General features: G+C 40.3%; 3 protein-coding genes across 4 annotated transcripts; all 3 read left to right on the forward strand.

Moving 5' to 3' along the window:
• Window positions 1-3333: 3333 nt before the first annotated feature.
• On the forward strand, window positions 3334-31373 carry SNX6 (sorting nexin 6). 2 transcript variants are annotated; one of them, XM_021542673.3, is made up of 14 exons: window positions 3334-3397; window positions 3558-3605; window positions 9121-9225; window positions 10967-11077; window positions 12519-12640; window positions 14609-14732; window positions 15958-16053; window positions 17307-17412; window positions 19811-19886; window positions 21159-21198; window positions 22346-22432; window positions 23325-23484; window positions 24505-24590; window positions 31025-31373. In XM_021542673.3, exons 1-14 carry the CDS (start codon window positions 3392-3394, stop codon window positions 31076-31078), a joined length of 1221 nt encoding a protein of 406 aa, XP_021398348.1. In that variant the 5' UTR covers window positions 3334-3391; the 3' UTR covers window positions 31079-31373. The 2 variants fall into 2 exon arrangements, with proteins under 2 accessions (XP_021398348.1, XP_021398347.1); XM_021542672.3 differs by having other exon boundaries at window positions 3359-3397; window positions 3555-3605.
• A 1663-nt stretch (window positions 31374-33036) lies between these two features.
• On the forward strand, window positions 33037-38019 carry EAPP (E2F associated phosphoprotein). The gene is made up of 6 exons (XM_021542671.2): window positions 33037-33164; window positions 33596-33777; window positions 34408-34506; window positions 34829-34952; window positions 35783-35902; window positions 37404-38019. Exons 1-6 carry the CDS (start codon window positions 33091-33093, stop codon window positions 37663-37665), a joined length of 861 nt encoding a protein of 286 aa, XP_021398346.1. The 5' UTR covers window positions 33037-33090; the 3' UTR covers window positions 37666-38019.
• A 4772-nt stretch (window positions 38020-42791) lies between these two features.
• Window positions 42792-48454, forward strand: SPTSSA (serine palmitoyltransferase small subunit A). The gene is made up of 2 exons (XM_021542670.2): window positions 42792-42947; window positions 47191-48454. Exons 1-2 carry the CDS (start codon window positions 42845-42847, stop codon window positions 47292-47294), a joined length of 207 nt encoding a protein of 68 aa, XP_021398345.1. The 5' UTR covers window positions 42792-42844; the 3' UTR covers window positions 47295-48454.
• Window positions 48455-71316: the final 22862 nt, after the last annotated feature.

The raw sequence follows: 71316 nt of genomic DNA on the forward strand, positions 1-71316 counted from the left end.
TAATTGAGCTTCACATGAAGTACATGAGGTAGTTTGGAGGAAACTTTGCGTAATTAGACTTAGAAAGAGAAGTCGAGAAACTTCTCAAAAAGAAAAAAGTGCATGAAGAATAGCTCCTCACACTTAAAAAAACCCCCCAACATATCAGCTAATGAAATACCAGAACTACAGTTCCTGCCTATATCAGATGCTTGCATCTATTGAATCACTCCATGGTGAGTCATCCAGGGCAGACAGTACTATATGACATGATGCTATGGAGTGGGAAGACTGAAGATCTCCCCAGCGATTCTTTGATAAAAGCCAAATACTTCTTAAATTGTATGGCTTCTGATTTTCCAGGGATAACACGCTCAAACACAAAGGAAATGCAATTGGCTGGATAAACCTCGGCCGAAAAGAATTCCGAAAAAATATGGATATAGCACCATCTACTGACATTACGGGTCTTCGCAGGGGGATGTTTTAGAAACGGGGAGACCTTACAATAACGCGGCAGCATTCCCCTAACTTGCACAGGTTCGGTTCCTCCTTGTATTTACAGCTCTGCAAACTCAAGATAATGCCGATCCTTGCCTCAAGGGTTTAGCAACTGAAAATGAAACTAAGAAAACATGGTATCTCAATAGAAAAAATGAGAAAAATGGGAGGAAAAACGAGACCAAAAATGAGTAGCTGAGTGAGTCAAGGTGTGTCCTGGAGCTAAAGGAGGATGTTGCTAGCAAAGGGAGTGAGTTCTCAAGATGTCATTTGAAAGCCCCAACACTTTTCTTCTTTTTGGTTTTGAACTGCATTCATATGGGCCATCCATACAGTTTATTAGAGTCAGTGGAACTCACTGTTGAAAGAGTTTCCCCCTCCTGTATCCCATGTAATTTCCGGCTGGTGAGATAAGTTGACAGGACTAAAGGCCTGCTTGAAGACCAGAGTTGGTGTAGACAGCCAGGTGTGTGGAGGAGGGTAGGAATGCGGTCAAACCAAAAGACTGTCAGATTGTCTCGACTGCACCTTGTAATTTCATTATTCCTAGGTTATATTTAGTTCATTAACTTGATTTAGATATAGAAAATAGTGTGCAAACAGCCAAGATGGAAACATGTTAGGTAGGGTGAACTCAGCTCAGTCAAAGAAAACTGCTGCTGGAGCTGCAGAGCAGGTTTATTGTGTCTTAACAGAAGAGCATGGAGAACCTCTTCTCCCACCTCCTAGCCAGGGTGTCCCCATGACATATGCCATCTGTCCCTGCTGCTGAAGCAGAAACAGCAGGCAGCGCGCCTTGCTCCGCCACTGGAGAGCAGCATGGGGAGCAAAGCAAGGCGAGACATGGACCTGGGATAAGCTGATCAGGACAGGATGAAAGGTTAATACTTTTGGTGTCAACGTTTAGAGCCATAGCACTGCTGCTGTTTTGGAATACCATAGAATCAGAGAATCCTAGAATGGGCTGGGCTAGAAGGGACCTTAAAGATCACCTCAAAGATCAACTGTGGGCAGGATACTTTTCACTAGACCAGCTCCCTTATGAACCTCTGTACCAACCAAAACATGACCAGACCACACTCCCAGAGCCACACTGGAAAGCTATATAACCTTTTATTTTTTGTAGCTGCAACTGAGATGGTCATCCTGCTAGATTAATACTAGTCAGCTGATCTGCTTAGCTCTCCCCTGTAAGAAAAAATTGTGTCATTATTCCTTGTGAAGCACTTCCTCAACTTTTTGACCTGGATTATTTGGTTCTAATAAAATGTATCTGCAGTAAATAATAAATATTAAGAAAGCAAACAATCTGTGACCGAATTTTTTTTTCCATAAAAATAGATGTTTGCTGAGTGGAATGGTATACAATACTGAACCCAGAATGTGCACAGAACAGGATACTAATGCAGCTGAACACCCCAGAAATCAGTTTCCTGTGTGACTTTGTCTTTACGCCTTCAGAACGACAAAGTTGGTGTTTAACCAGAGATCTTTCATACTTCCTCCGTACTTCACAAAGTATTTTTATTTCTCAAATAAGTCAGTATTTTGGATGATGTTGCACATGCCTGCATCAAGACAGGAACAGGTTGTATACTTGAAAATTGTTTGAAGAACAGCTTTTAAAATTATTTATAAAATGCATATTCAAATGCATAAAAATGCGTATGTTTCTCCATACTAATAACAATTTTCAGGAGATTATTTCCTTTTCTGAATCCTAAAGCAGCCTTCTAAGCAGTGTGGAGTTCAGAAAGCATTATCTGCACTTATATTGAGGCCAACAGGAACACCATTATTCAAGGTGCCGTTTCCTGATGGGCTTAATTCCACCTAAATACATGGTGCTGCTATGGCAAGTGGTGCTCCTATCCCACTCGTGCTTTTAACTATGACTTGGCTAGGGCACCAGCTAGGATGGAAACTACGAATTTGTTGCGGTCTTAATTTGCAGGTGAGCAGGTGCCCTCCTCTGTGGGGGTGCAGCCCACGGGAGCGCTGATGTCCACACCGGCCCGCAGCCCGCAGCCACACCGAGATCGGACTGTGCAGGTCATGCAACCCTACTCTGAGGCTGCTTCTTAGCCGTTCTAGCCCTGATTCACACAAAAATGCAGTCTCAGGCATAGACTCCCTCCATGCTCGCATCTGCTTTAGTGTGCGAATGCTGACCTTTTCCGCTACATTAGACAAAGCAGCATCTATAGGCTCCACTCCTTAGTGTGAGACAGGCAGCTGCCAATCTTAAATCACCTAACTGCCCAAAAATCGAAGCCATATTATAATCCTCGTAACTTCACGCACTGTCATTTCACACCAGGCTTGCACAAAGCCCGTCTCCCGCACGAACGCCGGGCAGGAGCGCAGGGCAGGGCGGAGCGGAGGCCGCGGCCTGCGGACGGCGCGGCGGGCTCGGCGCGGCGGGCTCGGCGCGGCGGGCTCGGCGCGGCGGGCTCGGCGCGGCGGGCTCGGCGCGGCGGGCTCGGCGCGGCGGGCTCGGCGCGGCGGGCTCGGCGCTGCCGGCTGCTCCGCCGCGTTCCACCCAACAAAGCCGCTCCCCGCGCTCGGGCACGCCCAGCGCCCGCAACACCCGCTCCCGGTACTGGCCAGCCCAGCAGCGCACGGCAGCACCGCGCGGCTGCGGCACAAGCCACCACCGCCCTGGCCACGGCCGGCCCCGCTCCCCTCCCTCGCCCGCAGCCGCCATCGAAGCGCCGCCCGGCGCCCTCCCCTCTTCCCCTCTCTTCCTCTCCCTTCCCCTCTCCTCTCTTCCCTTCCCTCCCCTCCCCGCCCCTCAGCGGCCGCTCCCTCGCGAGAGGCGCCGCTCGCCGCCGCCCCGCCCCGCCCCGCCCCGCGCGCCGCAGCCCCGCCCGGCCGCGGCTCCGGCGGGCGCAGAGCGCCGCGAGCAGCCATGATGGTGGGTCCGGGGCGGCCGCGGCGCCGGGCCGGGGCGGGGCAGGGCGGGCGGCGCGGCCGGGCACTCGCTAACCTGTGCGCTTTGTCTCCCCTCGCCCTCCCTGCCGCCGGCCGTGCCTTTCCGTGCCCCCTGCCTGCGCCGCCGCCTCGCCCCCAAGCAGGAAGGCTCGGACGACGGCCCAGATTTCCTCTCGGAGGAGGACCGAGGTGTAAGTGCCGCGGGGAGGTGTCGGGACCCGGCGCCTGGGGCTGGGCGCGGGGCAGACGGGGTCGGCCCCTCTTCGGGGGCCTCCGGGCGCTGCTGGCCCGAGCCCGCCGCGTGGGTGTCGGACGGAGGCGGGATGCTGGGCAGCGACCGTCCGGGCTGTCCGTCCGTCCGTCCGCCGCGATCTGCTCCTGGCACAGCCTCCCGCTGATATCGGCGTCTGTGTGCGTGTGCCCCTCATTGTTCTGCCAGCCAAGTTTTGGAAGGACAGTCGTGTCACGCTGTCGTTGGAGTAGCTGGGGAGGGGGTTGTGGCAGAGGTGGCTGTCCGCTCCCCGCGGCCCCGCTCTCCCGCTGCACACGCCCGGCGGGCCGGTCCTGCCAGGCTGACCGGCCCTGGAGAGCGCCAGGTTCCATGGCCAGCCGCGATCCAGGGCTTGGGGGATGCAGTCCTGGCCTCCCTTCTCCCTTCAGGCCCAGGGGCTCTCCCTTAGATAACAGTGGGACATTTACATTGCACACACATGCTGCATAATAAATTCTTTATTGAAGTTCTGTTGTTGAGACAGGACGCCACAATTACGTTTCTTACTGCGAAAACCTTTTCCTCTGCCTTTCTGTTTCTGGCCTTAGTTTCTCTTCTGACTTCTGTATCCATCTTTATTTAAGTTGCCTGCCTCACTTAAGCAACAAATCAGCTAACCTAGTATAATTTAGTCAGACTGATTATCCATGTCACTTAGTATCTTGAGAAAGACCAACTGTGAGCAAGGTAGGAGAGCAGCTTCAGGGTTGCTTAGGTTCCCTTGCCTGTTCGTGGTTATTGAAGTGACTGTATACAGCATATTATTAAAAATACAAAAATCTGAGAAACACTATGTTGGTATAATGTTTTATCATGCACACCATAGTCAGATGTTAAACTCGTTGCATTTTATGTTCCAGTTTATGGCCAGAAATTTAAAAAGGCATTCTGATATTGTATCAGGCCAATTCTGGCTACTGTAAAGCTTTTGTCTTTACCTATATAGCTACTTTACTAATGATATCAGATAAAAGAGAGAGGGGAGGTTGTAGTTGTTGTTCTTTGAGTATCTCAGAATAAGGACTGAAGAGCTTACTAACTGTGGAATTTTATTTACATAGGTATTTTACATGGGTTGTCCCTGGTACTTAGGAACAGCCTTTGATGTACACAGTTAAGTTGCCTTTATCTGAAGGTGCAGGTAGAATATAACCTGTGGATCTGACCTCCTGTGAAACTTGTTTGTTTGGCTGGTTATTAGTTTTCCCTCTAAGGCTACAGGTCGTTAAGAGTTCACAAGGTAATTTGAAAACCGTAAGAAATAATCTCTTAGCAGTCTTGTTTGTACTGCTGTATGACTTACCATCTCAGTTGGCTAAATGCAGTCTTTTTTTTTTTCTCTCCTGCATCTTCACCCAGTACTGAGGAATTAAACTAGAACAGTGGCCTTCTCATTTCCCTGAGTTTTTTTTTAGGGTTTCTTATTTTCAAATGCCAATCACTATGGGGGATTAATTTTTCTGTTCTGTCTGAATGCCTGGGGTTAAAACACAGGTTGTTATCTTCATGATTTTGTTTGTGAAGTTAATCAAAAGCAATATGGCAGTCTGTTCATGGATGGATTTGCTGTGCTTTAATCTTCAAAACTGTAATACTTTTTGTCTGAGTAGGAGTAGTAAAAATAAGCATCTCTTCATAAAGTGATTCCATAGTTCTTATTTGTTGCCTTTCTCTGCAATTAAATAATGAGTAGGTCAAGCCTTTATTTGAAAGCTTGGATGGCAACTTCTCGTTGGAGTAATTGAGCTTTTAGTTTTGAAAATCAATACTCTTGCCTCTGTTGAATTCAGATATCGCTGTGACAACTGTACTTCTACTGCTGCAAGAGCATGTTTGTTGGCTACAGCTGTGTTAAGTTTAATCTTGGGGTGGTGGGATGAAAGAGGGCTGGAATTTATGCTGCTGCCACACAGAAGAGTAATTCTCAAACAATGGTGTTACACCATATGAAGCCTTTTCTGGAGAACTGTAAAACAGAGCACTGAGAATCATCTTTGAGGAAGTAGCAGTGGGTGGTCTGTAGAAGGAACTTATTATAAATGGTCTACATAAAATGAACTTGTGGGAATTGCTTTTCTGAATTTCACTTAGGAAATGGAATAGGATTGAGTTTGCTTGGTGTAACTTCGGTGCTGTTAGTATTTTGTGCTCTCTCTAACATAAACAATGCATGCTTTGTAAAGTGTAGTATTGCTCCATTAGTACTGCCCTGTGTATTTTATATCTATAGAATCGTTAGGTAACATTCAGTGGAAATGAGCTATCCTTTAGAACAGGTCTGCTGGAAACTTAATGCTGTGAAAACACTTCGAAAGCTTTTGTTGTGAAAGTATTCTTTGTCCCCTTGTTTTGTGTATTTGACTGCCTGTAAAGAATCAGCTGAAGAAAGGGTCCTTTTACTCTAAAATTTTTGAAAGAGCTTAGAGCAGGGAAGTTGCTGTTAATGGATGACATTAACTAGGAATGTAACACTTGGTTGTTTCCCTTGTCTGTACCAGATTCCTGCCATTATCATTTGAAATATAATTGATCCTTAAGCACGAACTTAGATGTTAAATCCTCTCCTTGCATTATGTTCTCAGTTAGTACTGTAACACCTCTTGGCCTGGGTTTTGGCTTCTGGTGTTTTCTAGATCCTTTGAATAGAACAGGGACTTTCTTGGTATAGCATAGGAAACTGTAAAGTAATTAAATCAGGTTTTGCTTTGCAAGTTGTTCAGCATGGATGTAGATAACATATGTAAGTGTAAAATTATTATGCAGTATTGTATGTATTAGACTTGGAGGGGGGTAAGATTAAAAGACTACCTTATTTCTATTTTTCCACACTTTAAGGTACTTTCAGTTTTTATCTGTATCAGACTTATTTTATTTTTTCATTTTCTACTTCCTTTGTCACTAGAAAACCATCCATTGGTGACAGTTTTATTTTGGAAGTAGTGATGCAGAGTTTAAGTTTGTGGTGTGGTGATGTTGTTTGTGAATTTAATTTCCAGTAATGCAATGTGATTCGTTGTGTCACATGAATACATTTAAAGCCCTTCAACTTTCTGATTGTCTTTGACACCTTTCATAAATGCTTCATTACCATTGCAGATGAAAACATTTCTTGTTGGCAGTCAGGCTGCATGGCATAACTTAACATGTGATTTAACACTTCAAAACTGTTACAAACTTAACTCAGTGTAAATCAAACAAATAGACCTTTACAACTGTATGTCATGGGTGAAGTTGTCATATCTAGTTCTTAATTTTCTCAGCACAGATAGGACTTTGGTATCTGAAGTTGTGAATAGTGCATATGATAAGGCATTGCATTGCATTGGATATGCTCTAATGGCAAACTTGATCAGCTGTTATACTGAATTCTAGAATTTTGTATAGTACCACTTTGGAAGAAAAAAAAGGACATGTGAAAGTATTTTGGTATAAATATTTGTGACTGTGAAAGATTACAAAAATGCCATTTAGATAATCCAGATTATTTTCTGAGATTACTCAGTCTGTTAATTTATTCTGGGGGGACCAGACGAAAACAAACAGTACCCCAGACAGGGTAACCACAAAAACCTTTTTACACGCTGAAAAATGTGGTGTCATGACATAAGGGAGACATTGGTATGTCATTATATTTTTCTTTCCTAAATTAGATGGTAAGCACTTTGGAAACTCAGTAGGAGCTGGGAGATTCTGCCTCTAAGAAGCGATCTGCAAGAAACCATTGCATGATAATACATATGCCTTTGTGTGAGGCAGTGACCCTCTAAACCTTGGGAAAACAAAAGGCGATGCCTGAATCACGTGTGTGAATATGTTACTGTGCAGTCATTTTAATGATTTCCAACTTCACTGTAAGGAAAAGCTATGTGTAAGAACTTTTGAACAGTTACATTTTGCTAGCCTTAGCAGAATATGCTAGACTGCATGGTGCTGGTTTACTTTAACACACTAATTTGAAGATCCATGAGTCTGGTTGCTGCTACATAGACAAGAGCTGTGCATGCATCGAGGTTAACAGCAAGACTAGAGTGGGATCTGACCACTGTGATTCAATAGAAAGGTAACTTTATATAAAAAACAAGATGTGGCAGTTGATGCTTCTGTCCTAGAGCTTTTCCAGTGCCTCACAGTGTTACCTTCAAAATCTGCTCATGTGTAACCTCTGTACTATGTGTTGAGAATACTTACAGCATTTTTGTACTTAAATATTGACTTAAAAATACAATCCTGAAAAAAATGTGTGGAAAAAAAGTCAAAATCTATGTATGGTAAAACACTTTTTATACTGTAGAATGGGATATTTGTAGAAAAAAATGCAGCATCAGAGAAAATGCCATGTCTCAGTAAAGCGTATGCCTTGTGAGCATGATGTTGAAATATTTTTTGACAGTGTGATTGGAAAAGATTTCAGGGTTAGCATTAGTGCTTGTAAAAACATTCCAAATGTCTGTTGGTCATGATGATGAAATTGTCATGGGGCAGATTCCTCTAGAACAGCAAAGGGTGCAAGGGTGAGGGGACTTGAATTTCCAGTTGGGCTCTAGATGAGGTTGCACCAAGTACTGAAGCTTTTGGTCCAGTTACTGCCAAATACTGTGGTGCTCAGATAATATTTCAGTTTTGCTATATTAGATCATTGCCTTTTTTTTTTTTTTTTTTTTTTTTCAATGTGACTGGAATTATTTTGTGAAAGAGTTCAGGTTTCATGTCTTGTAGAAAAAACCACGTGTATTCCTTGCAATTTTGCCATTTCTCATGCTCGTTTTGAAGACCTCAAAGTCAGGTTTGAATGTTTTGCCTTGGGGCTTTTCAGAAAAAAAATATTTCCAAGAAGACTTAGCTCTGTGAAGTTCAGGATATTCTTTTAAGCTTTTTCATTATATGATGAGAGATGTTGAACAGAATAGTCTAAGACAGTGTGAGTAAATCAGGTCTATAACTGCTCTTGCTTCTTTGACATACAGAACCACTTTTCCCCTTAAAAGTACCTTTCCAATTTTTAACATCTTTATAATTATCTTTACAAGTATATTTACTTTACAAGTATATTTAGAGCAGCTTATCAGTTCAGAGGAATGGAGACGATAAAGAGAAAAACCTACCAAACTTGTTGCTATCTGTAAATGTACTTTGTCTTGAGCATCTCAATTACTAGCAAATTAAGAATCTACAGAAATGAAAATAGTGCACTAACAAGGCATACTGTTAAAGGAGATTACTATTTATTTGGTGGTTCATAAGGAGTACTACTGGAATGTCTTTTTCTGCTGTTTTTTTATTTTAAGTATTTATATTTAAAATAATCTTTTAATATTGAGGGGTTTTGTGATCTGTCTTCAGTATTGCAGCATTAGATTTGATTTCAAAGGAATAATAATGGAAATAGTTTACCTTTTTATTTTTTTTAATTTTAAGCTAAATATATTTTTCTTCAGCTTAGAGCAATAAATGTAGATCTCCAGACTGATGCTGCTCTGCAAGTGGATATCTCAGATGCACTCAGTGAGAGGGATAAAGTGAAATTCACAGTCCATACAAAGGTAAAACCTGGGTTTGTACATGCAACAGTTCTTAATTATGTGCAAAAGAGAGTTTGCTTAAACTGTTTGTTGAAACAAAGTGTAACACAATCCAGAGGAAATGAGAAAGTAGAATTATCTCATGTTTATGAGACTGTGTAGCTGCAGTGCATAAGAGAAAGATAATTAAGATTTAAAAAGCTGTTTAGAACAAAGTTATGTTCTTTTTTTTTCTGTATTGATGTGTTATTATGCCATTCCCATGCTTATTAATTAGCCTATTTGCAGGTAGAATCTTTAATGTACATGAATATACTTCAGTATGGTTTTTTAAATTCGATTAGATCTTGTTATAGTTTCAGATTCTAAAAGCATATTTTGCAATTGTATTACATTCAGGGATCATTTTAAATTACTGTTTATGGCTTTTTTGAGATTCAAATGTGTATTGATTGCAGAGTGACAGAATAATTGAAGTTGAATAAAATATCTGGACATCATTAATCCTATCTCCTCCCTCATTCTCACCATTAAATTAGAATGCACAAGAGGACATTGCTCAGGATTTGTCCATTTGGGTTTCGATTATAGAATCATTGAATCACTTAGGTTGGAAAAGACCTGTAAGATTGAGTCCAACCATTACTCCAGCACTGCTGAGTCCACCATTAAACCATGTCCCTAAGTGCCACATCTGCATGTGTTTTAAATACCTCTAGGATGGTTGCTCAATCATTTCCCTGGGCAGCCCCTTCTAAAACTTGACAGCCCTTTTGGTGAAGAAATGTTTTAATATACAATCTAAACCTCTCGTAGTGCAACTTGAGGTCATTTCCTCTTGTCCTCTCACCTCTTACATGGGAGAAAAGACCAGCTCCCACCTGGCTACAGCCTCATATCAGATCCTTATTGAGAGTGATAAGGTCAACCCTTGATTTTTCTCCAGCCAAAACACCTCCAGCTCCCTCAGCCACTCTTCATCAGATTTGTGCTCCAGAGCTGCCACCAGCTCTGTTCCCTTCTCTGGACATGCTCCAGCACCTCAGTGTCTTTTCTGTCATGAGGGGCCCAGAACTGAACACAGCACTCGAGGTGTGGCCTCACCAGTGCCCAGCACAGGGGGACAATCACTGCCCTGGTCCTGCTGGCCACCTTATTTCTGATACAAGTCAGGATGCTGCTGGCCTTCTTGGCCACCTGGGCACAGACTGGATCATGTCCAGCTGCTGTTGACCAGGTTCTTCTCCACTGGGCAGCTTTCCAGCTGCTCAGTCCCCAGCCTATAGCACTGTCTGGGGTTGTGACCCAAATGCAATCCTGGCTCCTCACCTTGTTGAACCTCCTGCAGTTGGCCTCAACCCATGGATCCAGCTGGTCCAGATCCCTCTGCAGATCCTTCCTGCCTTCTGGCAGATCAACACCTCTGCCCAACTTGGTGTCACCTACAAACTGACTAAGGGGCACTTGGTTCCCTCATCCAGATCATTGATAAAGATACTAAACAGAACTCCAGGATTAAATTGATAAAGATATTAAACATGTCAATGAGAGCAGACACTCTACAACCTCTTATGGGAACCCATGCCAATTGATTACTGCACTAAGATGAGGGTAATAATTGTGATGTGAACTTCTGGAGACTTTTTTGTTGTTCCCTCAAGGCTTTTTCTCATGTAGTAATGAAAAATCTTGTTTTTTGTTGAGTTTTTCTTCCTCCCTACCTCCTTCATTGCCATAATTCTACCTCCTTTTACCCTTCTAGAGTTCCTTACCAAATTTCAAACAAAACGAATTTTCTGTTGTCCGGCAACATGAAGAGTTTATTTGGCTTCATGATTCTTTTGTTGAGAATGAGGACTATGCTGGCTATATTGTAAGTACTGGTATTCTTTTGGTTTATATGTACCATTTTCTGTGGGCTGGACCAAAACTACTCGAGACTGCGTTTAAATGCACTGGAAACAGCAGGTGTTCAGTCCTTATAAAATCAGATAAGCTTCTCTAATACTTCAGTTTACGCAATTATACAAAATTAATGGTTGAAGCAAGCTTGAAAGAAAGCTACAGTAGCTGTCATATTTTCTTGCCCTTTACTTCTAAGAATTGAGTAGTTAAATTTGTCTCCAAGTGTATTTTTATGCCACTGTGTTAAAAGTGTGGGAGCGGGTTGAACTGTATAACTTGGTGGTATTGTTTCTGCAAGTTAATGTTTAACTTAGTTACAAGTTTCATGTTGCCTTTGTTTTAAGAGTTCTCATTATAAAGATCAGAATCATTTTTCCATAAGTAAGAGGAAGGAAAAAACAATTTAAATACCATGTAGAACTACAGGGAACCTCAGTATATAATAACTTATAATTTGAAGTTAATTTCAGGCATTCCAGGAGCAGAGGTCTCAAGACAGGCACTGTATGATACTGCATATTAAAAATGGTACTGCTTTTCATATGTTAATTGCAAATAGGAATATTTTTCACCTTGGTATGAAAGTTAGGTGTTTGTTTTGTGTTTGGGGGATGTTTACTGATTCAGAGGGTAAACAGATATTTCTAATTGATTACTGGTAAATTATAATGAGTATAATCAGTGATGGTCATACCATTCTTGAGCTAGTCTTTTCCTAGTCGGAAAAGCTATTTGAAGTGACTAGACCTTCAATGTTGTCATAACTAATTTCAGCTACAATTTAAACATATTTAGTTCTTTGTTCCTTTCCTGGCACTGGTTCAGGTTTAGTTTGACTCTGATGTTTTCTCTTCAGTGTTAATATACTGTGATACAAAATTAACATAGACCCCTGTTGACTGGGGCCTTTGTTACTTCAACACATATGTTTTTAATGTCAGCAGAGTTGTACGAAAGAGCTAGTGCCTGCAAACAATAAGGAATGGTTTTCTTGGTTTAAAGTTTTGGGGAGTTAGAAATGGATGGTGTGAAATTCTTTTTTTTTTTTCTTTCTTTAAATAAGAAATAATCCTTACCAAATAAGCTACACCAAAACTAATTAAGAATAATTTTTTCAAGTTTTAAGTCATTGTCGTAGGAAATGAAGTATTATTTGGATTCTGCTGTAATTAAACTGAAGCTATTAGTTAATACTTTAGTAATCTTCAATGACACTTGACCGAAATTGGTGTAGTAATGCAGCACGAATAGCTCCTGAATGAGAGACTTTATCCAGAAATGCTGTAATGAATGATGAAAGAGAGAAACATGTATTAAAAAGCTGCAGGCAGTCTACAGTTCCTGTACTGTGAATGGGTGTTGTTTGACTGCGAAAATGAGAACTTAAAAAAAATTGGATTCAATTCCAGATTCCACCAGCACCACCCAGGCCTGACTTTGATGCCTCCAGGGAGAAACTGCAGAAACTTGGAGAAGGGGAAGGATCAATGACTAAAGAAGAATTCACCAAGATGAAACAAGAACTGGAAGCGTATGTAAACTTGATTACTACTTTATGAATTTATTTATATTCCAAAACTTTTAATGCTGATTGCTGTCCCATGTTTCTGATCTTACTGTAATGGTTCTCTGTGAAACACAGACTTGAAAATCCAATTGTTATATAACCAAGGTTAATCTTAGTGATCATGATCAGTGCCATTAGGAAAATTGTAGAAATAATTTCATGGAAGGTCTTCTAAAACAGGAAATAAATCAGCTTGGTTTTGAGCATTCCTTCATAAGAAAGAAAGTACTTAGATCCTGTTCTTCACAGAACATCTGCAAAGGGAGGAGATAACCTCTATCTTTTTTAGTTCTGGTGTTCCACGTTTGATAAGTATAATTAGACTTTAGGGTAATACACGCAGTGATTGGGAATAGGGAGCTGTGCATGTGGTTGGTACTGTAAACATAGATGCCAACCTTTTGTTCTCCAAGTAATATGAAGATTACTAGAAAATTCCTTTTTTGACACTTTTAAAAAAAAATTTTTGTGCAAGGAGAATATACTTCCTGAAAATACTATTTTCTCTTACTATGAATTTAATTTATATTGAAATAACTGCTCTGAAGCTTCTTGTTCCATATTGAATTACACAGTGAAGTTTCTCCTTGCTTCGTCCATTTTCTTTATCATGCATTCACTTCTTTGATCTTTTTCCTGTCATTGGTTTCAGTTTTCAAGTGTATATTTACGCTGCTTCTAGACTGCTTCTATCAAGAGCTCTGAATTGGCAAGAAAAGTACATAGAACTCTTACAACTGCTGCTTTCTCTCCGAACTTCAGCTGCTGTGAGCAAATGTCTTAAAAAGCTCTGTATTAGTGAGATGTACAACATAATTTATAGCAGAGTAGATATACACTTCATATGCAGAAAACTGGAAATTAGCAGAACACTATAGATTTTAAAGAATCTGGTTTTCCAGCGGCCCTGATCATGATTCTCTTGTGGTCTGGTTAGGGGTTGGATAACACAGAAAACTTTGGGTTTCTTCTACTGCCACCTCCATCCTCTGCATCCTCCTTTTTTGTCTTCACTGAATGACTACTACTCTCACTGAGATCAAACATCTCCCAACACTGGCCCTGCTGGTTTGCTGGTATGTAAATCTTAACCTCCTTGCACATAGTGGAAGGAAAAGCACTGATTACAATTTCACTGTTTGACCTCAGAATGGGAAAAAGAGCCCTTTCCTCATTTTTAGATGAGTTGCGTCTTACTCTTTGAATTTGCAATGCACAGTGAATTCTAGCAAACCTTTATTGATAAGAGTGCCTTCCTCTTAATTAAATTGCAAGTGAGTAATTGCTTTGAAGTTGAGTTGGCTGAATGGGGCAACTATGTGATTGTCATGGTTAAATGTGTTTTTTTGTTGTACCTACCAAATGTAGCTCTTAATTTCACTTTTAGAATCACTATGAAGCGAGACAACAATGTAAGCTTTGGCTCAAAAAGGCTAGGTGTTTTAACATGAAATAAAAGACTGTCTAAACAGCTAAAAAAACGACATAAACATGTAAATATGTAAGGAGGGTGCAAATGGGCAAGGGGATGGAGATGGGGAGGAAGGAATTTGCACATCAATACACAGTGCTAAGGGACTGTAGTCTGTACCTTAGTTTCTTGATTTTTGGGTTGCTGGGGAAAGGACAACCAAATGAGGTTACACTTTCAGCAAACCAGTGTCTGTTAGCTAATCATAATAAAATTAGAGTGTATTTGTTGACTCTTTGTTGAAAGTCTCTCTGTAATGTGTTGGGCTTCAAATTTCTCCCTAGTATTAACATTGCAGTATTTATTTATGTCTATATCAAGCATTGGAGTGATAAACTTCAATATATTGGCTTGTAATTTTGTACCTTTACCGAGGATCTCTTAAAGCTGCTCACTAGGTTTATCTTAAACTTACTTGCTTCATATGAAATTCTTATGTCTGTCTTATTTCTTGTTTTTAGTGAATATTTGGCAATATTCAAGAAGACAGTTGCAATGCATGAAGTGTTTTTGTGTCGCGTGGCAGCACATCCTATTTTGAGAAAGGACTTAAATTTCCATGTATTCTTGGAATATAATCAGGATGTGAGTATTGAAATCTGAATTACTGGCAAGAGAAATCGTGATGTGCTTTTATGGTAGGATGGAAAACTGATTAAGAGGGAATTACCTCCTGGAGCAAAAGACATCAATTCCTTCATGCCAGACATATTTGTATTGTAAAAGTTAGAAATTCATTTAGTCTGTAGGAGTTCATTTTCTGCCAGCTGGGGAACCAAATGCACTATATGCTTTAACTTCAGCATCAAAAATATTACTGGAAATCCAGTATATTTTGGATTAAAAAGATGAGCTTTTGGTGGTGATTTTATTTGACAATATACTTTTCCACTCTTGGAATTATTTTTATTTGCTGCAGGGAAAAAATTATGCAACAAAATGGAACACTAATTTTTTAGAATTTGGAACTGTGGTATAAATTCTATTGCTAACAAAACTAGAGAGAATTTCTGATGACATATTCTGATAATGTTAATGATGTGAGTGAAAATGTGGTTAAAGTTTTCCTGAGTATTGGACTAGTGGGGCTTTCCACATGTGACATACTGAATTGAGGTAATAGAGTACTTTTGGACTCGTAGCTCTTTGGTGTTGGAGACAGTGGTTGCTCCTATTCTGCAAAGAGTTTCAGTTACTTTTTAAAATTGCAGGAATCAACATTGAGTGGAAGAAATTATTACAAAGACTGGCTCAGCTTTATACAAACTTAATTGAAAATATGTTAGAGGTTCCTCTATTGCTTGATGTAGAAATCCTTACCGGTTCAGGCCCTCAATTTACATAAACTGGGAGAAGTTAGATGGATAGGAAGGGTGAGGAGGCTTAAACCAGTATGATCTTCTGGAAGTCAAAGATCTCCTATTCACCAAAGAGTCAAACATGGTTGTATCAATTCAACTATCATTACATCAACTCAGCTATACTGTGCATGATAAATACTGTTACTGGTAACTGAAACGTACATGCTGTACATTTGGTACTATCTGTAGGTGCTAGAATGGTTCTGATCTCTTTCCCTTTTTTTTCTCTAGAATGGTATATTAGGTGATAAACTATCTAGTAAATGAGGTAGTCTTCATTCTGTATGCAAGGTGCCCTGTCTCCATTAGTGCAGAGTATAAGAATAAACAGAGAGCAGGAAAACTGTTTTAGGTATAGCAAGTAGGTGTATGTAGTTCTGTTTAAATTTTTTTAAGCTTTTATGGCCTCCAGAAAATGAATTAACTTGATAAATTAATTTGTTTTTCAGTTGAGTGTTCGTGGTAAAAACAAGAAAGAGAAACTTGAAGATTTCTTCAAAAATATGGTTAAATCAGCAGATGGTGTCATTGTTTCAGGAGTAAAGGTGATTACTGCTTCAGATAGCAAGACTTAAAACGTATTAACATTTGTCCTTTTTTTATGAAGCAGAATTTTACATAGGTACAAAAATGGGATGTTTATAGCGATATCTAACTTAAGAATTAGTGGCCAACCATGGGTGAGAACTTGTGGCCTGGATGCAAAATAACTGAGAGCTTTCTCGTGGCCTTTCAGTATTCTATGAAATTAAGCACCCTTTTTTTAATACATAGATAATTGATAATATGGTTGGGGGTTTTTTTGTTCAGGCCTGCCATTTTATAAAGTGGAAAGGAGAACTAGGTCTGACAACGGCTTCTGTTCAGAAGTTCCTAATGGAGTGAATTTTCCCAGTCCTGTAGAATCTGTCTCCTGTTTCAAGGAGCAGCAGTAGAGGTTATATGATTTTTCCTAGTAGATGTAAGAATGTAACCAAGGAAAAAAGTAATGAAAATCCCAATTTAATTCTTACTTTTCCAAAAGCTACAAGATCAATTTTATAGCAATCAAAAATTCTGCAGAGGATGATTTTTAATCTCTTTTCTTTCTTGTGGTAACTTTCTGTTTGGTAGCAATTTTTAAAAGAGTTAAAAGTTTCTAGGGTTAAAGTTTTTTTTGAAACTGCTGCAAAGTGAATATAACCATTAATTATGATTTGGAGAAAAAATATAAAGTCTAAATAACTTTGAGTTTCATAAGAACGTTGTTCAAAGCCCATGTTGTAGGCTATTCCATGGTATTGAGCATCTATGTTATTTTAGAGGGTTTTTAAAAATAAGTATAAACCAGTTATCTCAAATGACAATACAGACAATATTAACATTTACCATAGTTTACCAAATTGAAAGAAGTCTGTCATTAAGATCAGTGTTCTGAGCTAGGAGTTCAAATCATCTTGTCTGAGACTGCAGCCTCTGTGCTACTGGGTGACTTTCATCCCTTCTCCCCTTTTTCTAAGTAGATTACATGTATTCTATTTTTCTGTCTCCCTTTGTGACCCTTGTTATTCCTTCATGTTTAGTTATATAGACCTTTAGGATATGTGTTGCAAATTCTTAATTCTTACGTAATTCTTAATAAAGCTTAAGATCATTATATAAGTGGAGAAGAAATCAGTTCATATAAATGGTGTTTTAGGCAATAAAAACAGATGCATTTCCTGTCATAGCAACAGTGAAACATATAACTTTACTCTGAAATTTCTCTGTAGAGAGTGGGTGAAATCCTCTTTTTTTAATTGTTCCCTTTTTTTTGTAGGATGTAGATGACTTCTTTGAACATGAGAGAACATTCCTTGTAGAATATCACAACCGAGTCAAAGATGCCTCTGCCAAATCTGATAAAATGACAAGATCACATAAAAGTGAGTTTTTTTCCAGGGTGAAAATAGTACTGGTTAAAGTGTACAGAAGTTGTTAGTGAGGAGAAGTAATTTTTTTTGCATGTGAAAAGTGAATTCATTTCTCCAAGTGTAGCCTTCAGAGTTTAAAGTTCAATCTGGCTTTCTAAGTTTAGGCTTGCTGCAGTAGACTGGATGGAGTAAGAATGGCCTGGTGCAAGACTGAGGATATGTTTATTCTTCATGCTGTCTGCTTGAAAAGAAATACACTTTAAGTATTAATGTTTTTTGAAGCCTGACTCAGTCATTTAGGTGTAGAGGTTGGTAATATGGCAGTACACGTGACTTTATTCCTAGTGCAGTTGTTCTTGATAGGATGTGGTTGATTTGACTGAGTGCAATCTCTTGGCAAACCGGGCCGTTGCATTACCTTGCTAACAAAGTTACCTGGAGCAAACTCCTGTCTGGGCCATTGGTTCTAGACTAGGTTTCCATTTTTTAGCCATTTAGAGTGGAGACAGGAAGGCATACATTGAGTAGCTTGTTTTGCAGGATCCCTTTTCTTAATGAGACAAGATTTACCACTTGCCTATTGATTTGTCTTCATGAGCTGAGTGCTAGCCAACTTGATTTCTGAAAGCTCTAGATGGGCTTTTCAAGTGCAGCTCATTTATTTGAGAAAATGGAAAATATTCAGGTTAGGACTATTGTGTTTGATTTAGGATTATTGTGTTTTGAGAAACTCAGAAGAAATTGACCTCTGTTGCTCTTGCTTTTTAAGTTTTTCTGCCTAGATAAATCATAATTGATCTTCCATATTCTGTCTGTTCCTTGGAGTTTGGGTCTGATTTATACTGTTTTTGCTGTCTACAGTAATATAGTTCATACAAAACAAGGTCACAAACCTTTTATGAATCTCCATTGATAAGATCTCTAAAATGGATATTGGATAAGATGTTGAACTAAGAATTTTGAGTTCTTCAGATGCTTTTCTTGCAGTTGCATGAACACTGAGTCTTTTGTAGTTTTAGTATCTATGCTAGAGGATGGAAAGAGTCAGTTATGGCTAAATGAGCTAAGAGCCCTGTATCTGCATTCAGTTCCCACCTGAAGTGGTTCCTGGTGGTTTTGATTGCTTTCTTAAAATGAGAACTGAAATTCATTCATGATAATGAGGTGCCAAGATTTATTTACAGAGTGAGAAAGGCGTTTACATTGGTTGTAGAAGTGGGGAAATCCTTTGAAATGAGGTTGTAGAGGATCTGATGAGAAAGGATTGATCAAACTCATGACAAAGCTTTCCAGGCTCAAATCATGTATGATGTTTACTGACAACTTCTGACAAACTGTGAATTGGGACAAATGGCACCTTTTGAAATTCTGTCTAGAGGAGTAGAGCAGTGACCTGGGAAACCTGTTTTGGAAATGGGCAATCTGTAGTTTATGGATAACATGATCAACAGAGAGATGCAGGTCTTGCAAACACACTTGCTATTTCCAGAAGAAAATAAATTTTTATGTTGAAATTGGAGGAATAGAAGGGGATATTAATTGCTTCCTAATACCACTCTTCACTGTAACCAGCTGCATTGATGATGTATGGAGTAATGAATTATGTGGAAGCTAACCCACTCAATCTGTTAAGGTTGTGTTATTAAGAAAAAATAAGTCTGCTTAAATGCATATAAACTTCAGAAATAACAAACAAATGTATTTTCCTGTTCATTGCTTGGATCTATTAGTTTCCATCATTCATTTAGTTAATACTTTAAGCTTTTTTAAAAAGCTCTGTGTGAAAAGATTTAATTTTTATGTTTTTTATGTTATATAGCAATACCTAACTGGTCAAATTATGCATCCTTCTTAAAAATACTGCTTTTAATTTCATTGTTTAAAGTGATTTAACACTAATGCTACTTTAACCAGTGACTGCTTGTTGCAGATGTAAGGGTTTCCTAGAAATGGGGATGTGCTAGAAAATGTGTTGTGTATATAGTGCTGTATTTTTTGTAGCTTGGGATTTATAGTCAATTAACTGCTCTTAAGCACACAGACTTTTTGTTACTGTTAAACTGTGATTTTTTTTTCCAAAGAGTTTTAAAATAAAATTTAATTCAGACTTTAACCATTAAGTTTGTACATCTTCCATCAAAATAAAACCTAAAAAATTTGCACAGTAAATTCACCTAGCAGGTTCTAATTGCATAAAATACTCCTAGGTAAATTACAGATTGTGCAATTTGGTGACAGCACTGTTTTTACTGTGTGAAGTTCTCCTTCCTATTAAGTGATGTTATCACAATTTTATTTCTACTTGTGTGTTAAAGCATGTCCTTTTACCTATTTTTGAAGAAAGTAATTTCAAAATTTTCAGAAAGAAGAGGAATGAGGTAGTAAAACAAGTGTTTGTTTGTTTTTGTAGATGTGGCGGATGACTATAATAGAATTGGTTCTTCCTTATATGCATTAGGAACGCAGGACTCCACAGATATATGCAAGTAAGATATTGTTAATAACCTACGGGGTAATTTGTTGTGTCTTAATGGTGGCCTACTGAGATTGGTTAACTATTGTTAGGAGAAAAAAACAGAATTTTACAGCTCTATCACATTGAAACATTTTCTTCTCTAGTATTTTATTTCCTTAGCAGGCTGCATTTAACAGTTTTGTTTTAATATTTGCCTGTAAAAAAATGCTAATTTCTACAGTCTGTAGAAAATTGCACAGTTGAGATGGAAAAGTCCTCATCAAATAAGGAAAAAAAAACAAACCCGCAATTCCTTCACCATTTTAAAAAATGTTCCAAATGCTTTGATATATGCAGGAAGCACATGTCTCAGTCTGAGTACATGGATTTTTTTTGAGTGTACCAACATCCTGAAAAATAGTTCTGCTGTTCTGGCAAGTTTACTGCCCTTAGGAAAACAAAGGAATCTACAGAGATCCCCAGAACTCAGAAAGATGTCTCTATGTACAGATGTTGGTCCTTTAGCCTTTCAGTGATTTACCTGAAGATGAAGTCTGGTGTATCTGACAATAAAACTTAGTTAACTAGCTTAAAGGTGTCAGTGCTTGTCAACATACATACATAGTTTGATGTTGGTGTCAGTGTGACAACAGGTAGGACATGAAAGTTAACTTTCTAATTTACCTGAATTACAGTGATATACTTCCAGGTGTGGTGATAGCTTATATACCAGATAGTTTGATGATAGTATTGATATTTGTTGTAGTCTGTTAGAGTGTGTCAGAAATCACATCTGTCTTCTGTCAAAACAGTATCATTTGACTGTAATTCAGTCTTCTGTGAGACTGAAGATGTGTATTGTCTCCTGCAGTGGAGATGTTTCCATGATGTTGCTCACCATCCCTGAATTCCAAGTAAGACATATGTCATGTTTACTGTGTGAAGAAAAGTACATTCAAATTTGTGTAAAGGACACTTGATAATAGTGTAAGGCTATTGCCCATGGTGCTGGTGTTAGGGATTTAATTCAGAGAAGCATAAAGAATCCTTGAGGCGCTGAGAAATTACTCTTTACTTGAGAATATCCATCTGTTACGCTTTGTTTGTCCCTTGCCTTTCTTATATTGCACAGTTGCCACATGTTTGAAATTCGAAACTAGTATGTTCTCTGAGTTCTGTGAATTGTAACTGTAATCAATGCCTTTGCAATCTTTATTGCCAGACACAGACTATAGTGTGAGTTCTAGAAAGTAATTAGACTGTTCAAAACAATGTTGTAATATGAGTTGTTTCCTTTGCACAGGTTTTTTCTGAAGGTGTCAGAGTTATTTGACAAAACAAGGGTATGTACTGTGAAACAGACATCATGTGTCAACAAGGCATTAATATGTAGATTAATATGGAGTTTTAAATGGAGTGTTTAAGCAATGTGTAGTATGGGATGAGGAAGCCTAACATTTCAGTCCTGTGTTTTGTAAAATGAACCCTAGGACTCCTCAGTCTACCGAACATTTCTAGGCAGTCTGCGGTAATACTCTTCTGTTCCTCTAAAATGCATAGAGATCTTCCATACTTGTTACTGGGAATGACAGAACTTGTTATGGATAAAAGAAATGAAGAAATGGAATCCTTAATTTTAAAAAATGGTGGTCATGCTGCTTTTTTTCTGGAGCTGAGATCTGTTTTTGTACTTATTTTACTCAAAAGTAATGTTGCTTATGCTTGTAACCAGTTTTTCAGATATCTTCTCTTTTGCTTTACTTGTTTGGCTTGGTAGAGAGAAGATGTTTGTCTTGTATCAGGAACACTTTCAAATGAAAAATGTGTGCATCTCCTAAACTGACAATTGTATCTGCATAAACACATACTTTAAAGAAAATTAACAGAATTACTTGCTTTGACTCAAAATGTTGCATTTCAGAAATTATCTTTTTTTTTTTAATTAAGGTTTAAAAAATGCAGTTGCAGACTGTATTTCTAATCTGTTTCAAATGCAAGCAAGTTAATTTGTTTTTTTAAGCCGTTTAGCATGTGCAGTTACACAATTAGTCTGCAAAGATCCCTTAACAATTTGTTTTCCTTTGATTACAACAACAACATAAAACTGCATGTGCAACTCTTAATGTAAGTTTGTTTCTCTACATTTTTTCTAGCATATGATAAATATAATTGCTATTGGGGAAAAAAAGCAGTATTTAATATAGAAAGCCAGTTGTCAACTACTGCTCACAGAGTAGCTTATTCCTTACATTTTAATACAATAATTTATTTTTTTTAAACAAAAATCCTAATACTACTTCTCATTTTGCATTTTTAAGTATCCTGTCATTAATGCCTGATTTTAGTTTTTGAAAAAGACCATCTGTTAGGTACTGCATATTTTACATTTAATTTGTATCATACAAATGAATACCCCAAGTCTGGATGCTTTTAAGTTGATCCTTTTGCTTGCTGTTTCTTTTGTTTGATGGTGGTGTTTTGTTTTTCCAGAAAATAGAGGCTCGGGTATCTGCTGATGAAGATCTTAAGCTTTCTGATCTTCTGAAATACTACCTTAGGGAATCTCAAGCTGCTAAGGTGAATCTATGGGTTTTTGTTCAGTGAAACTGTGTTTTTTTTAACATTAAAAAAAAAGTGATATGGGATCATCAGCTCACAATATAGATAGATTAAAGTGCTGCCTTCTCTAGCCTGCAGTTTTTCCCTTAGCTGTAAAACCTGTTTCTGTTGAATATAAGAAGTAATAAAGTAGTTGCTGATGTGGGACTGACTGTGTGGAACTGAGTAAGCCACTTGTCAAGGCCAAATCATGCAGTAACAAGAAACAGTGGAAGGGCTGTTCTCATGTTTGCAGTGTGTTTGGTGTTTGTAATTGCAAGCAATTCTGCATTATTTTAAATATTGAAATTGGGCATTCCGTAAAATCTACTAATGCTGATACAAGAACACATGGGCTGAATTTGATATTCTGTGCTTACAGAAAATTTAATTCTTACTATTGTTTGATGTGAGATGATTAAACAACATCACAGAATGATCAGGCATTTGACAGTAAATGTGTGTAGTTAGAAGATCATGAACTGTTGCACAAAAAAATGTTAACTACTGCTTCTTGGGGTCTGTGTGTATTTCAGATGCATAATCTAAATGTAGTTTGTTTCTAATCTAAGAAGCTGTGAAATTTCCAATGGTTTGCCTTCTTTGGCTTCATGAAGTTTGATCTAAGCCATCTGTTGCTAGCTTCTGTCAGACAAGATGGAGACCAAACAGTATTAATGTTGTGGATCTGATCTAGTATGGACATTCCTGTGACCTGGGGGATGAAGTAAAGTGAATGCAAATAATTTACTAAGTACTGAAATACAGCAACAAGGACTAAAATTAATTTGTTTTTTTTAATTACTTGGACTATTATAAACTCCTTGGGTAGAATCTTATAAGCTCCATACAACCTTTGTTTTCTTAATAGGATCTCCTATATAGAAGATCTAGGTCACTAGTGGATTATGAAAATGCTAATAAGGCATTGGATAAAGCAAGAGCAAAGAATAAGGATGTGCTGCAAGCTGAAACTACTCAACAAATATGCTGTCAGAAATTTGAGAAAATTTCTGAATCAGCAAAACAAGGTATTTGGGTGGTCCTTGGTCCTATGTTACTACTTGAAAATTAACATTTTAGTATGTTATTAATGAGAATTAATCTAATAAGAATAGATTTTTGTACTGTTTCCTAAGCAGAAATATTATATTTTATTTATTTTAGAAAGTTCAAATTATATTTTTCTTTGGCTTGTCATAGCTCTGATAGGTAGAGCAAAGTCTAGGTGCAAATTACTTGTTAAGCTTTTTTTCCACATACTTAAGCTAGGATACGAAATTATAACTGTTAGCAGTAATAGCAAACAAATATTTTAGTGTTGTTAAAATTCCCCTTTTGGTTTTATGCTTTCTTTGAAGGCACCAATCTGTCACAGATAAGATACTACATTAGAGGAGGGAGAAATAATGAAATGAGATTTCACTGAATTACAGAATTAATAGAGAAAATGAACCTTATTTACATGTTACTTTTCTTCTGGAAACTTACTGTCATTTTTAGGTTAATACTTCAGTGAATTAGTAGTGTCTGAGTCATCATTTGTGGCAGATCTGTTCAAGGTTTAAACACCATGCTCTCCTGTTTTTATCATTGAAGAGTTGTTTGAGCCTGTAAATCTGGTTAATGATTCCTATGAGGCAGTGGAGAATGAGTGATCCTGTTAGCCACAATGGTATATGCAGAAGGCATACTGTTGTTCTTCCCAGTTTTAGCTTAGTATTCCCTGAAGACTTTCAAGTATCAGCCTTGAAAAAACAATGCAGATGGAATAAGAGAAATAAATGAATGTTAAAAGCATCCACTTGGCAGTCTTTTTTCTAAAGAGCTTAGTGTCCACAAAAGGTCACGTAGAGGTGTGGAACTGCAATGATGGTTTGCTTTCTTCCAACTGAGTTGCAGTTTTGAGCCCAGAATGTGCTGAGATTTTACCGGAGGTTTTTCTTTTTTTCTTCTCTCACCCTTTACCTCTTCATCCTGAAGGAATGTCTTTTAATAGCTGAAGTCAGTAGCCGGGATACTGTTAATGAGTTCATTTTTATTTTCTATAGAACTGATAGACTTTAAGACAAGAAGAGTTGCAGCATTCAGAAAAAATCTGGTGGAATTAGCAGAACTGGAATTAAAGCATGCTAAGGTAACTGTGATCCTTTTGGGCCTACATTTCAAGCGATTTTGAACATTATATGCTTGATTAACCAAAATGGCTACAGTTGAAGTATAAGTGAAGTGTCTCTGAGAAATTGGTATGCTTGAGGTGCCTTTGAAAAATTCATATCCTGGAAGACAATTTTGCCTTCAGTTTTATGTTTATTTGGCTGTTTGGTATTTACATCTGCAGAACTTGAAAACTTCAAATTTTTAAAACTTCATCTCTCCATTTCACTATGAGATAGGAAGTGGTTTCTCCTGTTAGCCAGATTTTGGGACTTGATATATAGATTATTAAGCATGAAATCACACTGGCCTGTCCATTATGATGACTATGCTTTTTGAACCTTTTTGCCTTTCAGCTTTAAACCACTAATGAAAGAGACATGTTGCAGATAGTCTTTCAGGAAAATAATTTTTTGTGGGAAAAGAACTTTAGGAGGCCTGTACTGTCCTTAAATTTCACAATGTATTTGATTTCCTGGATGACTACAGCAGTCTCTTATTTGAACAGTCTTATATCTGGAGGCAGCTTCATTTTAAAAATAATTTCTTTAGCATTTCTCTTCAAATGTGATACTGCATTGGTTAGGAAGCTATGAATTAGCTCAGAATATATCAGTTGAAAGGACTTGTTAAGAGGTGTATTGCTGCTTTAGTTTCTTTTTCATTCTGCTAAACCTATTGCTTGTAAAACCCATGTGCAGTAAAAAGGGTTGTTTGGGGGACTTTTTTATTTTGAAGATCTTTGTAGGTGTAAGTTCAACTTAATGAGATATTTATGTCTTGCTGGTAAAGCAATCAGTAATGTATGGAACACATGACTTTTTTTTTTTAGGTGAACAGTCCTTACTTTAAATAGTCCTAACAATCTTATTTGAACAGTTTTTATTGATTTGTCATATTGCACTTTAGTAAGGGAATACTTATGTCCTGCTTCAATCCTTGACTCTTCATCATTTATTGTAACTGACTCTTGCTGAAGTCTCCACATGCCTTGAAGCGGAATGCTTTGACAATGTCTCTGTCTTCTGTTAAAGAATCACTTCTTTTAACTATGCAAGTCACAACGTTAGAATAATACTCTCTTTGACAGCTAATAACTGTGGAATGCAAAGGGAAGATGCTTAAGTTCTGTAGCTTTCAACTTGATATATGTTTCCTGTGTCCTCAGTACCTGGAAGTGCTTGAAAATTTTTAGCTTTAGGTTGTTGCTACAGCTTGTGTTTAACACTAATTTCTTTGAATAGTCTGTCTGTGCCTTACCTTGTCTTAGTAAATTTAGTAATAAGGAGTCCATGAAGCTGTAATAGAAGCTTTGAATTGTAGTTCTGCTTTTGAAGATGAATTTTTTTTGCTGACCCTTTTCACCTACTTCATCATGGAGGACAACATTCACCAGACAGTTTTGAAGCTTTAAAGCTTTACAATAATAAAAGGTCATTTGACTAAAAATGATAAATACTGAAACATTAACAAATACTGTAACCTGTTGAATGAAAGGATGTTTCATTTCTCACTAGGTTTGAAAATTCTCTTTCAATGCCACTGTTTCATACTTAAAAACAAGCTAAGCTGCTACAGATGGATCAGTTTGGTTGCTGTGTTTTTATTTCTGTGAATTCTGGGTTTGATTATTACAAAATTTATAAGTACAGTCTGTTGTATTTTTCAACATTATATAATGGGGAATGTTCTTACCAATGCAGTAACCAAGGTATTTGAAGAGAGTCTTATGGGTAGGTTTTTATTCGTCTGTATGGACTATTGAAGGATTAAATGGTTTGGTGGACACTTCCTGGTTTAATTCCATAAAAGGAAAAAATAAGATATTAAAAGACTTGTTTGTTGGGTTTTTTGGTTTTTTTTTTTGGATGTAGTATTGCGCCCTGATGTGGGAAGAGCAGTGCTAAAGGAATATGGCTGAAAAGCAAGGACTGGGTAGCCCTGGTTTTGACTGGGCTTAGCTTTCTAGACACCTAATTCCTCTTGAAGTACAGCCAGAAGAGGACTAGTAGAAACATAAAAGAAAGCCATGTTTCTCACATAGGCAGTCAATTAATTACAGCAGATCAAAAGCCCCCTGCTTCTAGGTTCTTGGCAAAATACTTTGCCTGATGCTGGCGGTCTCTCTGCGTTTGCACTTGCTGGAGATAGGCATGTGAAGTTTAGTAGCAAGAAAATGGCAATTGCTTGGTCAGTCAAGTGTGGCGCACAGCGCTGACAAACTTTGCAACATGACCTGTTACCAAATCTAAGTATTTGCTTCCAGCGAAAATGCTAAGTAGGGAAGAGGTGTGGGGACAATGGGTACCCACTGCCACAGCCTTTTGCTAGAAGTCTTCTATTAGGGGTTTTCTTTTCCAGTAGTGAGTGCCTCCAGACTAGATGCCATGCAGATGCATCTGTTTCTGAATCAGTCTGGCTATGTGTCGTCTGGACTTGGAGCTGCCTCACACAAAAAACATAGAGGTGAAATATGATGTACCAGTGGGTGTTGAACTCACCTGAGAGAGGCTCTTTTGGAGGAATTCAGACAACAGTGAAGGCTGCTGCTTGACTTGCAGTTTAAAGTTACTTGCTCTGTGTGGAAAGAAAAACACAAATCCTAAAATACAGAGGCTGGTGCACAGAAGAAGTCAGAGTGACCAAAGAACTGAGAGAAGGTTCTGAGGCACAGCATGCATTTTGCGAGCTATACCTGCCTATAGCTCTAGAAGACTTGAGGGCCATAGGGAAATAATCTCAGTGAATCAGGGACACTGTACATGCACATTCTAAGTAAACCCTCTCTGCCCAGTTATGTTTGTACTACTTCCCTATAACATACTTCTTGGAAGTATTGTTAATATCGTCTTATCCTTTTGAAATACAACTCAAGACTTTTGAAAAAGCTAAAAATCAGGCTGTGGGTTGAGTTTGTTTTCAGTTGATGAAAGGGCAGACTGCTACCAGGAAGGATGATGATGCATGACTCTTCCTTTTCCCTTATGTTGGCACAATTATGTGTGCAGCTGCATAGTAAGAAGGCACTGAAAGTTGCTGTGGGTTTTCCTAAGCTTTACTTTGTCTTGTTTTCACAATATCCCTTGTATCAAAACACAATTTTGTCTGGGAAGGTCAGGAAATAAAAGAGAGCTGCCTTCTTTCTTAGCAGCAGTGTGTACCCTAGATTTATTTAGAATAGCTGCCAGATTGAAGCTTTAGATAATCATTGGTCAGTGGCCTACTCTGAACATACTGATGTTTCTTTTTCTGTGGCCATTCTGGGTGATTATTCCCCTAGGTAGTGCTTAGCTTCTGTTTTGTTAGTTCTGTGTTTCTTCGTAATTAAAGCAGCTGTAGTTAATGTAAGACCTGTGTGTTTGGCTGTTTTGATGCAAAAGCTGCATTTGGTGTACTGTTCAGTATTTTAAATGGTTGGATTTTGAGGTATTTCTGTGTTGGACTTCATGTTCAGGAAGGGAGGTTTGATAGCTGGTGAAACTGCTACAGTTATAATCATATACTTAGAGCATTCAAAGCCTTGGCTGTACATTTGGAGTCTTTTGACATGTGAATTGAAACTCAGTAAGACAGCCACTTCCTTCACATAAAGAAATAGAAACATACATTTTCCACAAATATTAATATATACACTCTTGCCTCTCTGGGTTTTTTGGTAAAAGAATTTCTTGTGTAGTAGCAACAGATGTCTGTTTGGAACTGACAGAAGAAAGAAGTAAGCAAAATGCAGTGCTAAGGGATTTGCTGAAATGTTTTGTCAGTAATTCTTTCTTTCCTGAAAAGGATGTTTCTGTGACTGTGGTTCTGCCAATAATTTTAGTATCCACAGCTTAGGAGTGTGAGCTGGCAAAGAAAGAATTTTCTGAATCTGAATGTATTGGACTTTCTCAAGCTATGGTGATGTAAGTCAAGTATGTCAAGTATGCAGCCACAAGGAGTAATTGCTCACAGTTTCTATTGTCCTTGATTTATTGTAACTTAAATAAGGTGGTTCTTGTGTACTTTGTAAATTTGATCTAATGAAAATGAATTATGTGCCTATTTGGAAAATTTTAGTACACTGGCTGGCTTAGTCTGGAGACAAGTGAAGTAAAAGGATGTTGGTTTAACAGGATGTTGGTGTAAAGGATGGTTTAACCTCAGTTGGAAACTAAAACTGAAAAGTGAGAAAACTGGTGGGTTGAGTTTAAGACAGTTTAATAGGGAAAGCAAAAGCTGTGTGCTCAAGCAAAGCTAAGCAAGGACTTTATTCACTGCTTCCCATGGGCAGGCAGATGTTCATCCATCTCCAGGAGAGCAGGGCCCCATTATGTGTGACAGTGACTTGAGAAGTCTGAATGCCTCCCTCTTCCTTCTTATTTCCCCCCCTGATATACTGAGCATGATGTCATATGGTCTGGAATATCCCTTTGGTGACTTGGGGTCAGCTGTCCTGGCTGTGTCCCCTCCCAACTCCCTTGCACCCCCAGCTACTTCTCCAGCGTGCCAGTACAAGCAGAAAAGGCAGAGTAAGAGCTGCTTGGCAATAATGATGTCATCTCTGTGTTATCAACATGATTTTCAGCACAAATCCAAAACACATCCCCATATTAGCCACTGAGAAGAAAATCAATTCTACCCCAGCTAAAATGAGCACAAATGTCCTGGTAACTTTTTTTTATTTTTTTTTTTAGAGTGCTACATAATGGTCTGTAAATTACAAATATACTTCATGCTTCTCTAATAAATGGTCAAAAGATTATTGTCACACTTTAGTTACAGGCAAGGTGTGCAGTCCATAAGTGTACTTCACTTTGAATTCCATTTGAAGACTTCAGACTGAAGTATTCCTTTCAATTCGTTAGATCATTACAATCAAGAATCAGCTTTTCAGTAGCAGAGACCTTAAATTTATGAATCCTGTACACCACAAAGATGGGCCACCAAGTCTTCATGTATCTTGCTTATATAAAACTTATTCATGTCACCAAATCACAAGCCTTCTAAAAAATAGCTTGTGACTGTCCTCTGCAAGTATAGACATAAAGAAACAAAAAAGCTGTTGAAGCTGTAACTGAAATTGCTGCCTTCTAGACAAGACTAAAAAGTATTTAGTAGGCATAACTGGGCATCTGCTTTCAAGCCTTTAAATCAGTTAATTGCTTAATCTGGATAATAAGAACCTGAAGGGGGCATAGATAAGCAGGACATCCCTCAGCCCCAAAAGGTAAAATCATAATTCTATCACAAGTCACTTGGAGTGCTTTTAAGTGAAAAAGTATTTACAAATTCTTAAGGACTTCTTATGAAAGGACTGTTTATGAAAGGCACGCAAATCACAGATACTTACATGCTTTTGTGTGTCTCAAATTTTCTTTATATGTTTCTTTTTTAATCAAAATTTTTTCAAGTCAGCAGTTTCTTCCATGTTCATAATTGGGCATTCAGACTGCTTTGTTCTTGCACTTTATCTGAACCTGATAGGAATTACTCTTAACACTTTCAACAGCATGACATTTTTTTCTTAGAGATTCCAGATTTGGGAACAAATATAGTACAGGTATTTAATGGTGAATAGCTAGTAGTTTAAATTGAAGTAAGCATAAATGAATGAACATATGAATACTGAGTTGTTTTGGTGAGTTTTTTTTTCTGCAAAGTAAATTCTGGCTTATCAATCACATTTGCTTAATTCACAGCAATATCAATTCCCTAAATTCATTCAGATACCTGAAATCAGCCTGTATATTTTTATAGTAGAGTCAGAATGCTTTAAATAAGATTAACTCAACTTTAAGCCAAGCTCTGGCCACCTTTCCACAGTTTTTAATGTTCTGATAATCACTTCAGTAGCTCCACCTTTAATGGCTAAACTCAATTTGATGGCTAAATCACCTGGCTAAGCATGTAAATCAGTCTGCTGTCGTTCTAACAGGGCCTCCTCCTTGAGCAAAGCTGTCAGCTTGAATGGCTGCTATAAGCAAGGAGCTCCTGAGTGCTATGAATTGTTTAATATTTGCTGATGAATACAGTATTCAGTGTAACACATTAATACTTACACTTAGGGGGTTTCATTCTAGAGACAGAGCAATGGTCCTGCTATATAAAATATTTTAAACTTTACAACTGTGAATTTCATTGCTGAGAGAGTGCTCTACAGTGAATAGTTTTTGTAGCCAGACTAGACCTCTAGGGAGAGACGTGGAAGGGTATTAAGTGCTTATTTTTGAATCACAAATTGGTTCTCTTTATTTCCATGACACTATATACTTACATTCTAAAAAACTTTTAATACAAAAGTTACACATGTTTTTCCATAAGTTTAAAACCTGTCTATTCTTCTTTAGTGATGTCATTGCTATTTAAAAACATTGTTCTGTCACAAGCTTAAAAGAAAAAAGACAAATGTGGTGATATTTTTCTTTATTTTTACAGGGTAACTTACAGCTTCTGCAGAGCTGCCTGGCAGTGTTAAATGGTGACACATAAGCTACGTTCCGTCCTCCCACTAACAAGGGCTGCCCTCCTCTGGATTTTGTTTTCATGACTTTAAATAGGCATTTACAATTCCCTGGAGAAAACATTTGACAAAGTGCACATAAGCAAGCTTCTTCTTTCAAAAGAATTAAACATGTGAAAGTAGCTCCAGACTATATGAACAGCATACTTGTTATACATACATATTCATGTTTATTTAATCATTATACGCTTTCATTGTTCAGAAACCAAATGCTTGGGTTTTGTGAAAATAGCCAATATAATAATGTTCATGTTATGAATACTATGATACGGCTGAAATCTTATTTACCTTTGTAAGTAATTTCTGAAAATCACCATTTGAAGCACATTGTTCAAATGGCTAAATATTACCATTAGATATTTGAATATTGTTACTATAATGGCATTGTATACACTGTCTTAGTTTTTTTTCCCCATGTACTTCTATCAAAAAACTTTTTTTTAATTGTGAACATTTCTTAGAAATTTTGGAGAACTTTGTGTAACCTTTATAACTATGATTTAAAAAGAAAAGCAGATGCATTAGTATGTTTGCCTTAACTTGTAGACTAATCCAATTATTGTAAAATAAACCATGAAATCAGTGATTTTTCTAAAATGATGCAGACACTGTATAATCTATAAGCTTAGTATTTTCTAGTAAATGAGATTAATTTTTTTTTCCTCTATTCATAGTTTAAAAACCATTAACTAAGTATTGGATTGGTCTAACACTACTCGCCCAGTACTTTTCACTTGCATTCTCAGGTTTTATCTGTCTGTGACTTTCCTGTCCAGTGTACTTAAATTGTTTTGAGTCTGGTGGCTGACTCTGCAATTTCTTTGGCAGAAATACATTTGAGAGAACTTCCTGAGTTTCTTCCGAGAAAGGGGAAATAAAGTAGCAGAAGGGAGTTCAGAAGATATCAGTGAAAAGTAATACTGCCCCACTGTCATACAGATAAAATATTTTACTTCAGGAAAAAAGTGAAGATATCCCCTGTAAAGGAGTGTGTTAAGAAGATCTCATTTTGCTATCTGGACTTAAGACTTAGAGCTATGAATCCAATAATGTTAGTTGTATTGATTGGTCTCCCTTCCTTGAACTATGACCCTTTTCCAAGAGGTGCTGCTATGTTGTGTAATTTCATGATGTCATAAAATGAGGCTTTACTTAATGAACTGCTCTTCACAGTGGGATTGCTGCTTTATAAGCAATATATGCTGTTTGCAGGCCTTCAGTGGAGCAGTGAAGTTTGGGTGAATGGTACGGTTGGAAATGCAGATCAGTGCAAGTCAATGTCTCTGTGATTACAGATGCCCTGTACTGCCGCACAGAGGTGTGTGGTTTGTTTTGCTTTTCTCAGACAGGGTGAATTGCACAGTGTCGTACACTTACCCTGCTGCCCTGCACATCAAAACATTGCAAAGGCAGAGAAGTTTGCATTGTGCTTTGATTCATGTACCCATCACCTCAGGCTACGATGCCCAGTGCCCAGTGGGTCTTGGCAACTTACCTAGTACAGAGAGTATTCCCAGCAATGCCTACTACACTAATACTGTGCTGTTCATCTTCAAGGTATAACAGGTATAATTCCTAAGGAACTCATCTATAAATAGACTACAAGGGATAACGCTGACAATGTATATATAGTTAACAATATTGTAAATATTTTAAGTAGGATGTGGGAACAGTTTTTAGATTAGTCCTCGCTGTTGAGTGTCACTAGCTCATTAAATTTTTTCCAAGCCTCTTGGTATTGGGTGTGTCTCTTAAAGCTCCAACTCTGGCTCGGTAACTCTGGAAAAAAGTGCTTAAAACGGACGCGAGGCCCTGCAGCTCCCGGAGAAAGGGGAGAGGAGCCGTCTGCCCGCTGCGGGCCGGCCGGCAGCCGCTGGGCCGCGCCCCGCCCGGGCGGGCGGGGCTCGGCCGCCGGAAGCGCGGGGCGGCGGAAGGGGCCGGGCCGGGCCTGGCTGCGGCGGCGGGCGAGCGCGGCGGCGCCATGAGCCGCCTGCGGGAGGAGGATGATCCCTACGTGGTGGAGGAGGCCAGCGACGAGGAGCGAGCGCTCAGCAGGTGCCTGGAGCTGCCGGCCGGGGGGAGGGCTCGGGCCGGCGGCCCCGCTCCCCGCCTGGCGTGCGCTGGCGGTGCCGAGCCGTGAGCGCCGGGGCTCATCGGCCCCGGGCTGCCCGCGGAGGGCAGGAGGGTCGGGCACGTCAGCCGCGGCGGTCTCCTTGAACCCGCGTATTTATATTTCTGCCCGCACACTCCCTGCGCGGAGCGAGAGCAGCCGGGGCAGTGTGGCAGGCTGCACGCAGTCGGCTGAAGCTCCTGTGCGTTTAAACCAGAGTTTTAATACTCCTAAGCTAATAAAGTGTTTTAATATGTACATTGCCCATAAACGTAGGAGTGCACCCACACAATTCACATATTCATTCTGCATGTGACTATGTCCACGTTTTAGCCTGTTTGTAACAATCAGGTGTGTACCACTTCGATGTTTGTAGCTCAGAGGATGAGGTGGACGTGCTCCTGCATGGTACTCCTGACCAGAAGCGGAAGCTGATACGGGAGTGCCTGACTGGTGAGAGCGAGTCTTCCAGCGATGATGAGTTCCAAAAGGAGATGGAAGCAGAACTAAACACCACCATGAAGACCATGGAAGGCAAATGGAAATCACCTGAAATGGGTAAATCAAGCTTAACATTTGCTTGCATATGAAATAATGAATTATGTATTGGTGGCCAAATCATCTTTAGGTTTTGGTTGTATAGTTAAGAATATGTAGCAGTATTTGCATCACCACATCCACACAGCGCAGAGTAGGAATTAAGATGCAGAGTGGCTGTGACTGCTTGGCAGTTCATCTAGGCATTTTTGAACTTCAGTGCCCCTGAAATTTTGGGGGACTATTTTAGTGAATTTTATTATAATCAAAATTTGTGAAACAATGTGCCGCACCTGTTTTTTTTTCACATGAATAAAGATGTTCTGTGTGTATTCTGTAGGGCACAGACAGGCATATTTGATGTGGTGTCCTCTGTGTCTGAAGAGAGTGTTGGGAGAAACTTTCCTTCAAACCATACCTGAGGTTCATCTTTGAGGGAGAAGGGAGCAGCTTTGCTTTGAGAATGCCTGTAAATGAAGTCACACAAGTGATGTGAATTATAAGGGTGTGGGAATAAACTGGGAGAGATGCTATTTAGCACACCCAGGTAGAACACTCTGAACAGAGTAACTTGAAAGTAAGTTTGTTTTGGGCTATATACTTGCTGTCCTTTTAGTGGGGTGTTCTTACCACTTTAAATTTCACTTGTAGGTACTTCCTCAAGTACTGGGCTGACTGGATCTGCTAGCACTTCAAAATACTATGATGACATTTACTTTGATTCTGATTCAGAGGATGAAGATAAAATAGGTAAATGACAGAGGAAATACCAGGGCATCTTTATAGTACCACTCATTCTCTCAGATCCTGTAAAATCCTCTTGCGGGGAGGTGAAGAGGCTGTTTTTGAAGGCAGCATTTTTAAAGGGAATTACTAGCCTGTATAATCTCAGTGTAGCTCCTGCAATTTCATTATGTATTCCAAAGTAGTGCTTTGGGGTCATGCACTTGGAGGAGAGATGAGTCAGACATTTAAGATTTATTGCAAGAATGGAAAATCAAAATTGGAAATTGCATATTGTATATTTTGATAATCTGACGGATGTAACATATTCTTGCATAAATTTTTCCAGATACACAGGATGCCCGGAAAAACAGAAAACATCAGCAACGTCGGATTCTCTCCAATGATGAGCTGCTGTATGACCCAGAAGAAGACAGTAGAGACCAAGAGTGGGTAGACTCACAGAGGAGAGGGTAAGCAACCATGAATATTTGAATTGTAAGATGCTTAACATCAGCTGAAAATTTTAAATTAAAATGGTAAATGTAGAGAAAAAGCCAGTGCTGTCAAATCCATGATCTGAAACTAGTTTATATATATAAACTTAAAGCATAAGAAATGTAAAAGCCTGTAAAATGTTTTGGCTGTATATAATAGAAGTTGAGTCTTCAAAATGACACAAAACTTCAAAATATTTGAAATCAAGATTTCCAAATTCTCTAAGACAGTTTTATCTGTAGATCTCATCTAAACAACCATGCTATGAATTAAAATATTTCAAGATAATTTGATTGCAAATTAATATTTGTTCCTGATAAATACTGAATTTCTGGTTTTGGAGAACTTTGAACTTAGCAAGCCAAAAAATGTGCAGAGAAAACAGAAACAATACAAAGCTACTTTAAGGAGGGTTTTTTGAGGTTTGAAGTAGAAAAATGGTTCTTACAGCAGAAGTAAAATTTCCATGTAAATCTATTGAATAAGATAATAAATGTTGCCTGCAGAGATCGTACTTGAGATATGCTTTGTCAGAGGAGAGGGTTGTTAGGCACAAATTGTCATGCTAGATCTATTTGTCTCACCAAGTGAAAATACTCTGTAAATCAAAAGATACCGGTACGTGTTTTCCCCTCACCTTCTCATTTATGTTCTTTGAGTTAATGCAGAAGGTGTCCAGAATGATCCAAGTATTAATTGGTGTATTTTAATGCAAAGAAAGGTTTGATATTGAATTGATACGACCACCAGCAAGGGCATGTAATTTCAATTTTTGGCTCTGCTTCTTCCTCTCTCGAATTGGTAGGTACCGTAACCAGAGAAGAGCACCCCAGCAGCGGCAGACAAAACCTGCAGCTGCTCCAAATAGTGATGCTGTTCTGAACTGCCCTGCTTGCATGACAACATTATGCCTGGACTGTCAGAGGTAACAACAATGAACAATAATTGGTCTTTTTGTAATTTTTTTTTTTTTTGGTCAGTAGTATTGTTAGTATACTCAGTTTCGTCTATGGATTTTTATCAACTGTCTTGCAAGGTGGCCCTAAATAACGAGAAGGCAGGTAGATGTGAGTCAGATTTAGGGTTAGATGCTGGTTTGTAAGAGTGATGATCAGTTTAACCTGCATTGTGGAGATGGGGAAGAATAGGGTAGAATGTTAGCAAAGTGGAGTAGGTAATTTTTTTTTAAAAAATAATAATCATGGAGACTCAACAGGTATTTCAGGCAGATTGGGGATTTTAGAGATATCTGGCTATAGATATTTTGGCTTGATATTTAGAGGCATAAAATGATTCCAAGCTATCTTTGTCTAAAAATGTCTTGTTATAGGAGGATTAAGCAAAATAAAATATAGTGTATTCTTACTTGGTTTGAGTCTCAGCAGTTAGAGTTTTGAGTGTAGTTACATTTAAAAGTGCCAGGAAGGTATTTAGGTGAAAGTCCACAGTGTGTTCTGCTACTCTTCAGTATCTGACTGCATTGCAGGCCTAGTTAGTGCTGCTAACCCATGCTAAAGAAAGGACTTGAGTTAAGTAGAAAGAAATCTTCTGAAATGAGCAATAAAATACTTGTAATTTATTGAGTATTTTTGGTGATTGAGGATGAAATTCCACAGCAGCCTGAAATCATCTAAGTACTGGGTGCTGTTTTTCTCTGTTTTTGCTTTTCTGGCTCTGGTACTCCTTGACCTTTTTCTGTAGTTACGTATTTCAGTTGCTAAGCTAACAGAAAACTGTGTTAGTATTGTCAGACTGGTCTTTCCTGGGTTTAATCCACTGCACAGTAATAGCTCAGCACAGTCATACAAGCAATAAGCCAGCAGAATTCTAGATTGGACTTCTGCAGCCACTGTTGTGTTCATTTAGGCTGCTGTAAAATTGCAGCCTGAGGGACATTGTGTTAAATTGAACTACAGAACTGAATTTTGCTACATACTCCAGATACACAGTTGTTAAGACTGATGACAGCTGAAATTTTATGTCTTATTATAGACACACTGCTTCTAGTGTGATATGTCAATGATATTACTTATAAATAAGGAATTTCAGACTTGTGTGACGTTGTAGGATGCCAGTGCCAGTAGATGAGTATTTACACTTAGAGTTTTTTGATCTTTTACTATTATGAGGTATATGTAGCAATGCATAATTCTGCACTACCAATACCATTGTACTCCAGGGTGTTTCTTTCAGCAACAGACAGTATTTTTTAAAAATGCCTTAAAAAACAACAGATGGCTGCAGTTCTATGTTTTTATTATTTTTCTAGCTGTAACTTCTGTTTATAAAATTCCTACTTATTTGGCTTTCAGCCCTTTGGCATGTTACTTCCTGTCTTTAATCCCACTTTCAGTGATGGTAAACAGATTTCTTGGAAGCAGAATTGTATGAATGATATGACTTGCATTTTCTCCCCTTCTCCATAGACATGAATCTTACAAAACACAGTACAGAGCAATGTTTGTGATGAACTGTGTTGTTAACAAAGAGGAAATACTGAAATACAGAAAGAAGGTAAAGAGAAGTAAGAAAATGAAGCACAGCAAGGAAATTGGCTCTATACAATCAAATCAAGAAGAAGAGGAAATATATCATCCAGTATTATGTACTGAATGCTCAACTGAAGTAGCAGTAATGGATAAAGATGAAGTTTTTCACTTCTTCAATGTTCTGGCCAGCCACTCCTAATGTGTAAATGCAGGGGGGAAAATCCTGTGTTGTTTTTAAGAGTGTGGGAAGTGTTAGAAATGCAGGCACGCTTGCCTTTTTGAAAATGTGGTGTTATAAATGTGCATTTTCATCTGAGAACTTTATAATGGTTGGACTTTTTGCAAAGTTTATAAAAGGCATACAGTTAACTACGTGTATATGAGAGTAATGTTCTTTCCCACCATCAGGCAGTTGTATCATTGGGGATTAAATATTTTGTAAATACCATGTAATATCTGTATATTACGATCATTCCCTGTATATATACTATCCCTTCATTATCTCAGTGTGTATTAGAACAGCTTCTTGGAATAAATACTTTATAGTAACTGATTTTCCATAGCTGCATTGGTAATTTTATAGCATGGGATAAACAACATTCAGTCAGAATGTTTGATGTCATTAGGCTGTTGTTCTTGGTAGATTTGCAGATGTGGTTTGTGTTAACGGTATTAACCCAGCTGGCAACTAGGCCACACAACTGCTTGCTCACTCCCCCCCACCCTCTCCCCCAGTGGGGAGGAGAATTTGGACCTGCAAACCCACGGCAAGAGGAGCCCACACTCCTTGGCAGGCCCATGTTGGAGCAGACAGCCTGGAGGACTGCACTGGAAAAATGACCCACAAAGGAACAGTTTGGGAAGAAGTGTTGCATCTGGGATGGACTCACATTAGGGAAGTTAGTGCACTTCTGGTGGGGGAGGGAGTAGAGCCCAAGAAGCAGGGAGAGTTAAGGGAAAGTCAGATTTACTGTACTTCTCATTATCCTGCTCTGATTTTGTTAATAATGAATTCAGTCATTATCCCCAAGTTCAATGTGATTTACCCATGATGGTATTCAGTGAGTGAGCTCTCACAATACTTAACTCATGGACCTTTGTGTGTGTTTCCCCTGTCCATTTGCAGAGGGGAGAGATAGAACTGCTTTGGTAGGTGCCTGGTGTGCAGCCAGGGTCAACCCACCACTACAACACAACTGCTCACCACCTGCTGACCGAGAGCCAGCTTGTCTGTGAACAGTAACCATCTGCTTTCCAGGTAACTCCCCCAGTTTATATACCAGGCATGATATTTTAGGGTATGGAATATCCCTTTGGCCAATTTGGTCACTTGTCCTGGCCAGGCTCCCTCCCCTTTTTTAGTGGTGCTCCTCACTAGCAGAGCATGAGACACTGAAAAGTCCTTGACTTACCCTACTAAATACCTCTTAGAGTGTTTTGCCAGTGAGCAGGGTCAGAGAGACAGACACAGACACCAACTTAAGGAACAATGTAATTTACTATAATGCAAAGCTGCAAAGAATCACAAAAGGATAGGCTATGCAATGCACATAATCCTTAGCAAAGAATTACAAAAGGGTAAGGTAAGCAATGCACCTCATCATTACTACAGGAGAATGCCTACAGTGATTAAGACAGATACATCACTAGTTACCCTCATACTTCACCATCATCCAGGTCCTCAAAACATCAACTGTGAGGGGGAGGCTGTCACAGCAAAGGACTGGAGAATCATGCCTGTCCACCTTGCAGGCCTCCAGGCTTCCCTGATTTTGCTGTGAAAGTAACCCAGATTTTATACTGTTAAACAAACAAACGGACATAATTTCTAATTTCACTCTTCTATTGCTTTTTCCCTAAAGCCTGACCAAGGCTCCACGAGGAACCAAGTGTTGTCTTTGATCTTATGTCCCCCTAGTAAGGCCTTCCCATGTTTCTATATATGGAAAGGTTTGCAAATAAATGAATACATGTAACAATACTTTATTAATGACTGAATATATACATAACATTTGGCTGGAATGTTCATCTAGAGGTTAACTTTTGCCCAGGGCCTTAGTAGTTAATGTAGCAACAACCAAAAGATCATGGTATTAGTGAGAACATTATTCTCAGACTAAATCCAAGTTACTGACAAGAATATGAACTCCATCCCAGCCAAAACCAGGACACTGATAAAGAAGGAATTGTCATGATACTTGGATTTTTGGAAACTTCTTGAATTTTGAAACTTTACTTTATACAGAGTGGAAGATGAGCTTACATTGATTTGCTGGCATGGACTGTTCTACCACTGATCATGTAAATCAACATGCCTAGTAATACAGCTAAATGTTGTACATGTAAATATGTATATTTACATATACATAGTAGAAGAAAGTACTGGACTTTATTGTCATTTTTCCTTATGATGATACATTTTAAGAAGAAATTTATAGTCAGATCTATTACCATAGAACCACTTTGCTTTTTCTGTTTCTTTAGTACATTTTTATTCTTTATGGGAGCACAAAGAGCTTCTGTACTTGGTATTTATGTCTGTGAAGCCACTGTATTGTTAATTCTGGATCCTTCCCTGTGTTCATTCAGGTGTGTGTTCTAGAGGCAAACTCTTGCTTTTTATTTGTAACATCTTTTATAGCCTGATATTTTTTAACTGTACCTTGAACAAGGGTCTGTCTGGAAAAAAAAATCTTTATGTTTTTTCTCATAATAGTACTAGGAATAACTAGCTATATGTGCTTTAAGGAATTGTCAGAAATATTTGAACTTTGGAGGTAGAAACCTGAATAACATCTTTTGTGCCTTAGATTATAATAAAATCTCGTAACTCTTTGGTTACCGTTTGTAGTCCCTGGTGTGGTATTTGACTGATCTACATACACATTCTATGCTGTTACATGAGATTAGGAAGAAATAAACATGCTGGTTCTTCTGTCAGGATTACATAAGAAAAGCATGGAATTACTATTTTCAAATCAGCAGAAACTGAACCTCTGCTTGATGAAGTAGAGAACTGTTGATGCAGCTGCTGAACATGTGGTTGGTCAGTATGATGTGCGTCCTCTGCATATGCAACCTACAAACAAAATGGAGCTCTGCTGGTTCTGAGGCTTGGGGTATGTATGCATGAGACAAGATCTCAATCTCATCTTTGCTACTACCTACATTCAGACTTAATATTGAAGTATCTAACTTGCAGTATCAGATAGATGTGGGATCATGTGAAGTGGGATAAATTCTTATGAGGTGTTCACAATAAATTTTGAATGTATGAAGAACTGTTTCTTGGTAGAAGTGTGGAGAAATACATGTAATAGAGAATATGGTCTGTGCTCTAGAGCATGCTGGCCTTGATTTACTTCTATTTACATTCCAGATGAAACAGAAAGGCTCTCTGTAGTGTCAGATTAAGGATGTTTGCACTGACCTACTGGAAACATGAGCACGTGAGAATGTAGTTCAAGGCCTCAAATGTCGATGCAGGTGGTATCAGGAAAAACAATTACGTGTGACAGTCCCTAAGCAGGGGCAGAATGGAGCTGGTGAAGGAAGGGAAACTGTACAGAGGAATAATGTCCATTTCCATAAGGGGCTAACTAGCAAAAAAACTCTCATGAGTATGCACCATACCAAAAAATGTAAGGGGATAATTATCTGATGACTTAGGGCAGATGTATGAGATTGTGAAGCTGTCATGCCTCTAAGCATTACCTTTCCTCTCATCCCAGGTCCTTTATTGCTGTTGCATTTTGCCTGCCTTACCACTTGAATTGCAGAGCATTTTGTTAGGAATTACAGGAACAGAGAGCACTGGATGGATGCCTTTGCTCCATGTTGATACCATTCTTGCAGCTTTGAATGGGAAATGCTTTCATTGTGCTGAATACCCTACTTGTCCTTGAACTTTGGACATGTTTATACAGAAATGCACCTTTCATGATTACCACTGTTTACTCAAGCAACATCAACACAAGACTCCTCCAGCAGTGACTGCAACAAGCAACAGCAAACTTGGATAGTGGCAACAGCTCCCACAGGCAGTTATGTCAGGATATTAACCATGTGAATGCTCTCATTTCTCCTTGTGTTCAAATAAATCTGCATAGATAAGGTGTGTCTAAATGTCTTCAGGATGAATCAAATCCCATTTCAAATTCCGGCCACACAAAATAATACAGTCTTATGTTTTTGTTGCCAGCTGCTTTTCTTTTTCACAATTACCTCCTGGTCCTGTAGTTGCATTTTGCAGCTGTATAAGTAACTCAAACATTAATGCTCCTGTGGTTGTACTTCCTTAAGTTTTCATTGTATAAATAGCACAGGATAAGGTAGAGGTGGAACAGCGACAAGGACAAAATCATATTGCTAAGTGACATAACTGCAAATTGATTGACTAAGCAGAGTAAGTATAGTGGGTCAATTCCAGTTTCTAATCTATGCTGTGCACACTTGGAATGTGTGGTCTGGACTAGTGGCCTGGACACAGGGCCTGGAAGTTGCAACACACACTCTGCTCATTTAAGGTGCCTGACGATTGTGCACATCCCCTTCCAGCGGGTTTTGCCAGCATAAACTGCCCAGGGCCTTCCTAATCACGAAGTCCCAAACCGGCCTCTGGGAATCTCTGGTTTGTGGCTCTGAGTGCCTTAGGGTTGTGCAACGTTAGGACAGTCACAGTAAACAGCTGATTCATCACTTTGTTTTTCCTATACATATGGATTAATCTGGCCAAAGCTGGCCTATCTTAAGGTCGCATTTATCTGAGCTACGTTTTTGGGTAGGCTTTGCCCTCCGACAACTGAACCAAGTTGAAGACTCGTGCAGATAATTTTTAACATGTCTCCCTTAGGCCCTGCCAAACACAGGCTTTGGCTCTTCCGTGATTCCAGCAAGGTCAATTCAGATCAAAGAGGCCGAGAGAAAGCAGATGCAGCACCATCTCCTCGGTGTGACTCGGGCCGGGAGGTTACCAGCTTCAGAGTCAGCCGCGTATTTTAATCAGACTGGGCCCGATGTCGGCGTTCAGCGGGAGAACCGGGGAAGCGGTGCGCATCGCCGCCGCTCTGCCCCGCTCCGGGAGCGGCGGCAGCGCCCCGAGCCAGCTCCACGGCCCGCGGCGCCCCCTCGCCGGCGGCCGCGGAGCCTCCCCGGTGCCTCCTCGCCGGCGGCCGCGGAGCCTCCCCGGTGCCTCCTCGCCGGCGGCCGCGGAGCCTCCCCGGTGCCTCCTCGCCGGCGGCCGCGGAGCCTCCCCGGTACCTCCTCGCCGGCGGCCGCCCGGGCGCAGGGCGGGGCCGGGGGAGGGCGGGCCCGGCTGCACCGCCCCCGTCTCCGCTCGGCCTGGCCCGGCGCGGGGCCGCTGGCGGGCGGGGAGCGCCATGGCGCTGGGCTCGGCGTGGAAGCAGATGTCGTGGCTGTACTACCAGTACCTGCTGGTCACCGCGCTCTACATGCTGGAGCCCTGGGAGCGCACCGTCTTCAGTATCCTTCTGCCGCGGGGCCTGGCGGGCGGGGGTGTGAGCGCGGCCCGGGCTGTGAGCGCGGCCGGGGGGTGAGCGCGGCCGGGGGGTGAGCGCGGCCCGGGCTGTGAGCGCGGCCGGGGGGTGAGCGCGGCCGGGGGGTGAGCGCGGCCCGGGCTGTGAGCGCGGCCGGGGGGTGAGCGCGGCCGGGGGGTGAGCGCGGCCCGGGCTGTGAGCGCGGCCCGGGGCTGTGAGCGCGGCCCGGGGCTGTGAGCGCGGCCGGGGGGTGAGCGCGGCCCGGGGGTGTGAGCGCGGCCGGGGGGTGAGCGCGGCCGGGGGGTGAGCGCGGCCGGGGGGTGAGCGCGGCCCGGGCTGTGAGCGCGGCCCGGGCTGTGAGCGCGGCCCGGGCTGTGAGCGCGGCCGGGGTGTGAGCGCGGCCGGGCTGTGAGCGCGGCCGGGCTGTGAGCGCGGCCCGGGCTGTGAGCGCGGCCGGGGCTGTGAGCGCGGCCCGGGCTGTGAGCGCGGCCGGGGGGTGAGCGCGGCCGGGGGGTGAGCGCGGCCCGGGGCTGTGAGCGCGGCCCGGGGCTGTGAGCGCGGCCGGGGGGTGAGCGCGGCCCGGGGGTGTGAGCGCGGCCCGGGGCTGTGAGCGCGGCCGGGGTGTGAGCGCGGCCGGGCGGTGAGCGCGGCCCGGGGCTGTGAGCGCGGCCGGGGCTGTGAGCGCGGCCCGGGGGTGTGAGCGCGGCCGGGGTGTGAGCGCGGCCGGGCTGTGAGCGCGGCCCGGGGCTGTGAGCGCGGCCGGGGGTGTGAGCGCGGCCGGGCTGTGAGCGCGGCCGGGGGGTGAGCGCGGCCGGGGGGTGAGCGCGGCCCGGGCTGTGAGCGCGGCCCGGGCTGTGAGCGCGGCCGGGCTGTGAGCGCGGCCGGGGGGTGAGCGCGGCCCGGGGGTGCGAGCGCGGCCGGGGGTGCGAGCGCGGCCCGGGGGTGCGAGCGCGGCCCGGGGCTGCGAGCGCGGCCGGGGGGTGAGCGTGGCCCGGGCTGTGAGCGCGGCCCGGGGCTGTGAGCGCGGCCCGGGCTGTGAGCGCGGCCGGGGTGTGAGCGCGGCCCGGGCTGTGAGCGCGGCCGGGCTGTGAGCGCGGCCCGGGCTGCCCGCTCCCTGTCGCGCTGTGTCCGGCGGCGGCTCCGGCGCTGCCCGAGGCCGCCGGGCGGGTGTGGCGGCTCGGCCGGCCCTGCGCCGTGCTCGGGGAGCTCTCGGCCGTGGTCGTGCTGAGAACGCCGCCGCCGGCGGGGCTCGCTGGGCACAGGAGAGTCGGGCGGGGCGGGGGCAGCCGGCCTCAGGCGCTGAGCGCGGCCGGGGCAGCGGCAGTCTCCGCCTGGGAGCCAGGCTTGACCCCTCCTTGCTGGCGGGGACTCGGCTCCTCACCCTTCCAAACTAACATCCTGCCCGGGCTGGGAATAAACCCCGCTGTGCTGTTTCGCATGCTGTGTCGGGCGTCTGGCAGCCTAGTCCGTTTTCTTCTCCGGCATAAGTTTGTAGCTTTGAAGTTATGATGGTTCTGTCTTTTGCATTGAAATCCCGTCTTTTATGATTTTTTTTTTTTTTTTGTATTTTGCCTAGAGGAAAGTAAATATGCACGCTGCAAAACCTTGCAAACCTAGACTTTCATGCAGCTTTGTCATATGGCTTTTGTTACATGGGTATTTAATCCTCGAGCTGGTGAGTTTTCTTGGCTGTTCTAGAGTGGAAGAACTTGACAGATGCTCATGTAAAGGCGTCTCTATAAAGACTGTTTATAGGTTTGCTTCTTTATCTTGCCCTTTTGTACAGGCAGTGCATTTTTTTTTAAGTATTGCTGTTACATCACAAGTATTTTTTTCTGACTTTTTGATCTTGACTTAAAATGATCTCTCAATATGAGTGCCCCTGAGCCATGTCCAGTTAATGCTTAGTGGTAGAGAGAGAAATTAATTAAAACATTGAGAAGGGTACGAGCAGTAGCAAGAAGCTGCTTTTACTGAGATTCTTCTTAGTTTTGTAAAGAAACTCACATTTGTTATGTAAAAGTGGTTGTCCAAGTTACAGTGTTGTGATCAGTCATTTTTTTTTCCTGTGTCTACTCAGTAGAAATGAAGATTAATGGAAAAAAGAAGTAGTAAGTTTTATAGACTTACTTTGCACAGTTTTTTGTGTAGGGGTTCTTACGTTGTATTCCATGTTAACATAACTTCTTCCTTTTATGCTATGCCTGTATCACTGAGGAAGCCTAATTTTTGTTTTCCTTGCAATTACATATCACGTGTATTTTTTTTCCTTTTTACCTTGTGCAAAATATTTAAGTAAATGAAAGCGTGTGCACATTTACTTGCATAAAATGTTCATATTGTAATTGCCACATAACATACAAATGTAAAGAGCAAGCATCGCTTCTGATCTCAGATCAGCAAAAACGTTTTTTGTCCTCAAACTGGATGCTTTGGCTGTTGGTGGGTCATGCCTGCCAGGTGCTGTATGGATGCACTGCGGACACAGTGGCCTTGGGAACTAATGGTGCGTGGCTGTGCTCCAGTACCAGAAGTGAGCATTGATGTGGAAACGTGGATTTATGAGTTGACCTTCATTTTAGTATCTCTTACTGTATAATCCTCTGGGACTGTAAATACACCGAGCAGCTCTAACAGGCACACCTCATAGCTCTGCTGTGCCGTGGGCGAGTCGGCCATGGAGCGCTTGTTACGCCTGTGCTGTGCAGCCTTGATCTCAGGAGAGCAGAGCGCGCAGCTCCTCTGGTTTCACCTGTGGAAGCAGAGTGCTGCTGCCTGGCCTTATCATGCTTGTTAATCTCCAGTGTGTTTTACAGTGTTTCAGGCTAAGTTTACCGAATCTCTGCAGGTAATTGGATGAAGTCAATGGCTTTCTTTATTCATTTTGCGTACTTCTGAATTTCTGAAACCATAATCTTTATTAATCTTGATGCCTTGTGAAGGCTGACCTAGAACAGAGGCTAGGCTGAGTTAAAGTAGGTATTAATTAAAAGGCCTCAATGGATACACCTTGGGCAGTACGAGAGCCCAGCCAGGTCTACACCCAAGATGAACCCAAAATGGTCACCCAAGATGAACCCAAAATAGTCATGAGGTATCTTACTTTTTATAAATTCTGGTCCATTAGTGTATTGGAGTTAATTGTCTAGTTATAGCTTTAGTTTACAAAGTCCCACCCTTCTTGTTTTTCTCTCTTCAGTCCATGTTGTTTATGGACTTGGGCTTGAAATTTGGATCAGTCTTTGGTACCAAGCTAGAAAAGGAATTGTTTTGTCTAGCTGTTCTGTGAAGAGAGCTTACCATTCCTTAAAATGAAGCTGAGACACTAAAGCAGTGCAGAATCTGAAAAATATAAAAGTTAAAACCTAAGGCATAATTTCCCCTTTCTCTTTTTTGGGGGGGAGGGGGATGTTTCTTGTCCCCTGCGATGCCAGAATTTATTTAGATAAAGCTTCAAAAGCCGTAGCAGTTGACAAAAGTCCAGCTATACTTGTACTTTATAAGCTATTGTCTCAGTTATCTATATAAGTTTTACAAATGCTGTCTGTTAGGAGTTCAGCTAATAAAGTGGTCATCTACAGATTTTTTAGCAGATAGCTTCACATGAAGTTTATTTTGTAGTGCTGTTTCCTATAGTAAAGTACTAATGAGTGTGTTTAAGTACACACCTAGACTCAAAACTATGCTCATGCTCTGAGGCATTGTGAGTGAAGTAGTTAAAAAACATCTAATCCTGTCTGCTTAAAAAGGTGGTCTACAAATAAGAATGGTGTTACTCTTATTCAGTAAAGCTGCTCATATTACTGTAGTTTTGTTCTGTTTTGTATTTTTGTGGTGGTTGACTTTTTTCTGCTTGGCTGAATGGAGCTGGCTTCTGCAAGACTTGCTCGATATCTGAGAAGATGATTGTGAAAACATGTTGTTTCTCAGTGCCAGTTTTCTGTTCTCCATCACACTTCCCATGCTTTTGCCTGTCCCCTTGTGTCACTGACAAGACCATGGATAGCTTGCAAGGCATCCTTGCAGTTTAGCTGATTGCTTCTACTGGCATTCTGTTTCTCGGTGTTCAGGAGGTTCTTCTGTGGCTTATAATTGCTGGATACAGTTAATCATGTCTGTTTCAGAAACATAATGTTATAAGATAGTAACCACTAAAATTTTAATGCTATAGTTTGTGATGTCTTCTGCTGTTTCTATTTCAAATGCTTTTTTCCTTAACTGTAGTTCAGATTCCATGCTAGTTTCCATTGTTGGAATGGCACTGTACACAGGCTATGTTTTCATGCCCCAGCACATCATGGCAATATTGCACTACTTTGAAATTGTGCAGTGATGAAGAACATGTTTTCAAGAAGTAACCGGGCTTTGAAATCTGGTCTACAAAGAAGAATGAACCTCTTAGTTTTACCAAGATTTCTACTGATGTCCGAAAGACACAATTATGACTCTGAAGATTAGGAAATGAGATATGTAGAGCAGGGACGTGAGATGTCCCCTATGTTGTGTTCATTCCCTTTAATTTTACAAGATATGCCCTTGTATAGTAGTTTTGTCTACTTTAACATTGTGATTGTACTTTGATATCAGTATTTTCTTAACTTTGTGACAGTTTCAATATTGCACTGTGATAGCTTTTCTTAATTGTAATTTTGAGTAAATCTTAATTGCCTTCTATTTTTAATCAGAAAGTCATCTTATTAAATGGGGCTTAAAGCTTTTGCTATTGTATGGTATGTATTTGCCTGGATATTTCTATTAATGCGTTTTGTAAGAAAATACATCTAGATTCATATTAGAGACATGGATATATTCGTCTAATGCTATTTACAAAAGTTAGTTTGTATGACTGAACTCAGGTGTACTGTTCACTGTCCAAACTTTGTTCAACAGTATATTTGTGCATATCACTTAAATTTGGAATCAGCAATTATTTCAAGTTTCTGTATTCTGCCTGTTGGAGGAGGGAGGGGGAGATGAGCCATTGAAGTAGAGTGAAGACTGCATTCATTATGTTTGAAGGAGTGCTGTGGTTCTGGACTCTATCTGGGTGGGGGGGAAAATGGACTTTTCTTTACTGGCATTGGCCCACATACGGCTTTGGGATAGCACTTTAAATCAACCCTGTTTTTCTAGCTACCAATTCACTTTTACAGGATGCTTTATTATGTTCCAATGGCTATGGTTTCTGCTGATTTTCACTCAACAGTGTAACTTTGTCTAGGTTTTCAAGGGGTTTTCTATTGCTGCTAGTGTTCCAAACATGTTTTCGCTACAAACTACCAAAACTTAGGGATTTCAAGGGACTTGAGTTACAACTACAGCAATAAGTAGCTGAATACTTGGCTGAAGTCCTGTCTTTTTTTTTAATAGGGATTTTTTTCAGTTTTGTATTCTGAAATGTAAGAGGGCGATAACTTTCCTAAGTGGACAATTTTTTTTGTTGTTGTTGTTATTTAAAAAATAAAAGTTAAAAAGCAGAGCTTTGATGCAAAACTTTCTTGGAGAAGTTGATGTGTTTCTGAGTGCTGCTTGCTTTTTTCAGAACTTCCCAAAAGTGATACTTGACCAAAGGACTGTGATTTTAATGGCCCAATAATTGGTACTGTTATGTCTTTTATGCAGCATCTGTTGACATCAGAAATTGTAGATGTACAGTATCTATAGAGACATTGTCTTTCAGATTATTTCATTTTCTCTAATGTGTACTCATGTGAAGAGAGTGCTTTTTTCCATGTATTTAAAAATGTCATATGTATTTGATTAAAAACCCTGCTCTTGTTTTGGGAACTAAAATCAATGAGCCTTAAACTTCTTAGATGAACCTGAGCTTTACTGAAGTTGGTAGGAGTCTCCCTCTAATTCAGTGGTTTCACTTCTTAATAACTGGCCAACAAAACAGGTTTCTGGAATCATGTTTTTTGGGGTTATTTTTTGTGGTGTTTTATTGTTGTTTTATTTAAATGTATCCAGAGTTGTATGTTAGCATTTTAAGTGTATACATGGACATAATGATAACTTAATGTACTCATTTTGAAGTAACATAGCATAAATCCAGTCTGTCTGTGGATTAAATCAATACTTGATTGTGATGTTTCTTTGCATACTACTACTACTATTGATAACCTCTTTTGCAGCAGTAGATAATGTTATTTCTATGAGGGTGAGTAAAAACCCTTCTGTGTGGTGGCATTAGGAATGTTAAGCATAATTTTTAATTGTAAAATGTTTTATAAAAGGCCCCTGATAGACTGACTTTTATTAGCTGTCTGCTTTTTTTGATAAAAAGAAGAGTAATCATTAGTTTCCAATTATTTGCCTTATGTTGGCTTGATTGGCACCATACTTGAATTCAATTTGCTAATTTGAGTACAGACTTTTTCAGTATTTCTTTTAGTGTAAATCAAGACTTTATTAGTCTTGGACAGTTATTTTTAGATTCTGAATACTTTGTTAAAGGTGGAGTAATTTCATTAATAAAATATGATGTGTTTACTGGAGTTTAAATTTCTAGAAGAAAGTTTTTGCAGTGTGTCCTTTTGTTTAGGTTGAGCTAGTGAAGAAATGGTTCAAAGCAGAGATTTCTTTTTTAAAGTAGGAGTAGTGGTAGGGATTTAATTTAATCATTACATTTGAATAATAATAAATTAATCAGAAGGCTACCAAGTTGTTTTTTACTGTAGTCTGCCTTATTGTCTTATCAGCTATCATATCCTCTATGATAGAATCATAAGCTTATTTTTTTTTATGCAAGCTGGAGGTCAAAGACAGTTTGAATATCATTTGGAGACAGCTGGTCAATCATGCTTTTGTTCAAACATGTTGATAAAAATTGAGGCATCAGTAATTTAGGTAAAATTGGAAAAAAAACAATTGTGAGGAATGGGGAAAAAAAATTACCTGAGATACATGCAAGTGGCCATATGTTAATCTTTTATTAGTAATAGCTCTTGGGGTTTCGATTGCATCATTAGAAATAAGCATTTAAAAATGCCTTAGGTGTGTCATACAGCAGAACTGATAACTCCAGTTTGTGAGACAGCAGACTGAGCCGGGGCACCTCGCTGTGCTGGGAGCCCTGGGGCTCCCAGAGCTCTGCAGAGGCTCCTCAGCTGCCTCCAGGGCTGGGTCCTGTATAATTATTTACTAAAAACCTTTGCAGAAGGAGCTGCTCTAACCAAAATGGGCATTGTATTGCAGGATGTCAGGCTGGAGCCAGAAACAGATCCTGGACCTATGTAGTGTATGGCTTGAATCAGTTATATCTTTTTATATATACACATATGCACAAACTCTGATTTTTCAGTATGTGTCTGTGTACATATATATATATATATATGTACATACTGTTTATTTCTTGTCAAAAATTAATATGTACCAATTAGTTTGGAGACAGAGGCAGTGAGGTTTCTTCCCTAGGAAGGAAAACACCAGAGAATCCTAAAGTAGGAGTTTCTTTACAAAGTTTTCTAAGAAGTGTATTTTGTATATCCATCAATATTAAAAATAAGTAGGTGTGAAAGTAGCCTAGCACTGCAAAGGGGAATCTTGTGTGATAGATGGGCATTGTGTTACTGCAGACTGGTGTGATGTGAGGCATTGCCTTGTTCCATTCAGGTAAAGAAATGAAGTGTGCATTAGAAATGCTGAAGAAGGGGTCATTGCTATTGATTAACAACAAATAAAGGTTATATTGAAGTGGAGAGACACATCTTGAAGAGAATTGGGTACCTTGGGCTGTGCACAAAGGTGTGGATAGAGCAGCCATCCTGTAAAATACCAGAGCTGTGGACTCTGGAATTGGCATCCCAATAAAGGTTTTCAGTGCCCGAAATTCCTTGCACCTGCTGATTTGCTCAGGTGTTCTACAACTGCTATTGTTGGAAGACAGTTTTTCCCCACTTGCTGACATATTACCCTGTTACCAGTGTGGTGCTTTTGTCGGGTTTTTGTTTTGTTTTGTTTTGGTTTTCTGTTTTGGTTTTTTTTTCCAGACAAAAGGAAACCAAAACCTTTATGCCTTGTTTCTATGTTTGATTTGCTAGGTTAGCCTTAAACAGTAGTCATCACTGAACACAATAGCTGCTGTCTTTTCTGCATTTTGTTTGTCTAGTGATGACTAAATAAGAAAATCTGGCCTAGATTTGCCCTCTTCTTGTAGTGGAGGGATGAATATCTAGGTCTGATCTAGATTTTAGTGTAGGATTTGGGCAGAAATCCCTCTGCTTTTCATAACTTTCAGTGCATCACCGCAAGATCCTCAATCCATCTTAACTGGCACTGCATGATGGATTACAAAGAAGTTATGAAGGTGTGAAGAACTTTTTCTGAGAGTTTGGCTGGATAAGAGTTGAACAGGCTTTGATGTAAGTCTTAGTCAAACAGTGATCCAATTTCTAAAGTAAAAGATCTGTCACATTGTTGGAACTAATAGGTGATCAACACTTCACTAATAATGTGTGATACGTCTGTTTTTTATTTATGTCTATAACTGCAGGTGAAATTGTCTCAGCATGTCTTGCATTTTGTGTTCTCCGCAATTTGAGATGGATAGCATATCTCAGACCCAGATTTTACCATGAAAAGAAGATACACTATATAACCCCCAAAAGAACTTCTCTCGGGGAAAAAAATGTCATGGCAATGATATTATTTGTCCTTTCTGTGAAATTTCTTTGTGTCTACTGAGGCAGAAAAATCATGTAGCTATGATCACATTGGAATTTAAACAAAAATCTTCTGGCCAAGGTTTTATGTTCCTTTCTTGCCTTTGGAATGATTGGCTGTTGTTGTCTCTTCCAAGAAAATCTTAAATATGTTCTTGCTGCACATACTTCAAAAAGGAAGAAACAAATCCCTCAGAACACGTTGCTCTGTTTTTCTATTCAATACACACTGGTAAGGTTATGAAATTCTGGAAGATGTCTTGGAATAATAAGATTGTCCTATTAGCTCATCTGAGGAGTGATCCACAGGCATGCATGCACTCTGAAATTGAATATCTAGTTAAAACTACTGACTAGTGCTAGACTTCTGACAGCTTATTATTTTACTTATATTATGTTACCAGATCAAAGTAAGCATTTTTGAGAGAAAGCCTCCTGTGCCACACTTCAGGATCCAAGGAGTTTCTATACCTAGGTAATACTTCCTGAATTTAATCGGAATTCGCGAGTAGTTCCCAAACTCAGGATAGAATTAGTGGATGATTTTTTGTTAGACTTGCATTAAAAAAAAAAAAACAACTTCAAAACCCTTTCTGTGTTGTAGAGTATTTCAGTAGGTTGGACAAAAAAGTAGTGCTCAGCTCAGTGTGGCTGAGGATAAAATGTGCAGTCTGTCTTAGACCACAAAGAGGGACCATTGAACTCATGATTTTCTAATCAAATGGAAAGGTTGACTTCACTGGAAAGGGATCAAGGGGCTATCTTTATGCAGAGAGTAAGTGACAACTTCTGTGGATGTGGGGCTTTCTAGGTCAGGCCACAGCTGCAGGGTCTGCCTGCACAATGTGATGGTGCCTAATGCTGAGATCAGAAGTACCCTGCAGAAGCACTTGTGCCACTTCTCTGCATCTCCTTGAGAAGAGAGTTATATTAAGCTATGCTTAGATTGAAAAAATTTTAAGTGTTTGTGAGGAATCATGAAGAAATTGAAGTAAAGCATGCCAGCTCTGGTCTATGCTTTGTGCTGTGTGGTGCGAGGCAGACAGCTTGTAGATATCTGCAGGACATCTTGGGTTTCCTTACTGCCTCTGCTCAGTGTCACATGCGTATGAGCACAAATGTTCTGTCTTGTTCCTTTTGAAAAATCTTAAGGCTTGTTCAAAAGGTTGGAAAGTGTAGTTCAAGCTTTTTGTTCCTCCTTTGCCTGGTGACTGCAGTTTGGGCAGTAGTTGTAATTACATTGATTGGTAATCTCTAATTTGATAGATGATGACTCATTCATTTTGAAACCAATGTATATACATTCCATGATATACCAATGATATGGATATCTCTATTTGGTGCAAGAAGCAGTCTTACTGGAAAACCCTCTTGTGTCTGACATTTAAGCAACATTGGAACTCTCCATCAGACTACTGATAAACCCTTTTTGCATTGTGCATTAGACTGGTTTCAGCCACTGTATGCTTTCTTAAATGGGTTCAGGCCTAGACAGGACAGCAGATAAGCCAAGCAAACAGGGATGAGAGAAACAGAAATCCATCCATGTCCATTTTATTTCACCTGCTGAGTTACCAGGTGTGTTTTGACAGTTGGAGACTGGAGTTACCAAGGGTAAAGCACGGAATTATATTAACAAAGGAAAACAAGACCTGGAAAGTATCAAAGTATCAAAGTATCAGTTGTGAGACTGTGGTGAGGGTCTGCTCTGTGAAGGTGATTTTTTTTTTTTTTTTAAAGGCTTACTCATATAAGCAAGGTAAGTGTTAGTGAACTAGAAGACCAAAAAAGAAGTGGAAATAAGTAGGGACAGGGTATAAAGGAGATGTGTGAAAGCATTGCTTAGATGACCAGATGGATTAAATTAAATAAGATTAAATTAAATAATGTAAGATTAAATGACTTGGTTACCTCAGCAAGGGCACTGGTGGATATTCTAATTCTCATACATTGCCTTTAGAATGGCTTCTGACACATTCTCCTGCAATGTTTGCATGTGGACCAGGGGAACTGTGAGTAACATGAATGGACTGCTTGGTGGTTTGAACTGGATGGATCACTGTACTCAGAGCAGTTATTCAATGTTAATTTGTAAAGTGGTTATAAGTGGAGCACCCTGTAAGGTGATATTGGGGTTTATGTTCCGTATCTGCATAGTGGACACTAACTATTTATCAATGTTCCTCTATGGGGAAAAGAATTAATATGCTGCAAGATAGAGTCTGGGTTCAGAATTTGGCTGACAGAAACCTCAAGCCCTTTGACAAGGAGAAGTGCAAAATTCTCAGCTTTGCTGAGAGTGATCCTTGGAATCAGTGGTGCATGAACATGAGCCAGCAGTGAATTCACAATACAATTATGGCAGCTTGCATGCTAGCCTATGGTAGGAGAATGTGGCCACCAAATTGAGGAACAATTTTTGTCCTCAGCATGTGCTAAAGCAGCTGCTGCAATACTGTGTCTGATTTTGGGCTCTTTGATTCCGGAAGGATGGTTAGAATCTATCCTGAAGAGACTATAAAGAAAATTAGGAGTTAGGAACATGTTTCCTAGAGCAGTTGTGAAACCTTTCTCCTTGAAGCTTTTCAAGACTTATGACTAACCTGATTAGAACTAGTGTTGCCGTTAGTCCTGCATTCAGTGGGAGGCTGGACTAAGTGATCTCAGGAAGCACTTTTGAAACAGCTTTTCTATTGTTCTTTAAAGACCAAGGAAGAAGTCAGGTGAAGGAGTGTGAGCAAAGTATTTACATGGGTCATAATAGGAACTGAAGGAGTAGGCATTAGGAGAATGATACAGAATCCAGTGTTAGAAACTCATGGGATGACAGAGTGAAAGTATAGGGAACATGCTGAGATGACAGTGGTGACAGGATTCCAATGTGATCTTTACAGCAGTACTGCATTTTCCTCAATGCTATTTTTAGTCAATAAAACATTGTGAGACTGAAACCAACAGAGCAAGCCCCACTATTTTCTGAGCTTGAAATGAGGGGAAAAAAAATCAAGAAAGGCATCTGCTGCAATATTTTGCAAGTATGTTTCCTATAAAACTGAACAGCTTGCAAGCTGAGCAGTTATTTACCTTCTCATGAGCTCTGTTTCCAGAACAGGTGTCTTATGGACTTGCCCTGTACTTTGTTGTTATTTTTGCCTTGGAATATGTGTCCTGAGTTGTCTTCTGGGCTTAAACATTGATTCATTCTTACTGACATATGAGAACTTTTATATTTGAGACTTAACATGTCTTGAATGACTCTGCTGCTAAGAAATCAAAATATTACCTCTCATTTTCTAGAAAATATTTTTCTGGACGAGAACAAAATGAAGAATCTAATTCCCACTCGTTCAGTTTGAGGCTGTTTCACGTGGAACTTGAAAATAGGTTATTTTTGGGAGCTTGTTCTTCTCCTGAAATATCCAAAACTGCAAACCAGGGAAAACAAGCTTGTTTTCTGCAGTGAGTATTTATGGAGTAATTTTTTCTTTCCTTTTTGTTATTATAGAATTTCTGTTAATGTTCTTTTGTGAATTCCTGAGTGATATGTGGTTAAGAAATGTTTAAAAAGAATGCTATTGTCTCCCAGCCCTGGATCTGCCTTAGCAAGAAAAAAGCACCTTGTAAGGAGCTCCTTTATTAGAGGGGTCAGAACACTTTAAAAATGCCACCTAGATGCCTTCTGTTAGAGTAGCCCTTTATATTTTTGCCTTTTGCAGTAGCTGAAAAGAGAGAGAGCTTTTCTTCTTGCTAGAGCTGACTTTTAGGTTCTTTGGACTATAAGGTCTCTGAGATCTTGGCAAACATGGGGATCCCTGTAACCTGAAATCCTCTTGTCTCGCTGTCCAGTCTAATGGGTGTGGGATGTGGTTACCTTTTCTAGCTGAAGTGAATGTCAGCTTTAACTTAGGTAGCTAAAATGCAGTAGTATGGTCACTCACCTGGGGGAAACCCAGCTTCCAGTCATTGCTTTCACATACAAATAAATTCAGGAGAGTATCAGGGAGACTGTGGCATTCTTCTTAGCATGTGTCCAGGCTAGGTATTCCTCAACCACACTGTGTATTTGGCCTCAAGTACATTAGCTTCCAGTTTTTCTTTACACCTTAATTGAAAATTTTACTCTGGGAATGAGACAGATTTTTCCATTGACAACTCAATTGATATGCCTCAGGGCACCTTCACCTGATCCCTGCAATTCCCCTAGCAACAACTCTAAATTCAGTGACTTGTTTTGAATGACAGCACTCAAAGGAGTTAGAGCTCACCTCTACAGTGTGGGGTGCAGCTTGTGAAAATAGTCCCTGCTCTCCATTTAAATAGCCTGTTTGTCATACCATCTTGATGTACTGGTATAACAAGCTAGGATGTCAAGTGGATTAAAAACATCAAACAGCTGCTATGCTTCTAAATGAGCTGTAAGTCTAAGGTTTCTAGTCAAAACAACCTTCTCCCAAAGCCATAAGCAAATGACAGCCCTGCAAGAATTACTCTTTAACAAGGATGCTCTCAAGTGAGCTGTGGAGTTTCCACTAGTGAAAAGGAAATGGCACCTGTCTGTCTGCAAGTGGCTGATTCCCCAGCTGCTGCCAGCTGTGTGCTTTTGCAGAGCTCTGTTCCAATTAGAGATTCATTTTGGAGACTGCTAGCACAGCGATATGCAGTGCATGGTTTTGAAGAGAAAGGAGACTAATTTCATGATCAGCAGGATCTCCTGTAGTTTTGGAAGCTAAAAAGTGGTCTGACTGTTCTTGTTCCTACGTGCCTTTTCAGTGTGCGTTTTGTATGTGTCATATGCTTGTCCAAATAAAGAAACAAACCAGGTAATCTCTAGTGGGGTGGGGCTACTACCCTTCCAGTTATAACTTGTCCTTATTTCTAACCATAATCCTGCTTTTCTTTAAGCATGTCCTGGATACAATGTGAAAGATTAGTGATTTTTCTTTTGCAACACTTTTGCAATACTGCAGGGCAGGAGGGAAAAGGCAGGGAATTAATAATCTTCCATAAATGAAATGCCTAAAGTATTTTCTGCAACTGGATGTGACCTCACCTGAGGCCTTATCATTGCTAAGTGAAATACACGAATTGTATCCTGAAACCCACATGAAATGATCCTGTTCATACTTCCCTGACCAATGTTTCTGTTTTCACGATGGCATTATATTGACTTGCCTTTTGCTTGGTATCTGCCGCCTTCCCCTCTCCTAAGAGCTGTTACCTTGCCAGCCATTTCCTGTCCCAAGTCATTAAATTGGGGGTTATTATGAAAATACAGTGCTTGACGTAAGTTCCTGCTTGGTTTGTGTCTTTTCACCTTCTCCCAGCTGCTTTCCAGTTTGCTTATGTTGAATTCTGTTTGCCATCCAGTGTACTTGCAGTTCTTCCTACTTTGTCCAGTGCAGACTTAATAAGGTTGTTTATTGCATTGTCTAAATTATTACTGAAAGCACTGAATGAAGCTGAAGTGGTGCAGGTATCCATGAAATATCCACCTCAATGTGTTTTATTTTATTTGAAAGGGTACCTCAGGTTATTAGTCCTTAGAAATAGTGTCTGATGACTTTTGCAGGCATCCTATGGTGGTTTGATCTAATCTTTGCTTCTGCAGATTACTTACTTACAAGTTTGTCATACTGGGTAATGTCAAAGGCCTTAACTGAAACTGAGCTTTGACATTGATTTCTTCTTCCCTGTCCACAAGGGCTGTTGGTCTATTCTGGAAGGAAATTAGATTGGTTTGGTATGATTTGTTCCCTACCATTCATCTGCTTTAGTACTTTTTGTGGGTTTACAGGTGGTATGATTTGTTCTAGTAGTTTTCTGATAATTGAACATGAGAGAGAACATGAGAGAGAACATAATTTCCAGCTCCTCTTCTTTTCTCCCCTTGTTAGAGATGTGCTGTAAATCTTCTGCCTTCTAGAAACTGTCTATGGGTTCTTCAGGATGACTACTGGCTTCCTCTGGGTTGTATTTGGTGTTTGTTATTTTGGTGTGTGGTTTTGTTTGTATGTGTGGTTTTTTTTTTGTTTTTTTTTTTTTTTATTATTATCCTCGAACAGAAAACATCATGCTATACCAATATGAAAAAGGATGGCTGAGTTACCATAACCTATTGTTCTTACTGGAGATTTTTGGTTAAAATTTTAAGCAATCTTTGAATCTTTGATTTAATTTCTTTATTTTAAAGTGTTTTTCTTGGAAATACTTAATCAACAGTGCTCTATGTAATCTTCTACCTTTTTTGGTTTTGATATGTATTCTATTAACCATACTGCTGCTGTTTCTAGTGAAGAGGCTTCTGTGTTGCTGTTAAGCATTGTGGAGTTGTGCAATTTCAAAATATTTTTCTATTTTGAATTCCTAAGCTCAATTTCCTATTCTAGTTGCCAAAGTGTATATGTTAATGTTCCTTCTTAGTTGTGTCTCACTTTGTCTTACCATTCCTGATTTTGTCTCTAGGCTGTTCTTTTAGATTAATCTTTAATAGTAAGGCCTAGATTGGTTTCCACATACTTCCCTGTTTTTATCTGAGGTGAATAAAGAGATTTTCTGTAATTTCTTTGAGGAACTGGCACCCTAATTCTTCTGTTATATATTTTTTTATTTTTATTTTTTTATTCCCTAAGTACAGGATGAGTTTGTAACAGTCGTCTTTCTTTAAATTTACCTTGCACTGAAGGTAATTTTCTTAATCCTTTTTACTCAGCCTTTCAAAGAATCAGTCGTTCCTTGGTTGCTGTCACTTTGCTTTCCCAGGTGATCCCTCCTTACGTGTTAGCACCAACTCTAGCAAGGCTTCCTCATGTTCCTGTACCTTGCAGGTCAGAAAGGATTTTTGTTACCACCATCCACAGGGCTGTGTCCTGCTGTGCTCCCCTCCCACGGTGATACAGCTTTGGGTACTGAGGCTGGCAAAATAGTCAGATTGTCATCAAAACTGGAAAACCCTACAAATTCCACAGGAACACTGGGTGGTTTTCTGATGCTTGCTGCTGAAAGTCCCCGTTTTGGTGACTTAAAGGAAACTGAGTAGAGACAGAGCAAACGCTACTGTAGGATACACAGATGATAGCAGCAGATAAGAATTTAGTGCCTCTTCCTTTTCTTTAGGTTTTATTTATATTCCATCTGAGAAAAAAAAGGTCGTAGCTTGTTTTGAAACTGCTGAAGCCAGTAGGGGTACAGCCTGTCCCTTCGGGCGCTTCTAAGAGGCTGGAGCGGCAGCGCCCTGGGCTCCCGGTCCGTGTGCGGGGCGCTGCGGGGCCGCGGCTCCGCCGTGTCTGCTGCGCACCTCTGCCAGCCCTGCCTTACTGCGGATGGCACAGCAACCAGCTGCAAGTGTGAGACCAGCCTCTGGCTGTCTTGAGGCAGTGCTCTTATTTCTCCTTTTCTGCCCCGTTTCCTAGGTGTGTTCAGATAGAGCAGGGCTTGGGTAGCCGTGCTGTTAGGGTAGCAAGTAGCTTGGCCGAAATGCTGAGTTTTCCCAGCCTGTTCAGTCAGTGGCATTGGTATCACTGATGTGCCAGGTGCCAGGATTTAATCTCAGTGAGTCTGGACTGTTTGGAGATATCGTACTACCTTGCTGTGTTGATAGCTGAATGCAGTGTATTTAGCACTTACTTATTCTCCCTTTGTAAGTGGTTACTTAATATTCAAACCTTTAGCCAACTAAATCCATTGAAGTGAAGCTGAATATTTGTGAGAAATAAGTGAAAGTCTACTCTGAAAGCATTAACACTTAGATTTGCCTCGCACTCAGTGTAATTGCTTCTATAAAGTGAAGGTAGCATAGCACTTGGTGAAGGGTGCCAGTTTGAGGGTTTTAAAGCTGGAGATCTCTGCCTTTAGGTCAAATTGAACTGGGAACTTCTGATGCAAGGTCCTTGGCTTAACAGTTCAGCTCTGCACAGGGCTGAGAACTTCAGAAAGCCTGAGCTGACTACAGCACAGCAAATAGCTGTCTGTGGCAGCACAGAGCAGTTCCATGAGATTTTTTTTTACCTTATTTCTTATAGTTAGGTACACTGAACTTCAGTGAAGAATAAAATTAAAATATGCTTTCTGGTGAGAGTCCATTTGCTGTACTTCATAAAGGGTGTATCTCTGCCAAACTGCCTTAAAAGCTGCTCTCAATTTAGATTGCACTTCAGACTATACTTAGGGAGTTGTGTGGAAAACGCTTCTTGCCTTCCTTGGGATGGTGTTCAAGTAGGGCTTACTCCCATAAGCTTTATGATACTGTTTGAGACTTCTCAAAGTCAAATGAAACTCCATCTTATCCTTATTAATGCTCACCCTTACCTGGGCATTTATTGCACTGCCACCTCCATGCTGTGCCTCTGCTGATGGTGCTACCCCATGCACACCCTGCAGCGCAACCCAAATGTGAGGGGTGGGACTGGGGCATGCCCTGGAAAACTGGGAACAAACATTCCTACTGCTCATCTTCTGCACATTGATTTACACTAGTTTTAACACAGAGCTTGGTAGCAGCTGAAGAAGTGGAAGGTAATGAGGGATAGCTGAGAAGAAGAAATACCAGATTTTTAATTCCTGCAGATTTGTAGTGGTGCTGAACACAATCTCTTTTGACATAATGAAGAGCCAAACAAATTAATTCCATACCATTTTCCCTGCTTCTGGTCAGGTAATAGGATGATTCAACCCTGATCTGAAGTATTGGCCATTTAATATGATATGATATTGAAAAACTGATGATAATCTGAAAGATGGGATTACCTGGTATTGAATGTTTTGGTCATTAAATTCTGTTTTCATTATGAGCTAATATATACATATACATACATACATACATATATATCTGTATGAAATTGATAATTGAAATTATTATCTGTGTCTGAGGTCAACAGTTGGTGTTCACAAACTGCTTCTGAGGGGATATGGAGCCTTCCAGAAGGCATTACTGAATCCTTTTCCCTAGAAGCCCCTTCTGAAGGCTGTGACCAATGGGCAGCAGAGGAAATTGGTTAACTAGGTGTGCTGAGTTAGAGCCAACCCTGTGCTGGCCAGTTTCTGCTGAAGGATTTGTGCATTGTCCACACTGCTCTGATTTGCTTTGGGAACAGAACAGAAGGGACTGACTTTCTGGTTTACACTGACTTATCCCAGGCTCTGTGTCTATTTTGTTTTTCCCTGTGGTAATTAATTTTTGCATTCTGTGAGAATACTATTTCTGTGCTGTATCCTACTGTACACATTTGCTGCCACATGCTGGCTGTCTTGGATCTCTTCTTAAGCACAAGAAGCTGAAATCATCCTTTTTCTATAGGATGTTTTTAGTTAGCCACCACCACCTTGCTGTCCCTGGCCAGCCTCAACTCCTGTTTTGTTTTCTAGAATTGGCTTCAGAGGCTCTTTGGGGACTGGGGAGAATGGGGCTGGTGACCATGCCAGCACTGCAGGTGAGAACTGATGGGCCTCAGAGCCAGACCTGTTGTGGTGTGTTCCTGACACCTGTGAAAGGTGGAAGGTGTGCAACATAACAGAACGGTGACTTAAGGTTGTTTTTATTATGGATCTACGTATTTGTGGTCAAGCCTGAGCAAGCAGGGAGTAACAAGAACCTAGGTGAGGGAACAGAAGTATGGGAGTGTGTAGCATTGCTTGGTAAGGAGGAGTACTGATGTGAGGAGTAAAAACCCTGGCTTCTGGACTGTAAGTTCAGGCAGACAGTACTTGTACAGTGCCTTTAATTGTGCTTTTACCACAGCCAGTGAAACCTCAGGAGGAGAATATGGAGTCATGTGAAGGTCTGTGCCCTGAGGATGGAGGACCTGAGTGAGGGTTGCCTGTGCCCACAAATGCACTCAGCTTTTGAGCTGTGGCAGAAGCACACTGTGTGTTTTATTCTTTGTGATGCACAGAGACCAGAAAGGTTATGATTATTTTATGACTTGTGGGTTTAATGAAAGCTTTGATAAACCTGGTCTTTTTTATTCTCACTTAAAGCTGACGTTCAGCCATTTTTTTGTTTGAAAAGCAGATCGGCATTGAAAACCTGTTACAGTGGAACAAACCCATGCTTTTAGATGGTTTATGTGTCAAGTCAAATCTGGACATAGCTGCAGTGCTTAAAGGGTAGTTCTGAAGCTAAGTGGAACATGATATTCTTTCACATCTTTCTCCTTTTCTTGACCTGTTAGGCAGTAAAAGGGAGACATAAGATTGATGATGCCTAAGCACAGCACAGAAGAAAATACTCTGATCTCATCATCATCTCCCTTTTGCAAATATATCCAGAGCATGGTAGTGACAAACTCTTATTTATCTGGTTTCTGATTCCCCTTTGAAATGTGTTACATGCCAAAGTTTATCGGGAGTCTCCAGTGCCTCATTTTAGGTCCAAACAGACATTAATTAGAGACATTAAGCTCTCTGCTGCTCCTAAGCTTTTCATGCATCACAGCTGGAATTTGTTTGTATTGCAACTCGGTGCCAAACAAGGCACACCCAAGTGCAGGCTCTGCACAGTCAAAATCGTTAATAAACAAAGTGAGGTTAAGCCGTTCTTAATTAAAAAAAAAAAAAGGAAGAAAAAGAAGGAGGAGGGGGGAAGTCTTTTCAGTCTTGAAATTCTGCAGGTTTGTTTGTTGGAGTTTTGTTGTTGTGTTTAATGTTGTTTTGGAGACAGAATTCCTATTTTTATGAAGACAGTTGACAAGACTGCTCTTTTCTGTTGTCCTCCTGCTTTTGTTCTGTTGTTGGCCCTTTCCCCTCTTTGCTCACTGTTTTCACTTTCAGTTTCCATGCTATTTTAAATTTTTGCTCTTTCTGATTGTACTGAAAGTCTGTTTCCTAATTAATCCCATTTTATAAGCCTTTGGTTGGTTATACCTCTATTTGTTTTAAGGCTATTGAGGCAAGGATAGTAATACTTACCTATGGACATCCTCTCCATATTTATTACCCTACTGTTCTGGATTTATTTGGTTTGATTTTTAGCATACCCTGTAAAAAAATAAATCCCAAGACTTTTGGTTTTCTCAATATTTCAATTTACACCTGTGTTTGCTGAAGTAATTTTCATACAGTAGCTGTGCATACTTTGCTTAGGAAAGAACTGTGGAGTCTAGTTATAGATTATTTAGGAGCTCCCCTGATGAGCCAGGGTCCATATGTTGTTTTTGGCTTGGTCTGCCATAAAATTACTCTTGATTATTACTTAGTGCCTTCTCCCAGCCACAGCTTCTGGATATTAACAGAGGTCTAATTGTTAATAATTGTTGTTATTAATTATAATTAATAATTGTGAGAGGAATTGGAATTAATAATTGGGAATTGTCAGGGAAGGCTTGTACAACCAGGTTGCTGGCTAATTTTATCAGAAGTGTTTAGCGTGGGGAAGGAACAAATACCTGCTTTTGTTGTTTTCAAAAGTTCATTTAAATTTTGCCTACATGGTGAAATGTGACAGAAGTAGGTTGTTTTACTCTGTCAGATGTGTTTGCTGGCCACCCAGAGTGTTGCCTGGGTATGTTCCTAATTGTGCTGTGGTTTTATGTCTAATCTGGAAAGTATTTTACCTGACTGCTTGATCTGAAGTATTATAGCTACTCTTGGGCAATACTCTCACCTTATTTATTGCAGACAGGACCATTGTGTGATGCTGTTCCAGCCTGTGCTTCCAGTGCTGAGGTGACCTGGAGCACACTGGCTGGTGCAGTCCCCTTTTATTACCTTTCTTCAGATAGTGTAATGATGGGCTTGCTAAAGGTCTAAGTTAGTCTGGTGTAAGGGGGAGGCAACTCTCACTTCTCTGCAGTTTGTGGGTTTTAAAGTCAATAAGTGGTGTGTTTTGATGAATGGACAAAAGAAAAATGGTAATATTAGGATAGCAAAATCTGAATTCCACAGGAAAAAATTACACTGGATATGGCTTTGCTTTTGTCCTATCCAAGTGCAGGACCAGTTGTGCAGATCAGCAGCATCTGCTTTGTTGAACTATGCGGGTGCCTATCTAACCTGAGACATCACCAGGTGCTGGTGATTTCATAATGTCCCTGCTCCATCTATTCCCCTGCACAGGGGAATGTGCATTTATTAAATTAATGAGTGGTTATTGATTAATAACGTTAGTGACTCCACTGTCACTTGACCTCCTCTTGTTAAGCAAGAAGTTAAGCAGATGTGGGTGGTGCCGTGCCAGGGCAGTGCTTATCTCTTGCTGGCACACCCTGCAATCCCAGGAATGGCTGCTGGTGCTGCACGCAGGTGTCTCCACTGTGGTGCTCACAGCTGTCAACACCGAAACCAGGAGGTTGAATCTGCATTGGCCCATGCTTACTGCTTTCTGAATGCAATATTGAGGGATGGTCAGCTCAGTAGTGATGAAACTTGCAGCTTGTCACCAAGCTTATGTTCTGGAGGCAGATAGACAACATGTGCGAACACTTGCTCCTTGCCAGCATAATAGCAATAACGGGACTACAATGTCAGCAATGCTAATTGAAATTAAAACAAAGCCAGGTGTACAAAATACAGTGCAATAATCTAGAGCCAATTAAGCTTCATTGTAAACTGTCAATGAATTTAGCTGCAAATTATTCAAACCCTCAAACTATGTGACAGTGGAATTAGTTTGTTTGGTATTAGCATATCACTGTGTGTATCAGGCTGGCATGAATAGACTAGTTTTGTCTGAAAAAACAAGCAGCCCTGCTAACTTTGTCTTTGGTTGTTGATTCGTATCTCTTGAATGAGACCCACCCTTTTTACAAGATGGTTGAAAAATATGTATTATCTTGTCAATTTCTCACACTGCCTAATTTTTGCTTTGATTAGATTGTTTATATTCAGACTAATCTCCATTCCTAGGTTATACTGGATGTATAGGAAAATAAAAAGGGAGACAGTAATCCACAACCTCTAAATGAGATTTATCTCATATAAGACTTGAGATTTGAAATATACTGCTGCCGTGGGATACTGAGTTTCTGACAGATCTTGCTCTTTCCTATTTATATAAATTTTCACCTTTCTGGTCCAGTTTGCTAACTGAGTCGCCTGAAATAGTGCCACAGGACAGACCCATCTAAATGATGGTGGAAATGCTTAATTCCAGTGTTTCAAGTTTACCAGCCTCATGCTTCTGTCTCAGTCTCAATGACAATTCATAAGGATTCAAACCTTTCAGAACAGAGGGAGGATGACAGCTGTGACTCATGGCCGGTGTATCTTGACATTTACCCTTGTGAGGAGATTTTTGTGATTCATTTGAGAATGGCCTGAGTTGCCTGATGTGCAATCACTGTACCTCTGAGAGTGAACCTTATCCTTCTCAAAATAGGTTTCTATACAAATTGTTCCTGTGAGAAGTGCCTCAGTGCTTGGGTGACTCAACAATGAAAATAGCAGTGGGGTACAGAGCCCGCTCAACAGTAAGTGCCATAAAGACTGAACATCTCTCTGCTGATGTTCTGCCTCATGTTATTGCCAGGAAAGAGCTCCCTTGATAGAACTCCAGGAGACACCAGAACTATTACTTCTCAAAAATACATGAGAGGCAGCTGCTCACCAATAGATTTATCTAGACTGTAATACTTGTCATTTCTTCAGAGTATTGACATGTCACAGTGAGCAAAATAAGAACTCATCTTTCAAAGATATGCCAGGAACAGAAGAGGTTGCCCTTAAATGAGCACCCCTTACCCTGAAGGTTAGCCTCTTGTGCATAAGTCATACAAGAGGTGAAACAGAGCTCTTCCTCATGTTGACATGGGACACTTGTTATTACAGCAAAATGAGTCTGTTATGATAAAGCAGCATTGGTGCTAGGCAGTTGTTTGGGCTGAGTGGTCATTGCAACCACCTAATGCTGGTTTTTGCCTTGTTCAGTTCCTGCAGTTCTATTCCCCCCTCCTCCCATCAACGTATTTAATCTGACCTCGGGCTTCTGCTCATTACAGCCTTCTAGGCTTTTGTCTCTTTGCTTATGAATCAAGCTCCATCACAAATATCTCCAGTTTTAATGCTGTGATGGTAGCACTCCTGACGTTGTTATAGCAACAGTGCATACTGTATATCTCAGAATATCCCACCTTATATCACTGAAATGAAATATTTCATGTTCTATCAGGTACATAGAATCTGTGGTGTTTTAAAGGATATGTTGTAGCACCTTTCTTAGATAACAGCTCAATTTCCTTGCATTTGCTTTACACTTCCTGGGTGTCAAATCATCCGTAACATTTGTCACAGAAACACTATCAGTGCTGATGTATCCCTTTTGTAGTGGAGCGAGCAGAAATGCCTGTGTGCCTATGGCAAAAGGCAGACAATCGATTTATACGGTGGCAGCAAAGGAGCCACTCTATCCTGGAATAAATGTGTGTAACAAAATAAATTAATGTTTAGATTTGAAAATTGGTGAAACCATAGGAAAAGTAAGCTTATTTCAGGGGAGGATGGGTTGCATGGCCCAGAGTTCACAATGTACTGTGAATTACTCCAGTTCTCTGAGGGGGGAAGAAGAGAGGAGGTCATACTGGTCCTTCCTGATTCTTCCCTGTCCTACTGTGGGCGACCTGAGGATTTGTTTCTGCTTAAAACCTCTTTTTTCCCCCTGCAGTTGTCTAAGCCTCCTGGCTGTCAGTCCCGGCTCTGCTCAGCCCAACACAGCCCTCTGCTGTGAGTGGGTGGGAAGCCTCACAGCCTGGCTTCAGCTCATCTGCATGAGCCCCATTTTCAGACAGTTTTTAGGGATATTGCCCACGTACTTTTCTTTTTTTACTGCAGGGCTGGTATATTGTGTTCAATGCTATAAATGTTCGTCTTGGTTTGAAAATAAAAAAAAAATCCATCAATTCTCTCAAAAATTTCACACATAAACGTTGTCCCTGCTTCACCCCACCAAGAAGCTCCACAAGGAGACCCTCAGCCCACGCTTGTGTGAGCACATGGAAAGGACAGCTCTTACATGGGGGCTTTTTTTACAGGTCCTATTAAAAGTACTCTCAGGGAAAGGAGCTGGAGCTGCAAATGGTGTATTCCCGTTTACAGATAAAGTGACTTGAATTGCTGCAGTTTCTGGCGGATGACACCTAGTGGCACTACGCCCTTCGCAATAGTTTTACCATTGACAACAGACCGTGCTAAGTATGTGAATTTACAAAACCTTCATTTGTGCCTGCCTCTGCATGTTCATTGTCGAGGGGTGATCCCCACTGTGTGTTTATGGGAATTTGCTGTAGCTTGTTTCTCATGGTGCCATACGAAAACACCTTCTTTTCTTTCTGGTGGAAAAATAGAAAAGTATGATGTCTGGATAAGTTAATAGGCTAGAAGGCTTTTGAGTCCTTTGAAAAGTTCATGGGTTAATACCTCCTCCATATGTTCTGCTTTTGCATGCTTGTAACACAGAGATTAGAAATCTGTAGCAGAGAAGAGGATGGACTAGATGACCTGCAAAGGGTCCCAATCAATCTCAGCACCTCTTTTTGTAAGAGGCATATTGCTAAAATCAACATAAAGTGATTGAGGAGGAGGAGGGAAATCTCATATACAAGCAGGCTGGGGGAGGAGGGTGAAATCAGAAAGCAGTGAAAGTTCCCTTTATTTTTGTGTGTTGCTTACATTGATGTTATTAAACCAACCAATGTGTGCTCCTTGCAGAAATGAGTGCAGAATAGGGAGACCCTGTTGTTAGAAAGAAATGAAGGGCTGGTTTCCAGCAAGGCACATACATAATAGTGCTTTCCCCTTTCCTGAGCAACACATACTGCTGTGCTTTCTTCCCAGTGCCTGTTTGAGGTGTACTGAACTATTCTGTAATTCACTTCAACTTGACATCTTTGAAAGGTCACATCAACAGCAGGCAGTTGTGTGAAACTGGAAGGTTTTGCATAGGATCAGCAGGGGTATTTCACGCTGGGCTGAAGAACTGTTTGTAGGAATCTGCTTACAAGTTTATGTGGAATTTGTTTATGTCATTCCAGTGCTAGTATTTTTACTTTCATAAGCATTGCAATTTAAAAATAAAAGTGTAAGTTAAAAAGAGACTGTCACAAAAACTTCTGCTAAATAGAGGATAACAAAACCTTGAATTATTTACTACCTGGGTAGTAAGTATTTACTTTCCTCACCATGGGCTTTGCTAAATAGAAGGCTGTAATAGCATGCAGTGTCTTCTCTCTGAATGATGCATGACAGTGTGCTCTGAGCAGCAGGCTCCATGGGTCCCATGCACACTTCTGCCTGTTCTGTCACTCAGACACTGCCCACAAAGCCAGACTCCTCCTCTGGCACACACCCAGGCTAGAGCTTCATCTGCCACCTCTTCCAATATAGGTGGTCAGGAGGTAGATGCTTCCACGTCATCTGCTAAGTGCTGTTGATGCATTTCCCCTGGTGGGGTAGATGCTGGAGCATCTTGGCTGGCTCTGTGAGGTTGTGTCTGAAGGAGGGAGAAGGTGCAGTGTTTAAATGGTGCTTGTGTCTGAGAAAGGAATTGTGGTTACAAGATCATTGTAGGGACAGCCTGGAGGCACTTCTGCAGTGAGAAGAACTTGGCAGAGGTAGTACCCTGAGTATTCCAGCAATACAGCAGAGCTCTTGGACTAGAAAAAACTGGGTAACCATAGAGCTGCAAAGATAGTGAAAGTAAGCTGTCAAATGTTAGGTTCCTGGGATCAGTTAATTAGTACTAACACATGACCTGTGGCATCTTTGAATTTACACTGTAGCTGGGTGCTGGGTTTAAGTCCTGCTCTGTGGATAAGTCCCTCCTGCTTTTCAGCCTGACCTGCTTGTGCCTCGTGTTGCCTGCAAGGGTTGGAAGGGCTCCCTAAGATCTTCAGGCCTTCTCACTGATCTCAGTGGCACTGTACACTTGTATAATAGAGGCCATTAGCATGATTCATAAACAGACCTTACAGACCCTTGAGCTTATGAATTTATCTAATCTAAATTAGAATTTGGACTTTTAGTCCCTCTAAATTTGGGGGAAGTTTGAATTCTGGTCTGAATTCGGTGGTCTCATTTCCAATCCCATCATTTAGTGGGCTGGGAGTCCTAAATTTTCTATTTCTCAAAACTTTGATTTCCTTTGTGTGCCTAGCAATCTGGGCAATCACTGGATCTATTTGTTTCACAGTCCTTCAAGGTAGTCAGTAATAGCTGCTTTGGGCGAGATGTAAGAAGCTCTGTAATGAATGGCTGGCTAAGGCTCTTTCTGACTTTTGATTTAAGTTTCGATGTGGATACCACATAGCTACATAGCCCTTGCTGCTTAGTGTTTTCTTCATTGGAATCAGTGGGACCTTGATGGGTCTGTGGCTATGCTTGCTCAGCAGTTCATCCCCAGGACGTGCTTTGCTTATTCTGTGCCCAAATTATTTCTGCAGCCTGCTGTTAAACATCAGTTTGCTTCAGCAACAATAGAGAAAAAAACGTGTGAAAGGTAGTTTATGGAGGGAATGAATCTCAGGCATTGTTGTTTTTATTGCACATCTCTGTTCTGCTTATGACTCTCAGCATCTTTATTGGTGTGTTGTGTGGAGGAAGTTTCTGTGTGCATAACACCTGGGGCTCCTGACCCAATAATTGGACAGAGTTGTCTTGTGCATAACAAGAAAACTAAAAAGAGTAATGATTTATTAGTTGCCCTACGACAATTTTAATTTTTATAATAATGATAGAAAATGTCCTGATTCTTTAAAACAAGAACTGAGAGCAGTTTTAGAATACATCAGACTGCAGTCAACACATACAGTTGTTTCTGCCTTCCTCCCCAAAAAAGTGCAATTCAGCCTCATGCACATTGTAACAGGACAACTGCTTATATAAATAGAACAGGCTAACAGCTGAACAATTTCTGGAAAGATTTAGCAAATAAGATAAACACAAACCACTGATATTAACTCTCTGAATAACCTTATCCTGAGATCTGAATGACTTACATTTTTGCTGTATTATTTTATTTAGGTGAGATCCACTTTTAATGTTTTGTTTAGAGAGAATATTATCAGAAATTCTACTTATTCTTAATACATACATGGAAAAAAATGTTTCAACAAAAAACAGATTAAGCCCAGTTTCTTGAGAAATGCTATTAACTCCTGTCAACAACTGCTGTCTGTTCATGCAAGTTAATAGGTACCCTCCCTGGATTGTTTTTAACTTGCTTTGCATGTACATTTTGTGAAATAAGATGGAATTTCAGCTTGTGGCTGTAGGACATTATCTTGGTCTTTTTCAGCTCCTTTTTGCATCAGTTATCATATTTTTTGTTGCTTTTATTAGGAGAATGATCAGACCCCTGGTTAAAACCAGACATGTGTTCCTGAATACCCGCTCACAGCTTGAGGGGAATCTAGCAGTGGTTTTGACAAGAAAAACCATTATTCATCATGCCTCATTTAGCAGGCATCAAATTTTACATTTTCCCTCTGCTAGCTATTCACTCTTCTGCCCCTTCTCATCAGTCAAATACAATTAATATCACCTTAACTGACTGTTAACTTTGATTATCCAGTCTAGTACTATTACTAGCTTTGTTTCTTGACATTAGCAGACCATGAGTAATGATTTATAAGCCAGTTAAAATGGTATTGCTGGCATGTCCATATACCTGAGTTTATATATTTTTTTTAATGCCAAATGCCTTCCAGACTAATTTCATATTACTGTGATGTTTTCTTATGCTTTGGCTCCCTACCAGCCTTAGTATTTCTGACTGTCTTTCACTGTGAATTGCTTTCTGCCATTGACTTGTCTGCACAACTGCACAACCTCTTGCTGGTTGCTCTTCAGGGAAATTGTTTTAGTGGTTTTTTTTGTTTGTTTTACTGTTTATTTTTTATTTTAAAAAATTTCATCATCCTCACTTGTGCATTTTCCTTGGGTATTTCCAAAGTAGGCTGTGACCTCTAAAATAACATAATATTTGACATTTAGACAACATCTTGTATTATCTCAGTTTAACTGAGCCCTTCAGCCAGTGTTCCCCACTGCTCAGAAGCGCCAAGGATGGAGAGCTGTCAGTCTGAAGTAGATGGTTTGCTGAGATTAAATTATTTTATTTGCTGGACCACCTGCTAGTAGCTGTTATTCTGCTTCTTCCAACATGTTTGTTGTGTTTACTCTGAATGCTGCAAATGCTCCTGAGGTATTTGAGTAGCTGTTTGGCACAAATTGGCTCTGTGTGTTACCTGGATTTTAAAAGCAATGATTCTTGCTATAATGTGTTAATTCTCAAAATATCCAAATATTTTGTTGCAAATCTAGGAAGAGCATTTCACTATTTTTGTTTGAATCAGCATAGTCATCCAGCCCTCCTGGAATAATTTTCTGTAGTTGCCATGGCGTACTCCCATCAGAGCAATGGAGCTTTGCATAGATTTTTTTGTCTGATACTTCTTCATCTAAACTCCACTTTGTCTTCTGCAGCTTAGTTACTGTGGGCTTACAGAGTTTTATTTTCCACTGTAGCCCTGGTGGGAGCCCAGCAGGGAGGGGTCCTCTGGCTCACACCTTTCTGCCTTCCACAGTTTTTGTGGCTGACCAACTGACAGAAGTCACCTCCCTGCATTGTTATTGGTTTTATTGTCTCTTAAAAAAATCTTACTTTTTCATTGTTAATTTGTTCTATCAAGTATCTTCTTGTGATTTTATAATCACATATAACCGCATACTAATGGGTGAAGAAGGCAAATTTCATTTCCTGATGAAAGT

This window comes from Lonchura striata, chromosome 6 (genome assembly GCF_046129695.1).
Source record: "Lonchura striata isolate bLonStr1 chromosome 6, bLonStr1.mat, whole genome shotgun sequence".
NCBI lineage: Eukaryota > Metazoa > Chordata > Aves > Passeriformes > Estrildidae > Lonchura > Lonchura striata.

Bases quoted from the DNA above. Each gene is read 5' to 3' on its own strand.
- SNX6 (XM_021542672.3), top strand. The intron at 9,226-10,966 runs GTAAAACCTGGG...TTACCCTTCTAG, and splicing joins AATTCACAGTCCATACAAAG to AGTTCCTTACCAAATTTCAA. The intron at 22,433-23,324 runs GTGAATCTATGG...TTTTCTTAATAG, and splicing joins GGGAATCTCAAGCTGCTAAG to GATCTCCTATATAGAAGATC.
- EAPP (XM_021542671.2), top strand. From the start codon at position 33,091: ATGAGCCGCCTGCGGGAGGAGGATGATCCCTACGTGGTGGAGGAGGCC. The intron at 33,165-33,595 runs GTGCCTGGAGCT...CGATGTTTGTAG, and splicing joins GAGGAGCGAGCGCTCAGCAG to CTCAGAGGATGAGGTGGACG. The intron at 34,507-34,828 runs GTAAATGACAGA...AAATTTTTCCAG, and splicing joins AGAGGATGAAGATAAAATAG to ATACACAGGATGCCCGGAAA.
- SPTSSA (XM_021542670.2), top strand. From the start codon at position 42,845: ATGGCGCTGGGCTCGGCGTGGAAGCAGATGTCGTGGCTGTACTACCAG. The intron at 42,948-47,190 runs GTATCCTTCTGC...ACTGTAGTTCAG, and splicing joins CTGGGAGCGCACCGTCTTCA to ATTCCATGCTAGTTTCCATT.